Below are 72,089 nucleotides of genomic sequence, written 5' to 3' on the forward strand. Positions count from 1 at the left end.
CTACATTACCATATGTAACATAGAGAGCCAGTGGGGATTCACTGTGCGACACGGGGAGGGCAACCCAGTGCTCTGTGACAGCCTAGAGGGGGGGTTGGCGTGGGAGATGGGAGGGAGATGTATGTATGTATGCGGCCGATTCATGCTGAGGTATGGCAGAAACCAGCAATACTGTAAAGCAAATATCTTGCAATAAAAATTTTTAAAAATTTATAGGCTAGCTCATGTTGAGATATCTATGAATCTATTAATGTCTATTAATATCAAATTCCAAGGGAGATAAAATGTCACATTTATTTGCTGAAAATCTGTCTAACTTGATCCATGATCTCTTCACATTAAGAAAAATCTTATAGTAAATTAGGAAGATGATTTATGTTTCATCAATCTGATAAATAATATTGATTCAAACTTGTAATCAATGTATAGTTAACTATAAGACACAAAGGGTATGTTGATAAAGATCAGAAATAACCAAATATATTTACTTACTATTATGTATCATTGTTTCTGGAAATTTCAGCTAATGCAACAAGGCAAGAAAAACAAGGAGTTTAGATATTAGTAACAAGTAGATACAATTATTATTGCAAATTTTGTGAATCTCTGTAGAACAACTTAAAAATCAACTGAATAGATAGTAAGTTTTCTTGTTTGATTAATCAGAAAATAACTAGGCCATACATTTTTTAAAAAAGAAAAAATAACTAGGCCAAAATCATATCTTTTCTATTTAACAGCAATTACCAGTTTAAATGTAGAAATTATAAGATGCTCTACTTACACACACAAAAAAAAACTTTAAAAAAATATGAAAAATAAACTTTAAATATAAATAATAAGGCACCGAGGAGTGATTTTTGTTATTCTGATATAATACCCTACCAGGGAGGTCCTTATGTGTCTCGCCCCTTTCTTCATCTTTAAGAGAGTAAAGGTAAACACACCTTTGAAGTAAGTGGGTAGGTATTTAGGGTTGTCATCCCCAGAGAGGACGGAGAGGCATGCTTTTATCATAGCTATCCTGAGACTGTCTAACCTAACTCCATTATAGGAAGAGAGGGTTTTGTCAGCCTTTTATTTCCATAGGGCTTAAGAAATAGAGCATGGAATCCTGGGGAATTATTGGCACAGGGATTACAGACATCCCCACTGTAACATATCTTATTCCTTTCAGACTCAGCATCTCCAGACAACACCTCAGGAGAAGGTGGCTGTGAGTGAGCCCATAAGGCCTGGATGTGCCTCAGAGAGGAGTATCCCTGACTTCAACATGAGGCAATGGGATATAGATGCAATCTGAGCCTACATTCCTTTGTAGGGCGAGTTGATTTGGACAAGTGGCTGAGAAAGCCACATTAAAGCCCAGAGAAGCCAGGTAGAGTTGCAGATGATTGCTGAGAGCACATCCTATTTTATAAAAGGATAACAGGGGCCATGGACAGAGAGGCAGCTTCTCCGTGACTCTAAAGTTGGATACCTAGAACTCTCATTTGTAAGTGAGGAAGGCTTCTAGCTCCCATTACTCAAGTGAAGCAAGAATTCTCATAGATTTGTACTGGACTATCTATGTCCTGATAATAGTATCTGGAAAAAAAAGTCATACTATGATTTTATAATATAAAGGAGATAAAAATATACATGGCCCCAACTGCCTACCTTGTGTTATTGACAGATTTCTTGTGTTACACTTTCATTTGTGATAGATACTATGCAAACCCAACTAATGGGATGGGAGTATTTTTAGCTTGAAAAACAGATTTTGAAATTAACCTGGAAAATAAATGTATCAATATAGTGAAGAAAAAGAATGAAATGCTGTGATATTATTATAAAAATTAATATAAATCTTTAAAAAAGAAAGTCAAGAAATAACCATTTGTCTGTTTTCTAAGAAGGGCAAATACTGGTCTTCAGTAGTTAAATGTTTAAACCAATGACAATAATTCAGAAATATCCTGATTTTAAAGATAATTGCCTCCTTGAAGCATAACTCGTAATCTTGAGATAAGGCTAGCCTTGATTATTAGTTATAAGAAGTGACATTTGCATATAAAAGTTTGATTTATAACATAACATTTTATTATAGACAGCAATATTTGTTAAAAAGTTGTAAATAGCGTTGGTTGCTCGCTTAAGATTGTAGGCTACTATTTAAAACAAAAGTTTTGTTTAGTAGGTAATAATTAAATTGGAGGTATACCATCATTCATCTTGCTCAAATAAGCTCAAGAAACAAAAAATGACTGAGAATATCTTGTTTAAAATTATAGGTGAACAACCTCTATATAAAACAAAATGTAATTTACGAGTAGAAGTTTTCTGGAAAGATTAAAACACAATGCAGAATATCAATTTGTCATGAGAATTACAGTGCTGTGATTCAGATGAAAAACTTTCAGGAGAGGATGGTTAAGACAGACATCTTCAGTATCAAATATCAAAAGAACTGTTAAAGCAAAATATAAAATTAAAATAAGATTAACCTCCATTTTAGTCTCAGAGGGGAACAGCTGGCCTCCACTGCAAATTTCTATCTTCACTGAAGAATCTATTAGCTTCAAATAATAGGTAAGATAAAGTTATAAATGGATTCGTGGGGTTAAGGCGCTTAGACTCTGAAGGTAGTGTCAACATATAGAGTTGACCCTTGAACAACTCAGGGATTAGGAGCACCCACTTTTGTGCAAACAAAAATCTGTGTACTACTCTCTCTGCCTCAGAAACAAAGGAATTAATAAATGCGTAGCCCAAGGGCAGGAAGCAGAAAGGTTAGATAGAATCAGAACTGAAACCCCAGTTCTTTTGATTCCACATAATGTGATCTCATAAGTTTCATAAGTTTATAAAAGTTTCAAACAGAAACTTTTCCCCAAACATAGTTAATTCAAAGATCTGTAAAATGAAAATATGGGTAGTATATTTATTTTTAAAAGTCTGCATATAAATGGGCCTGTGCAGTTCAAATGTGTGTTGTTCCAAGAGTCAACTGTAATTTATATTCTATACACATTAAGAGTTATGAACATAAATATCAGGATAGATTTAAAAAAGGAAAATTGATCTATGGTTCTTAAACCTTGATTATTTCCATTTTAAAACGATGTTTGGGATGTCAGTTTTCCCTAGGATAATAGTGGTTACTTAGGTAATAATTTCTCCACATACCCTCTGAAGATGTATGGATCCATAAAAGGTATAAAAGATATATATCTTTTATATATAAAAGAGATATAAAAGAACCATCCATAACTCACATCTAAAGCAAAATTAGGAAAAAGGGACTACGCAAACTTCAGTTCACATGTAACTGAGGAAAGGATGTGAAGATTGTGCCAAAAAAAGAGGAGTGTGGTGGGTTTCTGCAATTAGTGAAATACAGATAATATCACACCAAGAAAAGAAAAGAGGGTTTTACCCAAACTGGAGTCTGAGACCTGGTGGATCAATGCCATGACTATTAGGGGACTGAGAAGGAGAAAAGACGGAAACTGAAGAACCAAAGGAGGCAGTCGTGGGAAGGCACAGTTTAAAGTGGCGGTGTTGTTGCTGTTTTAGTCGCTAGGTCGTGTCTTTTGCAACCCCGTGGATGGTAGCCCACCATGCTCCTATGTCCGTGAGATTTCCCAGGCAAGAATACTGGAGTGGGTTGTCATTTCCTTCTCCAGGGGATCTTGCCAAGCCAGGGTTTGAACTTGCACCCCCTGCTGCTGCTGCTGCTGCTGCTGCTGCTAAGTCACTTCAGTCGTGTCCAACTGTGCGACCCCATAGACGGCAGCCCACCAGGCTCCCCCGTCCCTGGGATTCTCCAGGCAAGAACACTGGAGTGGGTTGCCATTTCCTTCTCCAATGCACGAAAGTGAAAAGTGAAAGTGAAGCCGCTCAGTTGTGTCCGACTCTGCGATCGCATGGACTGCAACTGAACTGCATGGGAGCCCAGGATGACAGGGAGGCACTCTAAAAGAAGTAAATATCCTTTGGAGGCTTGAATGGAAATAAGGAAGAAATAGTGAATGGAAAAAAGGAAAAAAATGCTGGAAAGCAAGAATCTCATAGAAAGTACAAGAATCACAGAAGTAAAAGACACACCAGCAGGTAAAGTCTTTGCAATTCTGTGCACCGACAGAGAAGAGGATTCCTAAACTAAGAACTCAGGTAAGCTCCCCAAGCCCCTCAAACCCCTCAATAGTGCTCCATAAGGATGCTCATTCTTGTTAAACCAAGAACATCCAAGACATGAGCTATTCAAAAGGAAAATACTAGATATAAGTATAAAATATATACTTATATATCAGTATACTGAAGTAAGATAAGCAAAATTGCTTAAAATAGGCAAAAGCAAATCATGTTCATGTATAAATAATGTAAGTAGCCTGGCAAGAAGAAAAACAACTGTAAAATATTTAAATTTTGGTCAATTTTTATATATTTCTCAGTAAATTATTAGACTATAAAGTTAAACAAAAATCCTCTGGGGTTTCAGGCAAAAAGAGTAAGTCACAAAGGAAAACAAATATCAGCAATAGATTTCAATAGCAATATACTCTGGTCTCTGACAAACCCAAACAGTGTGTTAAAAAGCAAAGATATCACTTTGCTGATAAAGATCCATAGAGTCAAGACTACTGGTCTTTCCATAGACATATACAGATGTCAGAGCTGGATCACAAAGAGGGCAGAGTGCTGAAAAATTGATGCTTTCAAACTACGGTGCTGGAGAAGACTCTTGAGAGTCCATCGGACAGCAAGGAGATCAAACCAGTCAATCTTAAAGGAAATCAGCCCTGCATACTCATTGGAAGGACTGATGCTAAACCTGAAATGCCAATACTTTGGCCGTCTGATGTGAAGTACTGACTAATTGGAAAAGACCCTGATGGTGGGAAAGATTGAAGGCAGCAGAAGAGGGCAACAGAGGATGAGATGTTTGGATGACATCACCAATTCGATGGACATGAACTTGGGCAAACTCCAGGAGATGGTGAAGGGCAAGGAAGCCTGGAGTGCTGCAGTCCATGGGTTAGCAGAGTCAGTGACTTGGCAACTGAACAACAACAAATACTCCAATCTATTGGCCCTACCACCGTTTCACTCTCTCCCCTTGATGCTTTGCTTCCTCTCCTCATGTGGCTTAAATTTCATAGATTTCAACATTAATTATGATGTGAACTGTAGGTTTTTGTGGGCACCCTTTTTCAGGTGAAGGAGGATCTCTTCTAGTCTTACCTTGTTGGGTTTCTTTTTACAATGAATTGACATTGAATTTTATCAAATGCCTTTTGTGCATCTTTTAAAATGATCATGTGAGTTGTCATTTATTTTGCTAATGTGATCAATTACAATGATTGATTTTCTTGTTACAACTGCTGTATACCACCAGTAGGATATACATCAGCTACTCGTGATGTGTTGTGTATTACTGGATTTAACCTTGTGCTTGCTTGTTCACGTCTTATGCATCTTTCCCAAGGAAGAAGTTGACATATAATTTTTCTTCCTTGCAATACTTTACCAATGATTTTTATCTTGAAAATGGGAATTATTTCTTTTTTGTTATCTTCTAAAAGAGATTTTGGAAGTTGGGATTATTTCTTCTTAAATGTTTGGAGTAATTGACCAATGTATCCATCTGAGCCTAAAGTTTTCTTTGTGCTAAAGTGGGATTGGAGCTTCACTTTCTTTAACAGATGGGAATGTTCAGAATGTCTTCCTGTTTTTATGTTAGTTTTAGAAATAGGCCCAGCTTAATGAGCATGCAGCCCATGTGGTCACAGGCATTTGTAAGGCTTCTGCTCTTGGTTTAATCTTTTATTGTGACTATTTTAAAATTCTTAATTAGTGTCTGAACAAGGATTTTCTCATTGTCACTTTGTTCTAGACCCCCAAAATTATATAGCTGTTCACATTTTGTCACTTTTATTTTTAAAGGGATTTGCCTGTTTCATCTAACTTGCCAAATTTATTGCTATGAATTTGTTAATAATATCTATTAATGTTATATTTAACATCTTTATAATTTATAATATTGCCTGCTTTTCTATTGATGACAGTAATAATTTATGTTCTTTTTTTCTTTGAAATCTTGCTATTAACAAAATATTTGATTAATCTTTTCAAAGAAAAAAATTTGACTATTTTCTTGAAATTAGTGTCAGTTTTCTAAACATTTTCATTATTGTTGTTATTTTATTCACTTCCTTTCTTCTACACCTTTTGGGGTACTTAAATATGTGTTTAGTATGGTTAAGTTTTCTGGTTTCTTGAGATGGAATATTAGAACTTTTTAAATCTTTCTTTTAAAAGTTAACTTTACTTATTTACTAATTTTTGGCTGCGCTGGGTCTTCATCACTGTGCGGTGTTTTCTCTAGTTGTAGAGAGAAGGGGTACTGTCTAGTGGTGGTCTGCGGGTGTCTCATTGCAGTGACATCCCTGGTTGTGGAGCATGGGCTTGGCTCTAGAATGCCCAGGCCTCAGTAGTTGTGGCTCCTGGTCTCTACAGCACAGGCTCAATAGTTGTGACACACGGACTTAGTTGCTCTACGGCATGTGGGATCTTCTTGGATCAAGGATCTAACCCATGTTTCCTGTATTGGCAGGTCATTTTGTTACCACTGAGCCACCAGGGAAGCCTTCTTTCTTCCTTTTGATTACTAATTCAGAGCTATAAATTTTCCTTTAATCACTATTTTAACTCACATCCTGATTTTTTAATATGTCAGATTTTTATTTACATTTAGCTGAAATATATTCTCATGTAATAGTATGTGTTTAATTTACAAATTAAATGTGAAAAATTCTTAAAGAGATGGGAATACCAGACCACCTAACCTGCCTCCTGAGAAATCTGTATGCAGGTCAGGAAGCAACAGTTAGAACTTGACCTGGAACAACAGACTGGTTCCAAATAGGAAAAGGAGTATGTCAAGGCTGTATTATTTAGCTTATAGGCAGAGTACATCATGATAAACGCTGAGCTGGAAGGAGCACAAGATGAAATCAAGATTGCCGGGAGAAATAGCAATAACCTCAGATACACAGATGACATCCAATATGGCAGAAAGTGAAGAACTAAAGAGCCTCTTGATGAAAGTGAAAGAGGAGAGTGAAAAAGTTGGCTTAAAACTCAACATTCAGAAAACGAAGACCATGGTATCCAGTCCCATCACTCCATGGCAAATAGATGGGGAAACAGTGGAAACAGTGAGAGACTTTATTTTAGGGGGCTCCAAAATCACTACAGATGGTGTTGAAACCATGACATTAAAAGACGCTTACTCCTTGGAAGAAAAGTTATGACCAACCTAGATAGCATATTAAAAAGCAGAGATATTATTTTGCTAACGAAAGTCTCTCTAGTCAAAGCTATGGTTTTTTCCAGTAGTCATATATGGATGTGAGAGTTGGACTATAAAGAAAGCTGAGCGCCAAAGAATTGATGCTTTAGAACTGTGGTGTTGGAGAAGACTCTTGAGAGTCCCTTGGACAGCAAGGAAATCCAACCCATCCATTCTAAAGGCGATCAGTCCTGAATATTCATTGGAAGGACTGATGCTGAAGCTGAAACTCGTATTTTGGCCACCTGATGCAAAGAACTGACTTACTTAAAAAGACCCCAATGCTGGGAAAGATTGAAGGTGGGAAGAGAAGGGGGCAACAAAGAATGAGTTGGTTGGATGGCATCACTGACTCAATGGGCATAAGTTTGAGTAAACTCCGGGAGTTGGCGATGGGCAGGGAAGCCTGGCATGCTGCAGTCAATGGGGTCGCAAAAAGTTGGACACGACTGAGCAACTGAACTGAACCGAATTTCCACTCAGAGGTTTTCCAACTATCTTTTTGTTATAAATGTCTAGTTTCATTTTGTAATCAGGAAATATATTCTATGTGATTTCGATTATTTGGAGTATTTTGAGACTTACCTATGGATCAGCAAGTCTATTTGGTAAATAGTCCACATAGTCTTAAAACCGATATTTATTCTGAATGTGTTAGGTGTAGTATTTTGTTGTTTAAATTTCCTATTTCATTAATTTTTCCTACTTTTTCTTTTATGAAGGAAATGTATTTAAATATCAAATTATATGCTATAATTATAGATATGTCTATTTCTCCTTTTAATTATCTCAATTGTTCTTTCATGTATTAAATTTTATATTAAACATGTAGACATTTATAATTATTATTGATTAAATTGACCCTTTTATTGCTGTGAAAGTCCCTTTTTGTTTTGACTTCTCCTTGTCTCAAAGTCTTTGTCTGAGATTAATATAGTATTTTATTATAGTTAGTGTTTATTTGGTATACCTTTCTATTTTTATTTTCAGATATTTCAGATGTTTATGATGTGTATATAAAGCATGTCTTTTATAAACAGTATTGAGTTGGATCTTGAATTATGTTTTTTAATTCAATATGACCATTTCTTCCTTTAATTGGAGTGTTTAGCCAATTTACATTTAATAATATTACTTATATAGTTGGGTTTAAGTCAACTATCTTGCTATTGTTTTCTAATTGTCCCATCTTTGGGTTCTTCATTTCTTTTTTTCTTGATTTCCTTTGGATTAAACATTCCATTTTTCCTATTAGTCCATCTTTTCCTCTCTTTACTCTTTAGCTCTATATATTTTGTTATTCTTTCTCTTATATTACGATATGTATTCTAGCTAGTAAATTGTCATATTCCCCAAAGTATACAAAAACCTGGAAAGGATTTAATTCCATTAACCAACACTCCTACCTTTGATGCTATTAATTCCACGTATCTAAAACCTATATGTTTTAAATGCATAAGATACAATACTCAATACTTTTAAACAAAATATTCATTTATAGTTTTTCACACATATTTTCTAGTGCTCTCATTTATTTCATTTTGCACTTACATGTTTCCATCTGGGATCATTTTTCTTCAGAATTCCCATTAATGTTTCTGTAGTACAAATCTGCTGACAAGGTCTCTTGGATCTTGTTTATATGTAAGTGAGCGAAGTGAAGTCGTTCAGTCGTGTCTGACTCTTTGCGATCCCCTGGACTGTAGCCCACCAGGCTCCTCTGTCCATGGGATTCTCCAGGCAAGAATACTGGAGTGGGTTGCCATTTCCTTCTCCAGGGGATCTTCCCGACCCAGGGATCGAACTCAGGTCTCCCTCATTGCAGGCAGACGTTTTAACCTCTGAGCCACCAGGGAACATCTTCATTTATCCTTCCATTTTTATGGACATTTTTGCTGGGTATACAATTACTGGTTTGCAGGATTTGTTTGCTTAGCTCTTTAAAATGTTAGTCTGTTGTTTTCTGACTTTCATGGTTTCTGTTGAAATATCAGTCACCAGTTTTTTTGATGCTCATTTGGGGATATTATCTCTGTTTTTTCTAGGTAAATTAATTTGACTTTAATTTTCAGAAGTCTGGCTGAAATGTGGCCAGTGGTATTTATCTTTGGATTTATCCTGTTTGGAATATGTAGAGATTCTTGAATATATTGTCATATGTTCTTAGTTAGGAGAAACTCTTACCCATAATTTTTCCAATATTGCTTCTTTTTATATTCTCTATATTAATTATTATAGTATATAGAACTTTTCTTATTGCTTTGTTCAAAATGTTACTGTGTTTTGAGGAATATCTACTGGGCTTTGGCACAAATATCATGCACCCTGTTTACTTGTAAGGATGTCACATAATCAGTTTAGGAGCTGAGAAAATGCTAAATGAACCCTGCTTAATGACATCATGAAATAATATATCACAATTCAACTTGCAGAGGAAAATCAAAATAACATCTTCCTCAAATTGGAAGAAAATATCTGTAAATCATGTAACTAGCAAAGGATTCTTACCCAGAATACATAAAAAAGTACAAATTAATAATACAGAGTCAAATGGAAAAGTGGAAGAAATACAAATAGACAACTTACAGAAGAGGAAATGACAATGGCCAACAAAATAGTTAAAACTGATTTTCAACATCATCATTAATCGGGAGAATAATATCAAACAACAGTGAGGTACAATGTCTCAGTTATATGAATGGCAACAAATTAAAGACTTGGACATTGCTCAGTGTTGTCAAAAACTTGAAGAAATAGAAATTTGTATACATTGCTGCTTAATGGTATTAATATCGACATGTCTTTAACTAGCAACCCCATTTCCAGGTCCATATATGTGTACAATGAGATGTGTATATAAACATTTGTGATAATATTGTTTATAAAAGCAAAAATTTGGAAATATCCACCAATAAGGAAATGAATGACTATACTGTACCATATTCATGTACTGGGATAACATTGCAAAGTCAGAATAAATGAAGCAGTTCTGCATGAAACAATCTGGATTTATAGACTATACCTAAAACATGATGGGCTTTCCTGGTGGATCAGACAGTAAGAATCTGCCTGCAATGCAGGAGACGCAGGTTCAATGCCCAGGTCAAGAAGATCCCCTGGAGGAGGAAATGGCAACCCACGCCAGTGTTCTTGCCTGGAGAATTCCACGGACAGAGAAGCCTGGTGGGCTACAGTGCATGGGGTTGCAAAGAGTTGGACATGACTGAGTGACTGACACTTTCACTTTCACAACCTAGTGGTAGCAATGCATCATGACGATGGATACACACCATGTGACACCATAGAAATAATTGGAAGACACGTATAGCAGTACTTCATATTGCTGTGGGTGAATATATTCATAATACAAGTGTTAAAATATGCACATACTCCAGTATTAGAAGATCAGTTACTTTTCAAGAGCGTGAGGGAGAGACAGGATGACAGAGGAGCATTTGAGTCTTAAGTTCTGTTTGCAACATTTCATTTCTGAAAACAGAAAAAGCAACTGAAACAAATTTGGCAAACTCCTATCATGCTTTTTAAATTGGGTCAGTTATACTGTTTTCTGTAATTTTTTATACGTTTGAAGCAATTCATGATTAAAATTTAAATTATAAACATAGTAGCACTTTTTTTTTTTTTTTTTGAGCCGAATTTGTATTTCCTCATTCATATTGTGAACAAAACAATTGCTTTCTTTGCCTCTGGGGTGTAAGACTTGGTCGCCTATAAGTTACTCAAATATGCAGGGGATAAAAGTGACTGAATTTGCAGTGTTCTTTTTTATGTTAACATTATAAGCTAAGTTTAAAGGAAAATATAACCTTTAGTGAGAGGAAATAAATAATTTTAAGTGCAACATTTAGTAATAATCCTGGAAATACCAACTAAAATAATGATTAAGTGTTAGTCGTTCAACTGTGTCTGACTCTTTGTGATGCCATGAACTCTAGCCTGCCGGACTCCTCTGTCCATGGGCTTCTTTAGACAAGAACACTGGAGTGGGTAGCCGTTCCCTTCTTCAGGGGATCTTCCTGACCCAGGGGTCGAACCTGGGTCTCCTTCATTTCAGGTAGATTCTTTACCTTCAGAGTCAACAAGGAAGCTAGTCTAATAATCTGTTATTGTTGTTGTTCAGTTGCCCAGTCATGTCCGACTCTTTGTGACCCCATGGACTGCAGCACATGAGGCCTCCCTGTGCTTCACCATCTCCCAGAGTTTGCCCAAGTTCATGTCCATTGCATCATTGATGGCATCCAGCCATCTCATCCTCTGATACCTTCTTCTCCTGCTGCCCTCAGTCTTTCCCAGCATCAGGGACTTCTCCAGTGAGTTGACTGTTAGCATTTGAGTCTTAAGTTCTGTTTGTAACATTTCATTTCTGAAAACAGAAAAAGCAACTGAAACAAATTTGGCAAACTCCTATCATGTTTTTTAAATTGGATGACCAAAATACTGATCGTGACCAAAATAGTCTGTTATTAGATACCTAATAATCCAATAATGATTAGATACCACTTAATTATAACTGATTTTCCTGTTTATTTTAAACCCATTTGTTGGGCATTTGTATGCATTCTTAGATTCTTAGGTGGCGATAAATTGATTTAACTTTGTAATGCAATTTGTTAGTATATACTGAGAGCATAAAAATGCTCATACCTCTTGACTAAGTTATTTCCACCTCAAGGAGACAAACGTTGTTAACCACTTGATGGTGAAATACTAGATTGTTTATATTTCCTTATAATTTTCTTTTATTTTCTATATAGTATACAGTGGGTATAATAATATATTTTAAAATGAAAGAAAATCCTCTTAATTTTGCTTGAAAAACCCAAACACTCTAACAATAAAACTCCTAGGAAAATAAATACTGTATTAGTGTGTCTGGGAGTTGTATCAGGCATAGCAAAGCCCAAGGGACAAATGGTTAAACTTGCTTGAGGGGGGGTCAAGGAATTCTGTGCCAACAAGAAAATTCAACTTGCCAAGTGTTCCTCAATGCGTGATTTAAGTATTCATCCTAATCATTTGGAGTCAGTGTTTTTAATGTACATCTTTTGAGTGTCAATTCAAACCACTAAATCAAAACACTTGGACATGGGGCTTAGAAGTCTAGGTAGTACCTGGCTGCCCAGATGGTTGCAATGCACAAAATTTGATAACCATATTATACAAAAATAAGGCAGTATGACATGTTTTAGAAACTGAATATAATCTAGTGCAGCTGAATTGTAGGTTACAGATGATGGTGGAATGGGGTAGATCAATCTGGAAGAGAATACTATGGTCTACTTGTAAGAAGTCTTAAATGACACACACGGGCTTGGACAGTAACATGAAGATTCAACAGAAAATCATTAAAAGAGTTTTAAGCAGAAGAGTAAACTGATAAGATTTTTTAATAAATATTTCTTGGGCATCGGTGTGAATGATTGGATATGGAGCAGACGTAGGCAGGGAGGACACTTGGGGAAATGTTTTAATTTTCCTGGAATAAGGAGGCTTAAAATAGGCGTGTGCTTCCCTGGTGGTACTAGTAGTGAAAACTCCACCTGCCAATGCAGGAGACACAGGAGACATGGGTTCAATCACTGGGTTGGGAGGATCCCCTGGAGTAGGAAATGGCAACCCACTCCAATATTCTTGCCTGGAGAATCCCATGAACCGAGGAGCCAGGCAGGCTACAGTCCATGGGACTGCAAAGAGTCAGACTCGATTGAGAACACACAACACAGAACAGGATTGAGTAGATACGCTTGGCAACCAATTGAATATGTGAGTGAAGGGAGAAGAAATAACCTTAGATGATTTTGATTTCCACATTTGCTTGCCTTCATCTCTACATTTATAACAATATATAGGCAAAGAATAGTTAAAGTTTGCAGTTTTCTAATTTTTTGTATTTTTATCCAAAACCCAATATATATATTTTTAGGAACATGACACTTGTAAAGACAAGCTTCTACAAGCACTGTTACAATATAAGGAAGGCCATGCCAAAGGACAGTCCCTCATTGAAAAACATCATCGCCTAAATGTCTACAAGACTTTTGGCAGAAATAGCATGTACACTTGGAGATACTGGGACTTCCCTGGTAGCGCAGATTGTAGGTAAAGAATCTGCCTAAAATCCAAGAGATCCAGCTTCAATCCCTGGGTCAGAAAAATCTCCTGGAAAAGGGAATGGCTACCCATGTCCCAGTCGATGGACAGAGGAGCCTGGCAGGCTACAGTCCACGGGGTCACAAAGAGTTGGACACAACGGAGTGACTAACACTTTGGAGGTACTGTGATTCAAGAATCCTCTGGAAGGCTCCAGGTGCAGTTTCTATAAGTGAACGTGTACAATATGTATACACGGGTGGTAGTCCATAACAACTTTTTTCAGTAAGTGAATGTGATATTAAAAGCTAGCCCATTCCTTTTTCATGTCACAGACTGGGACATTTCTTTTAATCAGTCTGTCTGGTGAAACCACAGTAGTGACTTGTCTTCAAGCTGATTGTGGCAAGAAGGAATTTCCCTTCGACTGCAGAACGCCCTACAACAGCTTTATTTGTTACTTCATTGAATTAAAATTGCAGAGGTTTGGAGTATTAGAACAGTTGTATAAAAGTCCACTTTTGACCCTTGCTGAATAGAAAACTGCAGCTGTAAGCCAGGTCACGTCCATGAACCTGGGTTAAAGGTGACGAATAGCAAATCAAGTTTTCCCTGTAGTGCTTGGAACTCCCCAAGTCCGCCACAAAGACTCTGTATCACTCAGTCAACAATCCCAGAACACAGACAAGATCCTTCTGTTGTAATCATTCTCAGAAACCACCAAAAAAGTCCTAAATATAGGCCTTACTCAACTGAAAACTTTTAATGACAGACTTTTTGTTGTTGTTACCTCTCATACTCTATAAAAGCCTCCTCCTCTTTTTCCTCCTCTTAAAAATGTCTTTGGTTTGTTGGAGAAACTAGGATGTTTGTCTTGTAGGGTGTCCAGTATTATGGATTTGGCTGGTTGACTTTCCCTGGGCCCTTAGAACTTGCTCCTTTATCCCCAAGTGTGCCTTATAATCTGACAGTACAATGATAGGTCTACAATGAGCTAGAGACTGGCTTAACTTTAGGCTTATTTTTTTCTCTCCTTCTGTCTGCAAGATCACTTCTTTGGACGGGGTGTCCATTTCTTGTTACCTCATATCCAGAAGTGAATAATATGTGTTGGCACACTTTTAGTAAGGTTAAAATTATCCATTAGTCTCATTGCTCCATGGAACTGTTCTCCATCAATCTTCCATGCCCTGGTTTCAGCATGCACGGATAATCATTACCCAGATGCACACGTTCACTAGGGGTATCTTCTAACATTTTATTGCATGTATTAGGTGGGATTCCTCTGTGAGTAACTTTCTCTCATACACTATTTAGTTTTTAAGACTAAATAAAAAAGAATAAGTCCTTTATTATTTCTCTTAATTCATTAGTTTTCAAAGTAGTGAGATAGTGCTCTAGCAAGCTTCAAGAGTCACCAAGGAGGTGCATGTGTGTATGTGTGTGTGTGTGATGATTAATCATGTTATATTCATATTTATATACTTACCCATATTGTGGTCAATATTTGTTTTGATGCTCATATTGCCTCATTCCCTGATGGTACTCTCCTATTCTTGTGATAGGACTCATTAGGCTTTCATAGTTTCCTTACTTTATTTAATGAAATGGCCCAGGTTCATCTTTCAGATTTCTTGTCTCAGACCTACACTCAGCGATTATTCTCAAGACCTCTGGTTTCTTTTACTGACTATAATCTGGACAGTAGCTGTACCTACTACTGCTGGATTGTCATTGATCCAAAGACTTTGCAATGAAAGGGTGGGAGACACATTTTTATAGAATATATAATATTCTATACATAATAGGTTCAAAATAACACTACAAAATGCATTTTCAGAATTTATTTGACTCTTGGATTATATTTTCCAAAAGATACATAGTCCAATTACTAGTTTTGAAAGTCACTGAAAATAGTCATATACCCTTTTCACACTTATGCCATTATTCAATATTTATTTAGGTTCAATTGTTTTGGTTGGCTTCCAATCTTAGAAAAATGCTTTTTATTTTTTAAATTTAATTTTGGTTTTAAATGACACAAAAATTTACATGGTCCAAGATCAAAACTATATAGTAAGGTACATTCACATCTTCCTCCATCTTATAGGTAACCATTTTTAATATAATATCTTTGCAGCTTCTATTATTTGTGAATGTGTATTTAGTCACATTGTTCTAGACCCTGTTTTATTAAGTGTATTCTGAGGATCAGATGATATTCACATATAAATAATTTGCTCACTTTTCATTCATAATTTCTTCAACCAACCCCCTATTGATAAGTGTCTCATTTGTTTCCAGGTTTCGGTTTTATTCCAAATAATCCACCAACCACAGCATATAGCATTTTCATTTTTTTATTGCTGTTGTCATACCTTTGGGATACATTTTTAAAAGAAAGATTGTTCAAGAAAAGCACAAACGTACTTATACTTTTGCCAGATCAGGGGCATACTTTTAAATATTACTCTTGCCAAGAAAATGTAGGAATTTAAAAGAAGATCTTGTTGTTACAGAGAAAGAAAAAAACTGTTTAAATGAAATGCTCATATTTATCAGCAATATTTTATTAGTGGAATTTAAATTATTAAACATATGCATTGTCTCTGATATAATATAAATACAGTACAAAAATTTTAACAACATATGCTGAGTGGGGATGGATGGATAGATGAACAGAGAGAATTTTCCCCCTCCGAGGAGAACATTTCTGATATAATTAATGTACTAGCTTTTAATTCAGTCAAAAACGTTACTTTATTATCTTTTAAATGACACAACAGAAATTGAAGTAAGTTAGCAGGATCTACATAATAGCATTTGTAACATTTTTTGAAGTATTGGTAAATCTTCAAATTTGTCTCCTTGGGCCTAAAATATAATCTAATTTTTAAATACAAAATTAAATATATTTGCTGGTCCTTTTTATGATCCTATATGTTAAAAAATATGATTATATTGTCTCATGTTTTTCAGTCACAATCATCTTCTGTAATCAGGGAGAGCAACCCCAAGAACTGAGTGAGTCATATTTGCTTTTATATCTTATGCACAGCAAGAATTTAACCTCATAAACAAGTAGTTGAATAGCATATTTAAAACAATAGATTCACATTTGAATAGCAGCTACTTATGTATTAAAAAATACACAAATAAAAAATGTAACATGTAAGAACCGGTGGATAAATCACTAATGGTTGGCTTGCCTGTGTTACCATGTTGTCCTTTAGATATAACCATAAGGACATTCACAAGATGACATCCAGAAAAAAAAAAGAAGAAGCTGGTTAAAACTGCTTCTTAATTTTCAGTCTTCTATTGGCAAAGAGAAGTCTTGGCATCTTCTTGTTCTTTTCCTTCTTCAAGGCTAAGATCAACAAAATAAAAATAAACATCATATGTCCCCAGTCTGTAGACTCATTGTAAATCACCATTTCTGACATGCTTACAAACCCACCTCGTCTTACTTTTAACGAGTATAAAGTCAGGTTTACTCACTATCCACTAAGTTAATAACATTCTACCTTTAAAATATCAGGACACAGCTACTGCCTACTGTAGTTAGCCTGTGTAAGCATTTAGACAAAACTGATCAGTACTGAAGTGCTATGTATGTAGTAGTCTAGAAATGGCAATATGCTATTAGTAAAATGGGTACATAAAATAATTTTGTTTATGAATTATGTATAAAGTTAGTTTAAAAACTGAATAAGAAAAAAACCCAAAACATTACCTTTTACACAAGTACGTTTGCAGTCCTTCAAGTTGACAAAATTATTGTCATTCCCTCCACAGCCAGTATAGGTGAAGGCCTCACAGGCTTTGTGTCTTGGGTTAAAATAATAGCGAGTGACATTAGCAGAACACAGCCCCTCATCTTTTGGGCTGTAGCAAAATGCTGGAGCTTAATGGAAAAGAAAATAAAATTAGAAATGCAGTAATACTGGAAATAATAAGCTGTGCTGATTACTGAAGTAAGTGAAAAAACATCTAATCCCATAGAAGCTTCTTGCTGAATCCAAAATATTATACTAAGCCATTTAAAAAGTGTGCCTTACATTTCAAACACATAGTTTGTTCATTATAAATTCTTATGGAGTAGATAGAATTTCAAGCTATATCCTTGTATCATTTGAATGTGTAAAGAAATTAAACCCCCAAATCATGTATGGTCAGGTAAAAATGAGCTGTGTTTCAAGAGAAATATGTGACATGCTTTGGCACACTCTTTTGTGTTGGTAGTTTTAATTTCAATGTTTCTATCAGCTCTCCTTCCATTATTAATCAAGAATACATATAGCTAATTCCCAGGTAGCCACTGGAACACTTACATTTACATAAACAATTTAAGAGAACACCAGCAACAAGCAACTCCTCATTAATTCAAGATTTTGCATACTCAACACAGTATAGCTACAGAGGTTTATCAGAGACCGCCAAAGCAAATTTTCCTTGTTTGTTGAACTTATCTATGTGTACATGTCTCTGCTGTGCCTACGGAAAATGCTGGACTGCCTCTACAAACACTGCCCACTACCCAAGTAACCCATCATTTTAGGGATTGCATGGGCTATGTAGGTAAAACATGGGGAGGAGAGATCAATTTGTGCTACAATATGTAATTACTAAAGAACACAGAAATCTAATGAAAAAGTTTAGAAAACTTCAGGTTTCACCAGCTTAAGTCTCTCTCTGTCTCACACTATCTCATATATATACCTGATTTCATACATGTGATTCATCAATGAACACTGTAGTGTTTTTTTTTTTATGTGCAAGTTAAATAGATGAGAAATAGTTCTAAAGAAACAATGCAAAAGAGGAAGTAAAAGCTTGAATCAGAGCTTCGTCACTTTCCAGCCCTGAGAACTTGGCAAGTTATTAAACTTCTAGCTCGCACTCTCACAAATTCATGCAAACCAGCTTAATTTCGTATCAATTATTAATGTTTTCACCCTAAAGTCTAAATAAAGAAATGAAGTACAGACACCACAAAGAGAGTATTTACCTCTCTTTGGCGCACAGAAGTCCATACACGAAGCTTTATCTGGGAACCGGTTCTCATCGCTGTGACACCCGCCAGATATGAACTTTTCACAGGTCATAGAACTTAGATTGAAGAAATACTGTTCTCTGAGCTCCCCACACTGCTTCTTATTCACTTTTAACCGGCAAATTTTGGGAACTTCTAGGAAAACGAGGGCATAAAACAATGTTAGTCAAAAATCAGCCTTCTTACTCTTCCTTTAAAACTTAACTGTATTTTCAGAAGCCACTGGTGGTGGCCAGGGGTAGAGTGGTGATGGGGGTGGGAGGCATGATATTTAGCGCTGGGCTAGTAAACGCCCAAAAGATTGCCCATTAGTCCAGCAACAACAAGATTTTGTATCCTTGGGTCCAGCATTCCGCAGATGCAACCAACCCAGAGAGAAAATATTCAGGAAAAAATAATTCCTGAAAGTTCATTAAAAAAAACACACAAAAAAACAAAGTTTGAATTTGTCCTATGCTGGTAGGGAGTCTAGAGATAAATTAAAGTATAAGGGAGAATATGCACAGGTTATATGCAAATGCTGTGGATTTTGGCATCAGAGAGTTGGGGTCTTGGAACCAGTCACCACAGACACTGAGAGACAACTCTATTCAGCTTTTGATTTTTTTAACAGTGTCTCCAGACCCGATACAGCTGTGATAAATTTTTCATGCTTACTGGAAAGATTCTTCTCTCAGAGTGTTCTGATTGTTTCAATGTATGAAATTAATCAAACTTATTCATAGGAATACACATTTTTCCCTGGCTCAGTTCCTTTAACAGCTGAGCCCCGTGTTCTATTACAGGCCTTCACAGAGACAGTAAACATAATTAAAATTGCAAACAGCATTGTGAATCTCTCTATTTTTTATATCTCTATACCAACCCAAGATCTCTTTGGGTATCAAGGGATAAAAGTAAGGTTATAATTAGCTAAATTCAGACGTTAATAACAAAATCCACTGAAAGTATTTCAGATCGCTACACAGTGGACAAGAGGAAAATGCCCTCTCAAGAAGGCATAAAAACCATAGGTTTAGAACTAATGATAAATACAGACAGGCACTTATGTTGCACCTAATACATGACACTCTTGCATCCTTAAGCCTTAGGTGAAATCTTTCCGGAGTCTGCACACACACTGAATTATGATAAATGCCAGTTAAGGGACAGGAAATGTTTGTCGTTGGAAGTTTCATGATCACTTTTAGTCAACTGAAAAGCAATAAGCCAAACAGGATCCGAGAAAATCAAGGATGAAACTTACTATGGGATGTGAAAAATAAGCTCATTTCCCACTTAGCCCTTCTCTGCCGCAGTACTGGAGTTCTGGGAGTGGGAGCGAGCACTTACTCTCAATCTTCCAGCATGCTTCGTTGCAGGCCTCCAAAGTTTCAAAATTGTTGGCATTGCCCTCGCAGCCTCCGTACATGAATTCGCGGCAGCTCTGCGTGTACCTGTCGTAGTAGTAACTGGGGATCCGCGCCCGGCAGGGCCCGTCGTCCAGGGGCAGGAGGCAGATTTCCGCGTTATTTCCTACAGGAGGGGTAGGAGAACCAGAGGCAGAGGAGGAGGTCAGCCGCATCTCGGTGGAGGGAGGGCTTCCCCCAGGGTGGTGGGGGTGGGGAGGTTTGTCCCAGCAGCTTCCCAGCCCAGCAGAAGGGCCTTACAGAGACAGGAAGTGCAAACTTGCGGTGCACGACAGGAATTAGGGGGAAGGAGGGCGCAGAGAGCGGGTGCAGGGGTCCGCGGAACTCCTGCCGCCTGGCCAGGGCGAAAAGGGGTCCCCTGAGCGCGGGTTGGTGGGGTACCTGGCGGCGCCTGCGGGGCATCACCCAGCGCAGTTCCCACGAGGAGCAGCGACAGAAGCATCAGCCAGAGGGGGCGAACCGAGTCCATGGTGTCCGGATTCAGACGGTGCCGGCGAGAGGAGCGGAGGAGGGTGCACAGCGTCCAGCCTCCAAGCGGTCTGGATTCCAGCGCGGTGGGTGCCGCTGCTTTTGTAGGGTTAGCGGCCCTCAGAGACGGGACAGGGCGGAGCGCGCCTTCGTGGAGCCTGGAGGGGAGGCTGATTCATGCCCCGTGAGCTCTGTGACCCGGCCGCCTCCCTGCGCTGGAAAGTGTGTGCGGGGGAGAGGAATTCCCCGCCAAGCTGAACCTGGCCCCAAACTTTCTCCCGTGGCTCTTCGGGGATGACCCAGATGAAGCATTGTGTCAGAGATGGGAAGTCGACAAGCTTGAGGGAAATGACCTGGGTGTGATTGCACAAGGTTCCAGCTTGCAGCATCACGCCGAGGCCTGAATCCACACTTTGAAAGCACAAAGTCTGTGTCTTTGGCAGGTAGAAAGTGTGAAACTCCTAGGGCCCAAGGAAGCGGGGCTTATTACATTAGATCCTTTCATTAGATTAGAAATGTAAGCATATGCGTATCTATTTACCTTTAGACATAGATATGGGCTTCCCTGGCGGCTCAGATGGTAAAGAATCTCCCTGCAGTGAGGAGTCCCAGGTTCAATCCCTGGGTAGGGAAGATCCCTTGGAGGAGGGAATAGCAACCCACTCTATTCTTGCCTGGAGAATTCCATGGACAAAGGAGCCTGGCAGGCTTCAGTCTGAGCGACTAACACTTTCAACCACATATTTCAGTAGAGGTCTGATTTACATTTCATGGGCTCATAATATGTCCAAGTGTATAGCTGGGTCAATTTTGGCAATTATATATTCCTTTGTAATCACCACTCCAATCCAGAATTAGAACATTGTCATCACCCCAGAACATTCTCTTATACCCTTTCCCAGTCCATCCTTCAACCTGAGGCCAGGGACAATAGCTCTTCTGATCAGCATAAATTAGATTTCCCTGTTCTAAATCTCATGCAAACAGAATCATAAAATCTGTACTGTTTTGTACTTCACTTTACTGGTTTTAAGACACACTTATGCTGCTGTAGGGGCTTTCCCTCGTGGCTCAAATGGTAAAGAATCTGCCTGCAATGTGGGAGATGCAGGTTCAATCCCTGGATTGGGAAGATCCCCTAGAGAAGGGAATGGCAACCCACTCCAGTATTCTTGCCTGGAGAACCCCACGGACAGAGGAGCCTGGCGAGTCACAGTCCATGGGGTCCCAAAGAGTCGGACACGACTGAGCGACTAACACACACACTCACATGCTGTCTTAGAGTGTGTTCCTTGTAAATGTTGAGTAGTCTTGCAATGTATGAGTATACAGTGAATGTCCTATTACTGGACATTTGTATTATTTCTAGTTTGGGGCTACTGCTATGAATAAAGCTGCTTTGTGTATGCAAACAACTTTTATTACTCTCAAGTAAAATATTTTAAAATGTTAGAAACTGCCAATCAGTTTTCCAAAATGATTCTCCACCCCTATCAGCCGTGTTTTTGAGTCATAACTGTGTTTTTGGACCCGAAACAGGAAAATCCAAAGAGCAGTAGCCTTGGGGGATGTGGCGAGTAGGTCCTGAAGCTTTGACCAAATCAGCTGCTTCCCATACATTTCTCAGGGTCAGTTTGTCTATTACCATTCATTGGTACTTTGACATAATAGTGTGAGCCTAGTCTTTGGTTTATACAAAACAAATGATCTACACTGGGATTTTATATGAAATGTTAAGGATATTTTTGGAGAATATTTTAATGGGCTCTCTTGATGACTGTGTCTTTCCTTCCTCCACCTTTTCCTCTTGCTCTATTTAATATTCTTAAGAAAGTAACTATTCCTGGCTTCTTCTGAAGATACTGAAGGGAATTTACAAGAGTTCTTTCCAGTTTCGGAAAATCTCTCTGCTCAAGGTGAGTTAGTAATCTGGGATATTTCCACATATAATGCCTAGGGCCAGTTTTCAGTTTTCCTGGTGTCATGGCAAAGGACTATATTCCTAGGAAAACTAGCCTGGTCTGGAAATACTCTGTGTCTCTTTTGCTGTCAGATTGCTGGATATCTGTGGTTAAGAGTGACAGGGTTATAAGGATAAAGGTTGAACAACCAGTTTGCCAGGAAGGAAAAATGAAATGGGGGAGGGGTGTGTTGGGTTGAATATGTTACTGATTTCCATGGCGTAAATGCTCCCAGTTATGGCTGATTCCAAACCACCAGAGTTGGGAATGGATGAATACAGTCGCGTTCACCAGAGCCAATGTGAGCTAGCTCCAGCAAGTCAAACACTGAGGCAGCCAGTTGGTTTTGGAAAGATATACTCCTCTGAGAATCAGATTAGATCTTCCCAATACCTCCCAAATACTAATAGGGGAGGGAAATTTCACCAGACATTTAGCCAGGATCATGTTGAGATAATCACTTCATGGCAAATAGATGGGGAAGCAATGGAAACAGTGACAGACTATTTTCTTGGGCTCCAAAATCACTGCAGATGGTGACTGCAGCCATGAAATTAAAAGAGGCTTGCTCCTTGGAAGTAAAGCTATGACAAACCTAGACAGAGTATTAAGAAGCAGAGACAGTACTTTGCTGATAAAGGTCCATATGGTTTTTTCCTGTGGTCATGTATGGATGTGAGACTTGGACCATAAAGAAGACTGAGCACTGAAAAATTGATGCTTTTGAACTGTAGTGTTGGAGAAGACTCTTGAGAGTCCCTTGGCCTGCAGGGAGATCAAACCAGTAAATTCTAAAAGAAATCAGTCCTGAATATCATTGGAAAGACTGATGCTAAAGCTGAAGGTCCAATACTTTGGCCACCTGATGGGAAAAGCCGACTCATTAGAAAAGACCCTAATTGGGGAAAAATTGAAGGCAGGAGAAGAAGGGGATGACAGAGGATGAGAAGGTTGGATGGCATCACTAACTCAATGCACATGAGTTTGAGCAAGCTCTGGGAGATGGTGAAGGACAGGGAAGCCTGGCTTGCTGCAGTCCTTGGGGTCACAAAGAGTCAGACATGACTGAGTGGCTGAACAACAACAACAATGTTGAGAAGAAAAGTTAATTCAACTTCAAAGGTAAACTATTTCCATTCTTCTGAATCTGTTTAAATATGTCTCCCAAATGGACTAAAAACAGATTCAAGGATTGAGAGTGAGACATAATTACCATTCAGCATTGACTATTGTCAATTCTGTTCTTTGTTCTCAGCTGCTAGCAATTTGTGATCACTTTTTGCTTCATGTATTAATAGAAAGAGTAATATTTTAAATTAGGGCAGATTATTTTGGGGAATTTCACGGTGCAGTGGGAAAGCAGACTTAGGAGTCGGAGGGTACCTGGATTTTCTTTCTTCCTTCTTTGGAAAAATTACATAAACTCTTAGAGCCTCAGTTTTCTTACCTGTGAAATGGATACACTAACTGTCCCTTATAAGTGTGCTGTGAGGATATGACTCAGACAGTAAAGAATCTGCCTTCAAGTAGGAGACCCAAGTTCGATCCCTGCATTGGGAAGATCCCCTGCAGAAGGGAATGGCTACCCATTCCAGTATTCTTGCCTGGGAAATCACATGGACTGAGGAGCCTGGTGAGCTACAGTCCATGGGGTTGCGACTAAGCACATACACACACGTGCTGAATATAAGATGCGTTCCAACTTCAGAGATAATATAAGAGAAAAGGAGTGTCTTAGAATTGACAAAATACACAGTTCTTAAGGGATTAGTCCCAGGTCTGGAAAATCCCCTGGAGGAGGGCATGGCAACCACTCCAGTATTCTTGCCTGGAGAATCCCGTGGACAGAGGACCTAGTGGGCTATGGTCCATGAGGTTTCAGAGTCAGACGCGATTAAGCAACTAACACACACACACACACACACACACACACACACACACACACACACACACATGAGAATTAAAAGGAAAGCACCTAGCAACTCAGAGAGATGCGCTTCAGCTCCTCACACACAGGCACAGAACCCACTAGAGTCACCCCATGTCCCAGTTCCCACTGAAAGCCTTGGCACAGCATTTTAAGATGGAGCACGAACCACAATTGAGAAGCAGAGCACCGCGATTGAGCCTGCAGCATTGCAGCCCATGACTTTGCTCCCATCAGATTTGCTCTTTGGCTGAGCTCAGAGGTCACCTCTCCACTTCAGAAGGTGTCACGCGGTCAGATATTGCTTTGTGAGGAGCTCTTCTGGGGAGGTGAGCTTCAGGGCTCTCTCAGCCCCAGCAGGCACTCACTGCCCTCCGGCCTGCTGTGTAAGAGATGGAGGGGCACGAGGCAAGACCAGACCTCTCACCCCTTTGAGGTACAGAAGCTATGGACGCAGGCTGCAGTCTGTGCACAGAGGTGCTCTAGACATGTCCATTTCCTCCCTTGTTGATTTTTAGTCTCTCAGTTGTGTCCTACTCTTTTGCAACCCCATGGACAGTAGCCCTCCAGGCTCCTCTGTTGTCCATGGGATTTCCCAGCCAGGAATACTACAGTGGATTGCCATTTCCTTCTCCAGGGGGTCTTCCTGACCCAGGGATCGTACCCACACCTCTGCATCTCCAGCATTGGCAGGTGGATTCTTTACTGCTGAGCCACCTGAGAAGTGCAGTTTCCTCTGTTGCTCTGTCCCAAATACAGCGTGTCTCTAACAGCTCTGTGACCACTGCACAGGGACAGGGAAGGACAAATGAACACGTGGGGGAGTTAGGAGTGTGAAATTGTCAATCCAGGTGATCAGGAAGAGCATTACCCCTCAGTTGCAAAACCCTTGAGTATTTCTATATCCCTGAAAAAAAGATCTTTTCCAGTATAAGAGGAAGCTAAAATTCCTGGGACTACTTTAAGTTGCTGAATTTATTTTTAGGACCATGTGGAAAGGAGCTATGTGACCACTACAATCAGCCTCCATATGGATGTCATAGTACTTCTATCTCCTTAAACCTGTGTCTAGGCCAAAAGATTAGCACAGCACAGCTGAGGAACAGAATTCCTTTATCCGAGTCAACAGGAAGTGCAAGGCTGGAGGGAACTGGGAAAAACAGTCACCCAGATTGACTTGTCATTGCCAGACCAAGCAACAGCTCTAATGGTGCAGCTAAAGACAGAGGCTCAAAACAGCTTAGAGATCTGTAAAATAAGGCATGGAATTCTTACATTCTTATAGTGCGTATATGAATGCTCAGTCTTGTCCAACTCAACTGAGCTGACAAATGCAGTCCTAGGGACTGGAGCCCACCAGGCTCTTCTGTCCATAGGATTCTCCAGGCAAGAATCCTGGAGTGGGTTGCCATGCCCTCCTCCAGGGGATCTTCCTGACCCAGGGATCGAACTCAGGTCTCCTGCATTGCAGGTAGGTTCTTTACCACTGAGAAACCTTTGAAGTCCCCATTCTTACAGAATGAATGCTGAAAAGAACTGTCAATACCATCTGTCCCAGTATTGTTATTTTACCTTTACGAGTTGAGGCCTAGAAAGATAAAATGGCTGGTCATGTTCACTTGCCTTCGTTGTTGGCAGAGCTGAGCCTAGAACCCACATTCCTGATACTTAATCAGCCCTGGATTCTTGCTGACACAGCCAGACCAAGGCTGTTTCCGCTGTGTCAGGACCTTAGAGTATTTGCTGCTTTGTTTCTCAGTCATGTCCAACTCTTTGCAACCCCATGGTCTGATCCTCTGTCCAGAACACTGGAGTGGGTTGCCATGACCTCCTGCAGGGGATCTTCCAAACCCGGGGATCGACCAGGTCTCCTGCTTTGCAGGCAGATTCTTTACCATCTGAGCCCCCAGGGAAGCCCTTAGAGTATTTAGTGTTCATGTAAATACCAGAATTGGAGCACACATACACTCCTGTGAGTTCAGGAGCAGCATTTTGTATGTCAGATCCTTGCCTCTGTTCTTTTCCACACCCTTCCTGACCTTGGCGTCATAACAAGTGGATGTGAAGTTGTTTTGGAACACAGTTGCTTCTAGAATTCCCAAGTCCTGAGCATTCTATTCTATCCTCTGAGAGCCCTACAGACTTCAAAGGTGACCATGAATTTAAGGAAAGGACTGAGGCAGATGGTCTTCCTCTCTGTCAGATACCCGAGGGAGTGGTGGCCTGTCTAACTTTTGAGTGAATGAGGAGAATTAATTTAACGCAGTGATTTGGGGATGCATATCATAACATAACATCACCACTTAAGGAGTTACATTGCTGCTGCTGCTAAATCGCTTCAGTCGTGTCCGACTGTGTGCAACCCCATAAACGGCAGCCCACCAGGCTCCTCCGTCCCTGGGATTCTCCAGGCAAGGATACTGGAGTGGGTTGCCATTTCCTTCTCCAAGTTCCATTGATAACTCATCAGTAAAGAAAGTTGTTGCTACTCATTAGTTTAGCCCTGTTAAAATAAAATCTGAAATGAGTCCAGCTGGCACTAACAACGAGTTTGCACATCTGCAGAAAAGGGCAGCTAATCTCTTCTGAGTGAGTCAGTAGTCACGAGAGTTTTGTGAAAATTTAGACTGTTCCTTCACCAGCTAGACATTCTTCTAGTGGGTTGGGCCGTGGAGGAAATGTTTGCTCTGTCGCACCCTCTGTCGGACACAGAGTGCATTTATCATTGTTACATAATAAGGTGGAGTCACTTAAAAGCATGAGACATTCCCTATGCCTAATTTTATTATTCTTCTTCTCCCTAAGCAGAACAAGATAATGAAGTATATTGTGTGTCTTTTACCGTGGTCATTCTTTCATTCACCTATTTTAAAAATAAGCAGATTAAACATTTACAGTGTGTGCAATTTTGTGCCTTTGTGTACATTTGGGATACAAAGATGATAAACACACTAGGTATCTCATGACAAAATAGGGTAGACAGATAAACACTTTGTGACCCAGCTGCAATATAGTGTTCTTAGTACAATATTAAAAATCTGTACGAGGTTCTATGGGACCATGGAGGAAGAAATCAAAACTTAAGCAAGAGCTCAATTCACAATAAAAACCAATCCAGGTCAATATATCTCATATTGCGTCTTCTGTGTCTGTGGGACACAGGCTGTTTTCTTCATCAGCTAGTTGCTTTGGTTGGTTCTTTTAGGAGCTGGGGTTATAGCAAAGCATTACCCTCCTCAAGAAGGCAGGATTTCAGAACCCTCCTTTCTCTTCTTCCTAAATGGATGTTCCATCAAATGTCATGCCTACTCGGGATGCAGACCATCTTTTTTCTCATTCAGGTTGCTGGACATTTAACTGTGTAGGGCACCAAGAAGGTTGGGACAGATTTTGAATTATTTTACCTGAGTTTTTAGCATTGTGCAGCTTCACCATCTATCCGGAATTCTAGCTGAGGTTCCCAATCCACTAGAAAGAGCGGCAGGTTAAGGATGAGGGAAGGAAGGCAAAATTTCCCTGAACTCTTGTATACCACGTGGGATCCTCGATAAATGTTTGTTCAGAGTTTGCATTGTACTTTGCACCCATTAGCTCGTTAAATGCCCCCACAATAACCACTTGAGGAAGATACTTTTTTCTCCCCACTCTGCAAATGAGGAAGCTGAAGCTTTCGATAGATATGTGACTCGGCCAAAACTACATATACAAGCAGCACAAGCGGTCTGGTTTCTGGTTCCCCTGGCCTCACTGTGCCCACATCCTTTTCTCCCATGTTCATGGGGACGAAAGTCAGACTCATTTAATAGAACATGTGCTCGTGACCCTAGTTCAGTACCTGGGCAGCTCTATCTCAGCTTTCCTTTCTCCTCAAGTATGAAGTTATAATTGAGAACTAGCAGAGAAGTGCAGTTTAAATGCACTGCTCTAATGCTCCCTAGAGAAACATCTGCCGAAGTTGGTAATCAGATAAGAGGATTGGGAGAGTTAATCGCTAAAGACCTTATTTTCAGGGTTATATTTAGCAGAGAGTAATGGGTCTTGACCTTTCAAGTATAAAGATACACTTCATGAGAAAGTCTTGTTATTTTTATACTCTAGCCCAAATCCCATGTTGGTTATACATTATTTACTAATGTGTCATAATAAGCCATTCAAATGTTCATTTGCTGTAGCTTTATGTAGAAAAGTTTTGTATATTAAGTTACAAAGAAGGGACAACCTGCCATTTGGGGGCACAAGGAGACACGAGCTGAAGTTTGAAAGGGGCTTGCAATGTGGGAGGCCTGGGTTTGATCCCTGAGTTGGGAAGATCCCCTGGAGCAGGAATACCCACTCCAGTATTCTGGCCTGGAGAATTCCATGGACTGTATAGTCCACGGAGTCACAAAGAGTCAGACATGCCTGCTGCTGCTGCTGCTGCTGCTGCTAAGTCGCTTCAGTCATGTCCGACTCTGTGCGACCCCATAGACCGCCTCCCACCAGGCTCCCCGGTCCCCAGGATTCTCCAGGCAAGAACACTGGAGTGGGTTGCCATTTCCTTCTCCAGTGCATGAAAGTGAAAAGTGAAAGTGAAGTCACTCAGTGTGTCCAACTCTTAGCGACCTCATGGACTGCAGCCCACCAGGCTCCTCCGTCCATGGGATTCTCCAGGTAAGACGTGACTGAGTGACTTTCATTTCACATACATCTCCTAGCACTCACGTTTTGTTTTGTTTTTTTCCCTCTTATTGACTGTTAGTGAGAGGAATGAGCTGAACTGAAATGTTGTATTAGAAGAGAACTGAGTACTAGTCTGGACTGGATATACTGAATGAGTCAGAGAAGAGGGAGTTGTTCCTACTGGTCAACGGACTGTCCTGTATTCTCTAGCTTCCTTTCTCTTACAATAGAGGACATGCCCTGGTCCAGAGGTCAACCCCTTAGCCACTTCTCTGGGTCCTTTCTTCTCTTGCTTTCTCAAGGGCTTCACTCACCCCTCTGTGACATCAGCTCTGACCCCTTTCTCATCCTTCAGCACAACACCCAGGTTGTAAGTTTCCATTTGGAGTGCTCTATCTCTGATTTTTTTCATCCCAAACTTGCAGTTCATATTTGACTCTATGGCCCTTTCCTATTAGGACCCAACTTCGCCACTCCCTTTCCCAGCAGAACTTCTCAGAAATGTTATCTTCACTATCTGCGTCCACTTCCTCATCTCCCCCTTTTTCCCACATTCCATTCAATAAGCTTTCACACTGAGAAGAGGAAGAAAAAATGCTCTTGTCAAAGGCAGCCCATCCCGTTGCTACACCCTACTGGACCTCCCAATACTTATGACAAAGCAGCTGGCCCTAAGGTCACCAGAGACCACATTTTCCCAACTATATTTTGTCTAACCTTTCAGCAGTAGCTAACAATTTCAAATCCTTCATCATTCTCGAAATGCCTTTTTTCAGTCTTCATCATACTATATTCTTTTGGTTTTTCCCTCCTTAGTTGATTTAGTAAGACCTGGAAAGTAAGATCTCATAAATATCTGGGGAATAAACAATTTTTTATTATTACCACTCTCCTACTTCTTTTCAAGTGTCTTAAAAACCCAACTTGCTCAGTAGAAACAGAGAACCAGAGCTGCCCTGGGGAAGAAAGTGAGTTGTCATAGAATCTATTTGAATGTCTAGACTCACTCATGCTTAGCTACAGGTTGAAAGAGATTGGTATGCAATCCGTGTAATAAAAATAGCCACAAATACAAAAGCAACTGGCTTTGAAAAACCAAATATGATAAAATGTGTGATCAACTTGATTAGATGGAAGAAAAAAACCCCAAACACAAACTATGTTTTATGTGATAGGAAAAAAACTCTCAACAGGAAAAGAATGATTTATGGAAGGATGTAGTATAGACACAGTAAGAGATAAGAAAGTTGATTTTGTTTGCTGCTTCCGCACCTAGCAATCAAGAGCACCTGGTCCCTGGTAGTTAATAAATATTTGCTGAATAAATAAATGCTTGTTAGTAGCTATCATTTTACTGGCCCATGTAGAAAGAGGAAAAAGAGTAGATATAAAGGGATACCTATGGGTGTTCAACACAGTGTCTGACACATAGTAAATGCTCAGAAGTTATTAACTCATTAATCCATCACAACAAGCTCATTTTCCTTTATTAATTTCATCTCATCTCCTCGTGTTAGAGGGTTCAGGTTAATCCTTTGTTCTCTTCTCTTTTCTGTTTTTTCCTGGCTCTCTCCTAAGCTCTGGCCTTTCCCCTAAACTCCAGACTGCCTATTCAAATGAATGTGTAGCAAGCATTTTAAACATGGGATTCCCCTTCTCAAGTCTTCCCCACCTCAGGAAATATTAAGTTGGTGCAAAAGTAATTGCTGTTTTGCATTGTTGAACTTTGCCGCTTGATACAGGAATACATTCTTAAATAAATGTGGGTCATGTTAATACATCATTTTAATGAACATTTCTTTCTTTATGGTTTTTGCTAATGAATTATTGCTGTTTATTTTATATGTATTTTAGACTATGGAAAAATGATGTTAGACAAAAAGCAAATTCGAGTGATTTTCTTATTTGAGTTAAAAATGGGTCCTAAAGCAGCAGAGACAACTCAAAACATCAACAATGCCTTTGGTCTGGGAACTGCTAATGAACGCACAGTACAGTGGCGGTTCAAGACATTTTGTAAAGGAGACCAGCGCGCTGAAGATGAGGAGCGCAGTGACCGGCCACCGGAAGTTGACAGTGACCAGCTGAAAGCATCATCAAAACTTGATCCTCTTCAAACTACACGAGAAGGTGCCCAAGAACTCAGCACCAACTATTCTATGGTCATTTGGCATTTGAAGCAAATTGGAAAGGTGAAAAATCTGGATAAGTAGGTGTCTCGTGAACTGACTGCATTTCAAAAAAAAATCATCATTTTTAAGTGTCATCTTCTCTTACTATATGCAACAACAATTAACCATTTCTCAATCAGATTGTGACATGTGATGAAAATGGGATTTTATATGACAACCAGCTCAGTGGTTGGAGCAGAAGCTCCAAAGCCAGAGTTGCACCAGAAAAGGGTCATGGTCACTGGTGGTCTGCTGCTCCTCTGATGCTCTATAGCTTTCTGAATCCCTGTGAAACCATTGCATTTGAGAAGTACACCTAGCAAACCGATGGAATGCACCAAAAACTGCAGTGCCTGCAGCTTTGCAGCTGACATTGGTCAACAGAAAATGCCCAGTTCGTCTCCATAGCAATACTCGATCACATGTCACACAACCAGTGCTTTAAAAGTTGAATGAATTGGGCTACGAAGTTTTGCCTCATCTGCCATATTCACCTGACCTCTTGCCAACCAACCACTGCTTCAAGCATCTTGACAACATTTTGCAGGGAAAATGCTCCCATGACCAGACCAGCAGGAGGCAGAAAATGATTTCCAAGAGTTCGTCAAATCCTGAAGCACGGGTTTTATATATATATATATATATATATATATATTTTGCTACAGGAATATACAAACTGATTTCTCATTGGCAAAAATGTGTTGATTATCATTGTTCCTACTTTGATTAATAAAGATGTGTTTGAGCTTAGTTATAAAGATTTAAAATTCAGGGTCCAAAACCGCTATTACTTTTGCACCAACTTAATAGCAGATTCCTTTTTCAGTTGTTCAGACTCAAATCATTGGAGTTACCTTGACTTTTTCTTTCTTCTTATTCCTATATCTGATCTCTCAGCATGTCCTATTATTTTTACTTTCAAAATATGTTTAGAATCTCATCACGTGTCCCCACCTCCACAACTATTACTCTGATTTTAGTCACCATCATGTCTCACCTTAATTACCAAAACTGCTTCATCTCTGCCTCTCCCCTTGCCCTCTATGGTCTAACCTCAAAAGAGCTGCCAGAATCATGATGCTAAAACATATGACAGATAATATCACTCTATTACTCAAAACCCTCCCATGTTCCCTGTCACTCATAATGAAGCCGGAGTCTTTACAATGGCCTGAAAGACCCCTGCAATTCCTGATAGCACATGCTATTCTCATCCCACACTCATTTGATCATCACTTTCGTACTGGTTCACTGCTACCCTTGCTCTTACTGATCCCTGGAACCGCCTTCTCTTAGATACATGCAGTGCTCTCTTAGACACGCCGTCGCTCCTTTGGGTCTTCATTCAAATAGCACTGTCTCAGAGAAGCCTGCCCTGGCCACTCTCTCAATGACTGAAATAACTTCTCTTGACATTTCCTTTTCCTTCCGTGTTACATTTTTCCCCTTAACACTTTTCACAATATATTGCTACATTTAATTTCTTAAATCTTATTTATTGTTTGTCTCCCACATGAGAATGTAAGTGTTCCAAATTTTTTTTTTCTCTGCTCTATCTTCAAGAATCCAGAATACTATATGGCACATAATAGAACTCAGTAAATATTTATTGAACAAATGAATAAAAATGTAAGCTATTATTCGTTAATAGTCCCAAGTATAATGTCAAGATGAAAAAGAAAAGTACGAGAAGAGAAAGTTTATACCCATGATTACAAGTTTATTGTACATAACAGAGTGGATTTGTGTCCGAAAAATGTGTCAAGCTGAATGTTTATGAATCAACATATTTGAAGTGTCCTAACAGCATTTCTATTTCAAAGAATCTGTGATTGATTCTCTGTACAAAACAAAGGACTTTTAAAAATTAATTGTAGTAATTTTCTCCAATATAGTCCTTATAAGTTAACTGTTTTATTAGTCGAGTTTTCTTCAAAATACTCGAATCTATAACATTTAAAAGTAAACATAAGACAAGTAGCCTTCTAACTTTACACTGTCCTTGTTGTTGTTTAGTCACTAGGTCATGGCAGACTTCTTTACGACCCCATGAACTGTAGCCCACCAGGTTCCTCAGTCCATGAGATTCTCCAGGAAAGATTACTGGAATCGGTTGCCATTTCCTACAACAAGGAATCTTCCTTTAATTCTAAATAAAATTTCAAGAAACCTATGGAAACTCTGAAAGATATTAGTGAGACTCTAAGCTACTCTATTGAAAACTATGGAAAATTCTTCAAGAGATGGGAATACCAGACCACCTGACCTGCCTCTTGAGAAATCTGTATGCAGGTCAGGAAGCAACAGTTAGAACTGGACATGGAACAACAGACTGGTTCCCAATTGGGAAAGGAGTGTGTCAAGGCTGTATATTGTCACACTGCTTATTTAACATATGCAGAGGACATCATGAGAAACGCAGGACTGGAAGAAGCACAAGCTGGAATCAAGATTGCTGGGAGAAATATCAATAACCTCAGATATGCAGATGACACCACCCTTATGGCAGAAAGTGAAGAGGAGCTAAAAGCCTCTTGATGAAAGTGAAAGAGGAGAGTGAAAAAGTTGGCTTAAAGCTCAACATTCAGAAAACGAAGATCATGGCATCCAGTCCCATCACTTCATGGGAAATAGATGGGGAAACAGTGGAAACAGTGTCAGACTTGATTTGGGGGGGCTCCAAAATCACTGCAGATGGTGATTGCAGCCATGAAATTAAAAGACTCTTACTCCTTGGAAGAAAAGTTATGACCAACCTAGATAGCATATTCAAAAGCAGAGACATTACTTTGCCAAGAAAGGTCTATCTAGTCAAGGCTGTGGTTTTCCCAGTGGTCATGTATGGATGTGAGAGTTGGACTGTGAAGAAGGCTGAGGGCCGAAGAATTGATGCTTTTGAACTGTGGTATTGGAGAAGACTCTTGAGAGTCCCTTGGACTGCAAGGAGGTCCAACCAGTGCATTCTGAAGGAGATCACCCCCTGGGATTTCTTTGGAAGGAAGGATGCTAAAGCTGAAGCTCCAGTACTTTGGCCACCTCATGCAAAGAGTTGACTCATTGGAAAAGACTCTGATGCTGGGAAGGATTGGGGGCATGAGGAGAAGGGGATGACAGAGGATGAGATGGCTGGATGGCATCACTGACTCAATGGACGTGAGTTTGAGTGAACTCCGGGAGATGGTGATGGACAGGGAGGCCTGGCGTGCTACAATTCATGGGGTCGCAAGGAGTCCAACATGACTGAGCGACTGAACTGAACTGAAAAATAAAGTCTGTCACTATTTCCACTGTTTCTCCATCCATTTGCTATGAAGTGATGAAACAGGATGCCATGATCTTAGTTTTCTGAATGCTGAGTTTTAAGCCAACTTTTTCACTCTCCTCTTTCACTTGCATCAAGAGGCTCTTTAGTTCTTCGGTTTCTTGGAGAATGTTGAGCATTACTTTACTAGCATGTGAGATGAGTGCAATTGTGTGGTAGTTTGAGCATTCTTTGGCATTGCCTTTCTTGGAATGAAAACTGACTTTTCCAGTCCTGTGGCCACTGCTGAGTTTTCCAAATTTGCTGGCCTACTGAGTGCAGCACTTTCACAGCATCATCTTCCAGGATTTGAAACAGCTCAACTGGAATTCCATCACCTCCACTAGCTTTGTTCATAGTGATGCTTTCTAAGGCCCACTTGACTTCACATTCCAGGATGTCTGGCTCTAGATGAGTGATCACACCATCGTGATTATCTGGGTCATGAAGCTCTTTTTTGTACAGTTCTTCTGTGTATTCTTGCCGCCTCTTCTTAATATCTTCTGCTTCTGTTAGGTCCCTACCATTTCTGTCCTTTATCGAGCCCATCTTTGCATGAAATGTTCTCTTGGTATCTCTAATTTTCTTGAAGAGATCTCTAGTCTTTCCCATTGTGTTCTTTTCCTCTATTTCTTTGCATTGATCGCTGAAGAAGGCTTTCTTATCTCTTCTTGCTATTCTTTGGAACTCTGCATTCAGATGCTTATATCTTTCCTTTTCTCCTTTGCTTTTCACTTCTCTTCTTTTCACAGCTATTTGTAAGGCCTCCCCAGACAGCCAGTTTGGTTTTTTTGCATTTCTTGCTGCAACCAGCTCATTAAACATGGCCGAGAGGAGCTACCCCATGTCTGAGGTCAGGGGCAGAAGCTGGGAGGACCCCATGCCCGAATTGTGGCGGCCAAGAGGAGTTATCCCATGTCTGAGGTCAGGGGCAGCGGCCGAGAGTGTCAGGCTGCAGGAAAGGCTGAGAGGAGCCACCCCGCACCCAAGGCCAGGGGCAGTGGCCGGGAGGAGCCAGCCCAGTCCAAGACTTTATTTTCGGGGGCTCCCAAATCACTGCAGATGGTGACTGCAACCATGAGATTAAAAGTTGCTTGCTGCGTGGAAGGAAAGTTATGACCAAACTAGAGATAAAAAGCAGAGACATTACTTTGTCAACAAAGGTCTGTCTAGTCAAGGCTATGGTTTTTCCAGTGGTCATGTATGGATGTGAGAGTTGGACTATAAAGAAAGCTGAGTGCCGAAGAATTGATGCATTTGAACTGTGTTGTTGGAGAAGACTCTTGAGAGTCCCTTGGACAGCAAGGAGATCCAACCCGTCCGTCCTAAAGGAAATCAGTCTGAATATTCATTGGAAGGACTGATGCTGAAGCTGAAACTCTGATATTTTGGCCACCTGATGTGAAGAACTTACTCATTTGAAAAGACCCTGGTGCTGGGAAAGAAGCACCGGGGAGGTGGGAGGAGAAGGGGGCGACAGAGGATGAGATGGTTAGATAGCATCACTGACTCAATGGACCTAAGTTTGAATAAACTCCGGGAGCTGGCGATGGACAGGGAGGCCTGGCATGCTGCAGTCCATGGGGTCGCCAAGAGTCAGACAAGACTGAGTAACTGAACTGAACTGAACTGAAGCTACTCTATTCTATTAGGAAGCCCAATGGCTCAGTGGTGAAAAAAAAAAAAAAATCCATCTTCCAATGCAGGAGATGCTAGATTGATCCCTGGGTTGGGAAGAGCTCCTGGAAGAGGACATGGAAACCCACTCCAGTATTCCTCCCTGGGGAATCCCACGGACAGAGGAGGCTGGCGGGCTACAGCCTATAGGGCCACAAAAGGATCAGACATGGCTTAGCGGCTAAAACAACAACAAGCTACTCTACACAGTTCTGTCCTCAGCATCCTTCACCCATACCTACAAAACCAGCGAAAACGCAAACAATCTGGCCGTTTAAAAGGCCCCCTAGGGGGCACTCTTGCTCCCCCTGAGAACCAGTGCTCTTTCTCCCCAGCCTCTACTCCTCTAGGCTTTTTTGGACCTTAACTCCTCTGATGGTAGCGCAGGGTGGAGGAAGAGGTAAAATGCGATGTGTCTTCTACCTGATGGGAGTATCTGCCTTCCCTGAGTTAGCTGTACCTGCCACCCTGGCTTGTTGCTCTATGAGTCTTCAGCCCTCTCTTTATACTCTGGTGAAGGTTGGGGTGGGGATACTTGGTAGCAGTTCCAGCGATCTGACCTAGCACCTCTTAGGACTTTCCATGGAGGGTGGCCCAAACCTCAAAGTTTAGAGTATATGGCCTAGGCAATGGAAACTGGGCATGGAGGCGCCTAGTGTCCCTGGTTGTCAATTCTGTGCTCTCTTTCTCTAAACAGTTCCAGAGGAATGGAGTCCATGAAAGAAAAGCAAATCCAGTCTTTTAAACTGGTTTGAAGAGTGTAACTGGGAGTAGTTTGCTAGAATGGAAATCATCCCAGACCAGAAAACAAACACTTGTGCCATAACCCCAGCTCTGCTCTTACCAACAGTGTGATTTGGGGCACGTCTGTTTTCTGGATCCCCTTTGCCTCATCTGCAAATGGAATAAATAGTAATGAGATGATAAGATGGCCAAAAGCACATGAAAAGATGCTCAACATCACTAGTTATTAGAGAAATGAAAATCGCAACTACAATGAGGTATCACTTCACACTGCTCAGAATGGCCAGCATCAAAAAAATCTACAATGCTGGAGAGGCTATGGAGAAGAGGGAACTCACCTACACGGATGGTGGGAATGTAAATCGGTACAGCCTCTATGGAGAACAGGTTTCTAAAAAAGCTAAAAATAAAACTACCATAAGATCCAGCAGTCCTGTTCCCAGGCATATACCTGGAGCAAACCAGAATTCCAAAAGATATACAGCCCAGTGGGCACTGCCACACTATTTACAAGAGCCACATATGAAGCCACTGCCACACTATTTGCAAGAGCCACAACATGAAGCTCCCTGAGGCTATCAAAACGTGAATGGATAAAAAAGATGTGTGGTACATATATATAAGGAATATTACTCAGCCATAAAAAAGAATGAGATAATGCCCCTTTTCAGCAACATGGATGGACCTAGAGATTGTGATACTGAGTGAAGTAAATCAGACACAGAAAGACAAATATCATATGACATTGCTTATTTATGGAATTTTTTAAAAAAGGTACAAATGAACTTATTTGCAAAACAGAAGTAGACTTACAGATATAGAAAACGAACTTGTGGTTACCAGGGGATAAGTTGGGGGGAATAAATTGGGGGATGGTGTTGAAAATTACACTACTATGAAAAAATAGATAATAGAAACCTTGCTGTATAGCACATGGAACTCTACTCAATACTCTGTAATGACCTATATGGGAAAGGAATATCAAAAAAAAGAGTGAGTATATATATGTATACAACTGATTCACTTGGCTGTACACCTGAAACTAACATAACATTGCAAATCAACTATACTCCAATGAAACTTTTTAAAAAGTAATTCTATGATATTATATCTAAATGCTTTTAAATCTTTGACTTCAATACAACTCTGAGCATGGAGATACACACACACACACACACACACACATATATATATAGAGAGAGAGAGATATATATATATATATATATATATATATATATATATATATATATATATGTATATCTCCATGCAGATAATATAGGCTGTGCTTCACTGTGTATCTAGGTGTCCTTGAGGGTGGTCAGAGTTTTGATCTTCACTCTTTGAATTTTTCCATACAAGACCTATGGTATCAAATTTGGCAAGCATTCTGAAATTGTCGAAGATTCACTTTCTAAGACTGACATCAAATGAAGTGTGTTTTGCTTAAATTGTTATTAAATATGGTGAGTCAGAGCATTTTAGAGTTAAGAAATCCTGTGTTAATAATGTCAAGTTAGGTACTGGAAGGGAGAATAAGATGCCAGCTCACAATACGTCTCTCTGGCATAAGGGGTATTTTGAGCTGATTATTTTTAAGAAACAGCAGACATAGGAGAAGCCATGAAAACCAAGAAGAAGTTATTCTTTTCTAAGAGACATTTATATTTCTAAGAGAACTCTCTGTAATGGTGTCTCCCTCTCTGTACCAGAAAGAAGAGGATGAGTCTAAATCTCTAAAAGCTCTTATCAATGGAGAAGACAGCAACTTATGTCTCACAGCCCTTGTTGACTGTGCTTTGCCTGAATACCTCCCATAACTGACTCCTCCTCCCCCTCCATAGCATCTTCTTCTGTCTTTAGCAGGAAGCAGTGTTTAAGGTGGTGGCTTGGGCCATTTGGGAAGGTTACTCAGTTTTCCTGGGTCTCCCCCACGTATACAGGAGGTATATGTGTTGCTAAACTTCTGTTCATTTTTCTTCTATTAATCTTTTATTACAGGATGGTCTCAGCCGAGAACCTAGAAGGGTAGAGAGAAAATTATTTCTGCTCCTCTACAACATCTTGCACTTCTCTCGATGTCGAGGTAAATATTTCTGACATAGGCTGCAAGTGGCTTTATCAGTCCTTTGTGATCCTCTTCTGTATCTGAACAATATACAAAACAAAACACAGTGGTAAGGACATATGTTATAAAAGATATGAGTGCTGTTGTAGAGGTTCTTATAATCTATTGTGTTTCAGTGTGTCTCAGAAGCAGATCCTAAGACAGAGACCCTTTTCCAGGTGATTTATTGAGGGTGAATTCTCAGGAGAGATCTCTGATGAGGAAAGCAGGATGAAGGAGGAGAAGGTATGAGAAGATGTAGTTTCAGAAGTCTAGCTTCATCCTGAACCCATGGGATGCTCAGGAAGGCTCTCAGCTCAGTTATATCAAGGCTTTTCAGCCCAGAGGCAGTGGTCTGGACTATCAGAACCCCACTTCAGACAACCATTTGCTACAGAACACTCACAGGGGCCAGTTGTCATAACCTGCCAGGTATTATCAGTTGAAGGTTTTCATCAGCCAAGGGAAAACATAAGCAAAGGTGTCTGTCAATACCCACAGCTTCTAGAGGGATAAATAACCCACCCTGGAAAGAGAAAGAGGAGTCTGGAAAGGGCACCAACAGCATCTACTACACGTGGTATTACAGGACCTAAATCGTGTCCTCGTGATATCCATTAAGAGCACTTTTAAAGCCACGTATCAGCAAGTGACCAGTATAACAGCACAATGTGAAAGTCTAGAGGTACAGAGTAAGTGAGTCACATCAGCTATCATGTACTGAGTGCTTGCTCCATGCCCCAAGTGTTATACAATCTTTATTCTTCTCAAGCAAAGAAATCTGCGATGTAGATACTATCACTGCTCCTATTTCCTAGTAAAATGAGTCACAGAGAGATTATAGAACTTGATCAGGACCACACAGCTAGCAAGTGCTGGTGGATGATCATTTTATTGCCAATATATGGTAAGCCTTCTTCTCCTCAGTAGAGAAAGCCCTGCCCTAAATCGAAACCTCTTACGTTGGGCTTCTGTTTCAACAAGTTCCTAAAGTGATTCTTCAAAGCTGTTGCCAAGTGGAAAACATTCTCCAAGGTGGGGAAAAGTTGTGCAAAGGACAATGTCAACAAATAAAAACGATCCGGAGAAACAGATGTGCTTGTGAATTTTTGCAGGTAGTCTAAAGGAGGTGAGAAGGAAGGTAAGAATAAAATTGAGAATGGGCTTTCAAATACCAAACAACAATTGCACAGTGGGATTCATAGAATAGAAAAAAAATAAATGCAAAATGAAAGTTAAAAGTATAGGAAATACTGGCTTTGGGTATCCACTGGAGGGTCTTCTCTGATGGCTCAGATTGTAAAGAATCTGCTTGCAGTGCAGAAGACTGGGGTTGGATCCCTGGGTCAGGAAGATCCCCTGGAGAAGGGAATGGCTACCCACTCCATTATTCTTGCCTGGAGAATTCCATGAACAGAGGAGCCTAACAGACTACAGTACCTGAGGTTGCAAAGAGTCAGACAATGACTGAGCGATTAACACACACACGCTCATGTCCATTGGGTTTCCTCTTCTACCTCTCTGGTGGCATCAGTAGGCATTTATCCCTGAAAACAGGCTAAACTATCTCTTTTTTACTCAGAGAAGAACAGAGTATTATAAAACTAAGAAGGAAAATAATATTTCCTCAAATGTTTTGGAAATGAAAATACTATATAAATTAATTGCTAACATATGAGTAGCAGCATATTTTTATGTATGTGTATGACTTTAAGCTCTTTTCCAAAAGAGCATATGACCCGAGCATATCTAACTTTCATCAAAATATGTCATCATAGAAGTTGGATTAGAGACACGAAAGGAAAGACAAGACTGAAGAGGACAGATCACAAAGCATGATGCCACTTGGATACAATGAAATATTTTCCAGGCAGTTTCCTAAGGGAATCACTAAAATACTATGCCGTCTTTCCCACTACCCACGGATCTAATTAAGAAGAAGAAGATATTGCTACTGCCCTAATTCTTTTATAATATACATTGGGAGATCAGACTCACCACGTCCCCTTTAACCTGCTGCATTTGCTCATCATTGCTATCTAATTCATTATGACAGTAATATACAAAAAGAAAAAAAAAAAACACTCCAGGTATAATCTAAGTCATATGCTAGTTTGTTCCTAATTAGCAAGATTATTTGTTGGTGTATTTTCATTCTGTTGGTTCCTATGTCAATCCATTATTTATAAGGGACTTATAATGATACTTTTTGTATGTCTCTCTGTTAATATCAGATTAAATACTCTAGTGATTTAGAGAATTAATGGGCAGTCCTCAGTGACCTCAAACTAACATAAATGGCATAAATCATATAATGGAGGGTTTTGGAGTTGGAGATGAGGGTTGCAACCTCAAGTTTATACCCTGTGCCAAGAAATAGGGAAAAGGAGCAGCACTGGATATTTAAGATAATATACTGAGCAAACTGACCTCGCTTCACAAACCTAGTAGCAGGTGTTTAGAGTTAAATACTTAATCACATTAGTGAAGATTATAAGAAAGCTTTAAAATCTCAGGGCTAGTGCGTAGGCTAGTATTGTTTGGAGAGCATTCAAGAGAAATTGGTTATCAAAGGAAGTTAAACAGTTCGCTTAGTAAGTTCAGAGCTGAAGGAAGGTTTGGTTTACATTAACTTGAAGTGAGTCTGACAATTCAGGTGTATAAAACTTTCTACTTTTTCAGCAGGCAGAAGATGCCAGTGATCAACATTGAGGACCTGACAGAAAAGGACAAATTGAAGATGGAAGTCGACCAGCTCAAGAAAGAAGTGACGCTGGAAAGAATGATGGTAAACTGCTGTCCTCTTTTGAGTTTTATTTGTAAGGGAAATCTCCATTGGTAAGGGTGTCTCCTTCTCTATGGGGCTTCCCAGGTGGCACTAGTGGTAAAGAACCTGCCTGCAATGCAGGAGACCTAAGAGATGTGAGTTCGATCCCTGGGTTGGGAAGATCCCCTGGAGAAGGAAATGGCAACCCACTCCAGGATTCTTGCGTGGAGAATCCCATGGACGGGGAGCCTGGTGCACTTTGGTCCATAGGGTTGTGAAGAGTCAGACATGACTGAAGTGACTTAGCATGCATACAAGCACTCACTCCTCTGTATCAGGAGGAGGAGAATGACTCTTAAGTCTCTAGAAACTCTTATCAGTGGGGAACACAAGGATTTCAATCTGCTTAACCACCATCCCCTTGTTTACTGTTGTTAAAAAAAAAATGTAACTGAGTAAATTTGAAGATATAATTGGCCTTACTAAATAATTCATGGATTGAGCAGCATCCCATCTAACAAGTAGAAAGGCTCACCAAGGAGCTGTGCAAAATGGAAGGTTTTTTATAGGGACAGAGGGGCAGGACAAGGAAGTCATGAACAAAGGAAGAATTATTTCAGGCAGGAGCAACTTCCTTTGGGGGAAGAGCAGGAGATCTCTCATGCAGACTTGGAAATTCCGGTGTGTTAGGTTTACTCTTGGGAAACGTTGAAACTGCAGTTAAATTAGATATTGAGTTTTGGTTTGTTCTGATGTGGGGCTTAGCACACGTGACTCCATTTGCGCCTGTCGTTTGTTTTTATTCTTTTTTTTTTTTTGACACTGTGCTTTTCTTTTATCCTTTTTTTTAATGAAAAATGTTTATTTGGAGCTGTTAATTACAGTTCAGGAGACAGATTTGGGTAAAACTTGGAGAGTGTTCCAGGGAAGAGAAAGTCAGGGGCTTATAAGGGCGTAGCCAAGAGATTGTATTCTAACATAAGAAAGGGAAATATTTGTCCTTCAGGGATAGGTTATCACGAATTATTTTAAGGTAAAGAAAAGTGTTAGTTGCTTAGTTGTGTCCAACTCTATGAGACCCCATGGACTATATAGCCTGCCAGGTTCCTCCGTCCATGGGACTTTACAGGCAAGAATACTGGAGGGGGTGGGTAGCCATTCCCTTCTCCAGGGGATCCTCCCAACCCAGGGATTGAATGCAAGTCTCCTGCTTTGCAAGCAGATTCTTTAGCATATGAGCCTCCAGGGACTTTTTAGGGTAAGTGTCTGATCATTACCTTAAGCTCATAACTGGCTGTCCACACCCCTGTCATCCACACCATCTTCTTTTGTCTTTCATTGTAGTAGTATTTAAGGTGGTGACTTGAACTAATTCAAGAAGCTCCTCAGTTTTCCTGAGCTTCTCCCTTGTATACAGAGGGTATCCATGTTTTTAAACTTGTTTTTCTCCTGTTAATCTGCCTTTCTTATTACAGAGTAATCTCAGTTAAGAACCTAGAAATGTAGAGGGAAAATTATTTTTCCTCTTTCACATCACTAACTGGAGAAGCTCAGTACAGTTGAAAATAAGTTTTTCAGATAAAATTCATCAGAAATTAAGAAAATTAATAATCATAATTATCTTTTGATTTAGAGTTAAAATTAACAGCCTGGAAAACTATGTCCCATAAGCCAAATCTAGCCCTTGGCCTATTTTTGTTTTTGTATGGCCACTAAACTGAAAATATTTTTACATTTTTATAGATTATTTTTTTAAAGGGGGTGGAGAGAGAAAAATAAAATGAAGAATATGAAACATCATATTTTTTAGCTAAGCAATAAAGTAAAGCAATGCATATGGGCATTTTGTTTTCACTTTGCTAAATTGATGTTTCTCTTTATTTGATAGTGTTCAAATACTTAGCCAAGACGTCATCCCCTCCAGCATTGTCATGGCCAGTAATGAATGAGTACATTCTATTCCCTCTTTGAAAATAAAAATGAGGTCAGGCACAAGAACTCGCTGGTTTCTCCTACAAACATTTGTCAGACATTAAAAACCGTTACCCGAAGTCCTTTCCCATTAAAAGGAGCAGAAATGGCAAAGAAATAAAGCTTTCCACCAAACAGTGACTGGCGCTTGGAAAATGTAGATATGTATTTCAGATCTCTTTGTTTTAGGAACATCAGTAGGACAAAAACTCCTCCACAAGTCATAAGAGTATATTTCATGTTTCTTAAAAAAAAGCTTGTTTTATCAGGCCAAAGTGAAAAATGAGTTAGTATTATCTTCAAACTTTGCTCAAAACTCTCACTCCCACTAAAAGTTGGAATTTTGGCTTCTTTTATGTTTATAATTGTCTCAAACTTCCCAATTGCCCTTTCCATACCGGCCAAACATACTTTGTTGTAAAGATAAAAATTAAATCTTTAAACAGCACAAAAGCTTGGAACATACACCAAAAAAGTTAAAATCCTTATCTTTATGATGTGTGGGAAAATAAACTTTTGAGATAAAGGAGTTAATGATTTTTTCTTTTATATTTGAAACATCCAAAAGCCGTTTTGTTATTTATATAGCCAGGATTATTTTATATGTAGTTTGGTCATCTTCATTTTCACTGTTCACTCTGGCAGGTTCACCTGGGAATTATTGTTTCGGATAGACATCACATACATCCCCATTTCGTCAGGCTTTCTGGTTCCTTTTCCTATTACATAATGTGTCTTTGCTCTTGGAAGTCAATTTAATTTAGTATCAGACTGCCAAAACTACACACACACACACACACACACACACACACACACACACACACACACACTCAGAACTTTCCAGGCCTGAACCCAGAACTCTGACATAGGATGGCATAGTGTCCGTCATAGTATAGTTAAGCAGGTCTCCTCCGGAACCATATCTGACTCAGATTCCAGCTCCATGACTTTTTCTGTGTAACATTCACTTAACTTAGCTAACTTACCCATGCCAGTTTCTTCTTCTATAAAATGGGAATAGTAACAATAGGTAATTATTATTACTTTAAAAATTACTATTGATATCTATGAACCAAACTGATCCATAATATGCCTCAACCTTGCTATCAAGGTGGTAGCATTGTGAGACTCCCTGGAGGAGGAAATGGCAACCCACTCCAGTATTCCTGCCTGGGGAATCCCATGGACAGGGGAGCCTGGCAGCTTATAGTCCATGGGGTCACATGAAATCAGACAGGACCTAGTGACTAAACAGCAGCATTGTCAAACTAAGACAACTCTTGGCAACCAATTTCTAAAAAGATTTGTGATGACTTTAAGTGAATATAATAAGCAAAAACAAGAGGCAGTCTTTGTAGTTAACAGCTACCATTTGCTTCTCTATCTATGCCAGGTATTTAATGCAACCTGTGTTCCTTCTATTTCGTAGATGAAGTAGCTAAACCTTAGATAAACTGCTTTAAACAAGGACACAGCTGGTAAGTGAGCAGAGCCAAAATCAAACCTGGAATCCCCTGAATCCAGTGTCCATGTTCTTTCCACCGTGCTGTGTAAACTTGTATTAAACTGTATATACTTATAATAGAGTTTTGAGCCGCACACCCTCACGTAGGATTGTAGGTAATCACTGCTCCTCAGCATCCTCAGATCCTAACCGGACACTGTCAGAACTAACTCTCACTGATTCCTATTGCTGACATCTGGTGGGGGCCCAAAGAGCTGGTGTTTGGAAGAAGGGGAAAAAGTGAATCTAAATCTCAAGTTTGAATTTTGAGGAGGAAAAAAAAGTGATTGTAAATCACTGCATATTTCAAATTGATATTGTTCAAATGTGTGCATAAACTCCAAGTATCGTCCTAGGAAGGAGCCCCCTGACCAGTGCCCCCCAGTTAGAAATGATTTGTTCTAACATGCAGATAATGAGTTTGCAGAGTTATCAGTAGTTTTAAGTCTTCTGTCTGATGTTGCTTAGAACTTCCATGAAAAAAATGGCATGAAGATTTTATTAAAACAAAACAATAAATTCCTTAGATAACTTCCAGAATGGTTACTTCATGGACTGCCAAAACTAAACAGCCTTGTGTTAATGTCATGATGATGTATCAAGTGAAAACATAACAAGTTGACAATTAAAAGAAATGAATAACATGGTCCCGAGTGTGTATATGCATATGTATACATATACACAACGCACACACATATTTACACATGTATATAACTTTGCGTCTCTCTAAACAGTATGTTATATGGTACGTTAACAGACTTTGACTGAGTCCATTAATTAAAATACTAAAGCCTGATTTTTCACGAAGTCATTACTATAATAGTGCAGATGACCAAGGAGCAAGCTCATAAACAAAACAAATGATTTGGTTCAGCCATTATTTTTTTACTGAACACCAGTAAAATGTAAGGGTCTTCCCAGGTGGCATAGTGAACCGACTGCCAACGCAGGAGACGTCGGGGAGGGAAGATCCCCTGGAGTAGGAAGTGGCAACCCACTCCAGTACTCTTGCCTGGAAAATACTATGGTCAGAGAAGCCCAGCAGGCTACAGTCCATGGGGTTGCAAAGAGTCAGCCATGACTGAGCATACATATACACACACACAAATAAATAGGTTCTGTTCTAGATGCCTGTGATACATGTGAACAAGTCAGCCAGAGGTCCCTTTGGAGCTTACCTTCAAGTTCACAATCATGATCCATCATTAGACAAGCTTGAAATAAAACTACAAAGTGTATCCTTCTGAGAATCCAGGAGTGGTGATAAGCCTGGAATTCAACAATTATTCATTCCCTTCCACCTTCACAGGCCACATGTTTGGAATGCTTACTCTGGTAACATTCTTGACTTGCGTTGTCAGCTGTGTTCTGATCCCTGGATCCTGTCTCCTTTAAAGAGGCTGGAGGCAGTATCTGCTGAGAACCCTTAGCTGGAGTTTGGCCAGCTGATTAGCCTTTGCTCCAAGATATCTACAAGGACAGAGGAGGGAGCCGCTGTCAATGTTTCTTCTTTTATACAAAGTATGAGTGTGTTGGCAGAAAGCAGAATCACATTAAAAAGATAGAACACACACACACACACACAAATGGTTATTATAAATGCATTCTTGGATTCTGAAGTATTCTCCATTAAACCAAATGAATCATCTCTTTCTTTTTTCCTTTAAGGTGTCCAAATGTTGTGAAGAATTCAGGGATTATGTTGAAGAAAGATCTGGGGAGGATCCATTAGTAAAGGGTATCCCAGAGGACAAAAATCCCTTCAAGGAGCTCAAAGGAGGCTGTGTGATTTCATAAGAATTTTTTCTTCTTTTAAATCCCGTGGAATATCTTGAGCTTTAATGACGTACTAATGTTTGGTCATATGTAATAATATGGTTCAGCGTATACATAAATTTTAAAATTATAAATATAAGTGGTTAATAAAATTTGGAACATGATAATGTGTGAGTCTATGGTTTTCTGAAGTACTTACCACAGGGTTTAACACATAATTGGCAACAAATATTGATTGATCCCTTTCTTTAACAATAATATGCTTTATAATGAGTTTATATTATTCTGGATGCCAGCATATAGTAAATGTTTTATGTTTCTCCTTTACCCTTTCAACCGCCTTAATATTTCACCTAGAAATTTCCTGGTTACACCTATATTTTCCTCAACCGTTCTCTTCTTGGGTGAGTAGGAAGTCTATTCTTTTGAGTCGTGGAAGACCTATATTTGCAGAATGTGTGCTATGAAGATGTTTGTTGTTGATGCTATGGTTTTTGTGTCCCTTTCTGAACTCCTACTCAGAAGCAATGGTTTTAACATAACCTCTTTCTACATTATTACCAATTGTCCTTGTCAGCAATAACACGACTTTTCCCCAGAATCCCAGCTGGGTTAAGTGTTCAGCCTGTGGTCATGGAGCACGGTGGATTTAAGCAGCACATGTATAAAGGTTATGAGAAACTGGAAAGGTCTGGCTCTGGCACTTTGCTGCCTACTTGACTTTGGATAAATAATCTTTCTAAATCTCAGTTTCTTCTACTGTAGAATAGGGATAATGAATTTCCTTTATAGTCAATCCTAAAGCAAATCTACCCTGAATATTCATTAGAAGGACTGTTGCTGAAGCTAAAGTTTCAATACCTTGGTCACCCGATATAAAGAGCCAACTCATTGGAAAAGACCCTGGTGCTGGGAAAGATTGAAGGCAAGAGGAGAAGGGAGCGGCAGAGGATGAGACGGTTAGATAGCATCACCAACTCAATGGACATAAATTTGAGCAAACTCCAAGAGACAGTGGAGGACAGAGAGCCTGGTGTGCTGTACTCAATGGGGACTGAACAACCACAACAAAATATACTAGTTTAACTACAGTATTTAACATAATATCTGGCATGTAATAAGATCCAGTAAGTGTTAACCAGTATTATTACTGGAAACAGAACAAGACAAAATATTCAGAATCCTTTCAGATACATGCTATTCCCTGCCCTCCCCACGAAGACTCACCAGTATAGTCTTTTTTTTCTGGGGCAGGGTAAAGATGATAGAATAATAGCTATCAACTGCACTATCTTCCTAATCAGTTTCTTCCTGGCATCTTACTGAGTTTTCATAAACAAATTTCACCATCTTTGTGCTGATGACTAAGAGAGAACTTGCCCATGCTTCTGTAACACATGACGAATGGTAACCTGAAAACTTTTTACTGCAACTCGGAAACTATTTTTGTTGTTAGTGGGTTTTTTTGTTGTTGTTGCTAGCCCACATTTACAGTGCTGTTTTTGAATACATCAACATCAGAATACTTAGAAATGCTAATTGATTGTCATCCTTTTAAAAGCAAGATAAAAGACCTTTGGGTCTGCAAGGGAATCCAGAGATGGTTTCCAGGGCTTTCCCAGGTGGCTCAGTGGTAAAGAATTCACCAGCCAATGCAGGAGACACAAAGGGCACAGGTCAAGAAGACCCCTGAGAGGAAGAAATGGCCACCCACTCCAGTATTCTTGCCGGGCAGATCCCATAGACAGAGGAACCTGGGGGGCTATAGTTCATGGGGTCACAAACAGTCAGACACGACTGAGCACCCTCGCACACAAAGGTTGTTTCAGGTTTGGCTCCTACAGTGACCTCCTACTCTGACCAGAATAAATGCTCAGCAGAGATCTATTGCCTCTTGTCCAGCCCCTTTTCTTAACACGTATCAGACTGAGTCCAAGCTCATACTGCTCACCGCACAGCAGACCAGTGATCTAGAAATGAGTTGTTGGAGCAAGGAATAGCAACTTTATTCAGAAAGCCAGTATACCAAGAAGATGGTGGACTTGTGCCCCAAAGAACCATCTTGCCTGAGTTAGAATTTAGGCTTCTTTTATACTAAAGGGGAGAGAGTAAAGTCAAACATTTCCTGGTTCCTGTCAGCCTCTAGAGAGGATGTGTTAATGTCTTCCTTCCTGCAGTCATTCGCAGGTGGGCCTGGTCAGGATGCTTCCTGTAAGCTAAACAAAGGTATTTTCCCTAAATGCTCATTACCTGGGAGGCAGGGTTCTCAGAGATTGGCCTTTTTGTGTAATTTCAGTTCACAGGTAACATCCCTTTAGAGATTAACTCTTTTGTATTGATAGGATACAAAAGGTTCTTCCCTATTACATAACGTGTTGTTTATTTGCTAAGTCGTGTTCAGCTCTTTTGTGGCCCCATGGAACGTAGCCTGCCAGGTTCCCCTGTCCATGGGATTTCTCAGTCAAGAATACTGAAGTGAGTTGCCATTTCCTTCTCCAAGGGATCTTCCTGATTCAGGGACTGAACTCTGGTCTCCTGCATTGGCAGGCAGATTCTTTACCACTGACCTGGGAAGTCCCATCATATGATATGCTTTTTACATTAAGGGATTCCAAGATAGACTACAGGAGTCTCATCTCTTTTTTACCTCTGCAGAGGCTTTTCTCCCCTGCTGTGGAAAATAATAAAAACCCTCTCCAACACCCCTACCCACCCAGTACTGCCCGTCGTCTCCCTTTCCTATTCTAATTTTCCTCCATAGCACCCATTATCTTTTAGCATCCTACATATTTTATCTATTTGTTTAATTGTGGTCTATCTCTAGAGTCTTTTTCCACGTGCCATTTAATATTCGTTAAGTGTTCCATATATCTTTCTTTTTTTATTTTCCTGATTAAAAAAAAACCAAAGTCTTGGCTTTGGCATTTACTGACATGTATAGTTTTAACAATATGCTTACCATCCATCTCTCAACTGGAAATAGATTTGGGAGCCAGATGATTCTAAATCCAAACCCTGACTAATCCACTTTCTAGTTGAGACCTTCAGGTAAGTAATTTCAACATCTGAACTTTGTGAAATGGATTAAGATGGATCCTTATGTGACTATTTCAAATCATTTAGATGGGAGGTAAACATATAGGAAAAAGGTAATAAATCCTACTCCTCTTCTATGCTCACTAAAAGCACTCTTTGTCTCTCACTCCATCCCCAGAGTATACCTCCTAAGTCATTTAACATAACCTTGCTTTCTCTTACTATAATGTATATGGTTGTCTTAGTATTAATGCTATACTGTAAATTTCTCAAGCCAGAAGCTCTGTTCATCTTTGAAACTACCATACCAACTAATAAATTGTCTATACAGTTTAATTAATGTAATAAGTGTTTAATTCAACTAAAAGCAGGCAAGGGTGGTGCTTTTTATGTTGGATAATTTAGAATTCCTGTTGGCTTATCTAATGATGAAACCAACCAGAGACGAAAAATTCCTGTTGCTTTAAAATACAGATTGTCAGCAGAAATTTGAATAAGATAAAAATTATAGGAAGGAAATATAGAGAAAGATGGTCCAGGAAGAGGGAAATAAGATCATGACTGTTTTTCAGCCTACATAGCTACATCTGGTGGTGAGTGACTCTGGGTTTTTTTCAGAAATTATTTCAGGGCCACGCAATGAACAAAAACTAAGGAATTAAACAGGAATGAACAAAAAAATGCTCCAGAGTCTTAGTATTTGGCTCTTCAACAGAACTTCCTAATATTCGTGGAAATGGGTTAAGTACACATTCTTACTATGTCATTTGAGATACTTGAACTTTTCTGTTTTGTACACATAAGTGAGTTTAAACTTTAGCCAGAAAAAAAAAGAAAAAGAAAAAACCTCTATGTTATTTTAATTTGGATTGATTTGATTTTAGCCAGATTTCCAAACAAGGCTAATTTCAAACTTCCTAAATTCTTCAAAGAATATATTGCCACAAGGAAAACAGTAAACTGAGTAATGAAAATGAAATGCCGTAGAAATTAATAATGCAGTGGAAGTTAAAGTCTTCTACAAGATTGATAAATCATTTTGATACCATGAATCATAAGTAACTGTTAATAAAAACTGGAGTATCAGACCTGGTCATCCTGTGATTTCCTATTCTTTTCATTTAGAAGAGGAATCTTATAATAAATTGAACCAATATCAAATGAATGGACTGCATCAAATGCGGGTAAATATTTTCCTGAAAGAAACAATCATTTTAATGACCTAAAGAGTCACCATTTACTTTATAAATTTTAGAAGGGTAGAATTTGGGAGATAACCTAGTTTAATCTATACCTACAAAATAGATGCAGAGAGGATCCACATCTTATAAAAATTACAAAGCAAGACAAAACAACCCTACTTTTTTTGAGTTCAAGTTAGTATTAAATCACTTCTCTGGTGGCTCAGCTGGTAAAGCGTGTGCCTGCAATGCTGGAGATCTGGGTTCAATCCCTGGGTCGGAAAGATCCCGTGGAGAAGGAAATGGCACCCCACTCCAGTATTCTTGCCTGGAAAATTCCATGGATGAAGGAACCTGGTAGGCTACAGTCCATGGGGTCACAAAGAGATGGACAGGACTGAGTGACTTCACTTTCTTTAGTATTAAATCAACTCCAATACAACTAACTTCAATATTTTCTTTTCTTTATATGGATTTTTAACAGCATACATTAGAAAAACAGTCAAAGAACTTTTTTCTTTTCTTTGTATGTCAAGGTATATATGTCATAGCCTTTGCCCTTTTATACTTTAAAACTGAAACTAACCACATGGTTAATTTTTTTTTTTGTCAGATTCTTTAAAACATTTGTCAGGAGCCAGTGGGCTGATAACAGGTTTGTTTCTGATTATGTCTGTCATCTTCACTGAAGAATGGTTTCTACACATACTATTTTGCAAAACAACTTCTATTAGAAGTAATATATACAAGTAAAAATCAACACTACAGTTGGATACAACTAATAATGGATTTTAACATTTGTCTATTCAAAATCTTTGCTTGATAAATATGTTTTGAGAATTTATGAGAAATTGCTTACCATGGTTGCTCTCTGGGACATGAATGTCATGCTTAGGAATGGGGAGCTACCTGCTCTTATTTTTGTTTTTTAAGTACCCATCATTTTACCATTTAAAATCAAACAACAACAACAAAACAGTTTTCAGAATGCTGTGTGATCATGAGATTTCAGCATTTCCCAACTCATTTTAGTGTAATCAATTTACTTAATATGATATTAGCATGTGATTTTGATTAAAACTATGAATTTTTAAGTATACTAATATGCACTTCATCTCTAATTTAAGTCTGATAATACTGTGGAAAAAGTTAAAGAACCATTATGGTTTTATAACTATCACTGCAGGCAACTAGATGATTTCACAGGGAAGAAATTTCCAGGCCAAAATAACCCTACTTTTATGATTTGGAACAGGCATACATTAATTTACTTAACCAACCTATTTAATTTGGGTGCTGAGCTTATTTAATTCAAACCACATTAACTTCCTTTCACTAACTTATTTAAGCTATTTTTAACCAAGTTTTTAAATTTAAGCAATGAGGAAATTAGAAAAAAAAAGAATCAGTTCTGAAGACAGATTCGGCTTTTTTGTCTTAGCTCATTGCTTGCTAACAGGGAAAGCTCCCGCAGTTCATCTAATTTTCTTTGACCCTGGGAGCTCCTAGAATGTGTGGTATTTTGAATATAGAAAATGAAGCTCCTAAATATTTTTCTTTGTAAAAGTGGTTTATCAGATGTAGATACATAAAAACAGTTAGAAATGAAACCCACTTTAGCTAGTTCACCCCTCCCTTACGCCATTACATATCTCACAAATTGGAAAACTAAAATCCAGAAGAAAATAAGTGACTTTTCCTAGTGATGGCCAGTGGCAGAGCAAGGACTGGAACTCATGGGTACTCATCAAAGATTCATTTCATTCTAATAGATTCAATGAGGATAAGTGGGTGGAGCCTAGTGAGGAATTATGAACAAAAAATCCTCTGCTTACAACACAGAGAATGGTGTTGTGGCTAAAGCCAAGTACTCTGGGATACTCAGTTAAGGCCTACACTCAACTTGAATTTTTTAAAATTTATTTAATTTTTTTTGAAGGATAATTGCTTTACAGAATTTTACTGTTTTCTCTTAAACCTCAACATGAGTCAGCCATAGGTATACATATAATCCACCTTTTTGAAACTCCCTTCTGTCTCCTTCCCCATCCCACCACTCTGGATTGATACAGAGCCCCTGTTTGAGTTTCCTGAGCCATACAGCAAATTCCTATTGGCTATCTATTTTGTATATGGTAATATAAATTTCCATGTTACTCTTTCCATACATCTCATCCTCTCCTCCCCTCTCCCCAGGTCCATTCAACTTGAATTTGACTCTACAGGCAGGAGGTCATTTCTGGGGAGAAGGAAACATGCATCCGACCACTTGAGATACTTTATTTTCCTTTCTTCATGCTTCATTTTTCTTCTAGTCTTTTGAGCATCATTTGGGAAATAGATGGGGAAACAGTGGAAACAGTGTCAGACTTTATTTTTTTGGGCTCCAAAATCACTGCAGATGGTGAGTGCAGCCATGAAATTAAAAGACGCTTACTCCTTGGAAGACAAGTTATGACCAACCTAGATAGCATATTCAAAAGCAGAGACATTACTTTGCCAACTAATGGCTATGGTTTTCCCAGTGGTCACGTATGGATGTGAGAGTTGGACTGTGAAGAAAGCTGAACGCTGAAGAATTGATGCTTTTGAACTGTGGTGTTGGAGGAGACTCCTGAGAGTCCCTCCGACAGCAAGGAGATCCAGCTGGTCCATTCTGAAGGAGATCAGCCCTGGGTGTTCTGTGGAGGGAATGATGCTAAAGCTGGAACTCCAGTACTTTGGCCACCTCCTGCAAAGAGTTGACTCATTGGAAAAGACTGACACTGGAAGAGATTGGGGGCAGGAGGAAAAGGGGACGACTGAGGATGAGATGGCTAGATGGCATCACTGACTCGATGGACGTCAGTCTGAGTGAACTCCAGGAGTTGGTGATAGACAGGGAGGCCTGGTGTCCTGCCATTCATGGGGTCGGAGAGAATCGGACACCGCTGAGCGGCTGACCTGAACAAGGTTTTAGATAGTTAAAGGGAAACTGTGTATGGCAGGCAAACATTGGTCTCATCATTCTTCCTGGCTTTACAAAGTAGCAGCTCGATTCATATGGCTTTCCAGAAAGTGGAAAAACCAAAACCAAGTGGATCCACTGCAAACATACAGAAAGATGCTTGAGCCAGGAATTCAAAACCCTCGGTGTCAAGTGTCATCCAAACCTTGACAGATGGGGCATGGAGAAATACTTTCTGGTAGGACTTTAAATTTGCTACTTCTGTCTTCTCCAGGACCATCCGTTTATACTTCAAACACTACAATTACTCCCCTGAAAAAAGAATAAAATCCCTGCTGTTGAGGATGCCAAGTTATTAACGTCAGAGCCATAAACAATATTCACATCCCAATGCCCTTTTTATCCCAAATTTGTAAATGTATTTCAGGCATTTAGCAGGCTGGTTGTGTTCACATCAACAGATGTGGTGCGCGTTTCTGAGATTATAGCTCAGTTTCGTTTTCCTCTTGGGCTTTTTCTTAAGCGTCCGCATTTCCCCACGGTAAACGTGTGTAGTTGAGGGGAAAGTTACATACTGTGTATTTCTAAAACTCTTGGAGAAGTGAAGGGCCGTTATTTCCTGCCTGGTAGTGTCCTCCTTTTCTTGCTTCAGGAACAAAACCCGGATGTGACTTGGGAAAAGAGGGGGTGGGGAAGGAACAAAAAGTAAAACTTTTGTTGTTTCTCCAGGAAAGTGGACTAGCTCAACTCCTACCCTTGGGCCCCAGCCCAGGAGGGTCCTCCCGCGGGCGTGGCAGGGTCGGGAGCCGGGCCGGGTGGGGCCAGCATCCCCGCGGGAGACCGCTCAGCGCGCAGCCTCTCGGCCTCTACGGGCCGCCTTTGCAAACTCAACCCTCCGCGGGCTCCCAGGAGCAGATCTCCTGGTGGTGTGGGGACCTGACCAAAAGGGCAGGAGTTTTCGGATCCTGGGACGCTAGGGTGAACTGGCGTGGGGGGATCTCGTCGGGGCGCTGGGACCGCCGCTGGGAGAGGCGGTCACCTTCTGCGCGGGCGGGGCGCCCAGGCAGCACAGTTCGTTCGGGACGCGCCCTGGTTTGCGGCACTTGCAGGCGCTCCACTTCCAGAGCTGTCCCTGAGCCCAGTTCTGGGGCGAAAATGCCGGCTCTTCACATCGAAGATCTGCCAGAAAAGGAAAAGCTGAAGATGGAAGTTGAGCAACTCCGCAAAGAGGTTAAGTTGCAGAGACAGCAGGCAAGTTGGATGTCCCAGAATATTTCCTTCTGTGAAATGAACCAAGATTGGTGGTGTCTAGTTTGTTGCAGTAAAACAAATAGTTTCTTGGCTCGTGGGTGGGTGGGTGGGTGGGTGGGGGATAGTTGTTTGTTTCTTTTTTTGCTTTTTCTGCAGCTTCTTTTGAAGGGGGCTTTGGTGATGCTTGAGAAATGCCTGTTGATGTGGGGAGATCATAGGAGGTTAAGGAGAGAGCAACGATATCATGAGTAATTTAAAGCCAAATATTTGAGAATGAGGGGAACAAGAGAGAAAAACTGCCAGCTATTAGGCAGTTGATTTTAAAAACCCAAGCTGTAGGGAAGAGGCAGATGGCTACTTAGTTCATTGATCTTTTTCATAATGGGAAAGAATAGCTCTTAAAAGTTGAGGGGTTTTTGTTTGTCTGTTCTGGTTTTGGCTTTCTTAATCACAATATGTCTTGAATTAGCTAGTTTTGAGTCTTCCTCAGGGGTCTCCAGGAAGTGTGTGATGAGCAGTCCACTGGGGCTTGGGAGCAAAACATTACAGTATCCACCTTTGTTTATAAACTTCTTTCCTTTATAATTTCCACTTTATGCTTTGTAAGTATGCACAGTGAACTAATACCTACACAGTGTTATCTGTATTTATTTATAAATAAATAATTATACATATACTGCATACAAACATTCTTTTTTGTGATTATGATTAGAAATTCTAGAGACCGCTGAAATGATCACAGATTTTGTGAGAATGTACGTGCCAGTGTTCAGAAGTCTCCACTCAAATTTGTTGGAGACTTTGTCGTTTTTATTTCAAGGTTTTACTGGTAGTACAGGCCTTCATTCCTTCCCTTTTTCCTCAATCGGGCAACCTGTAGTCCAGGAAAAGGTTTTTGGATAGATATTTTTTTAAGATAAATGATGTAGTTCTTTCTCCCCAGCAAGAAGAATTTAAACTGACTTTGTATCTCTGTGGTTTAATACTAGAAAAAGTCAAGGAAAACAATGGAAAGGAAGTAGCTATAGTGAATATGTTCACTTACCTTCCTGCTTTAATTATGATAACTCTATTCGTGACAAGAGTCTTTTTACTCAGAAGACACATTTTGAATGATATTTGGAAGATGCAGGCTTTGGAGGCGGAAACTTTTTTATACATTTCTTTTCTCAAATGTAATCTGTAACTTCCAAATCCCTAGTCTCCCAGAATTTTGAAGTTCAAAGTCCTTTCTGTACATGTTGAAAGTTTTTGTAGCTTTAAAAATACTGCTGTGTTTAAAGGAAAAAACCAAAGTTATAGGACAAAATGAATAGGCTTGTTTCTTGAAACTTTTAAGAGACCCATTTTGTGTATGGCAAAGCCCGTCTGTTAGCCACTTAGATCTTTTTGACACAATGAATCTTAGAGGTTACATATTAAACAGAGTTGCATGAATTGAAGTAAAGTGTTGTCTGTGCCAAGTTATATTCTGTTCCAAGAATATTTTAATATTTTGTATCACAATGCAGAACTTATGGGGGGAAAAAAAAAGAGATGTGTCCTCCACTTACCTAAAGCTTCAAATTAGAAATTGGGCAAGGGTCTAGATGCAGTTAGGCCTTCGCTGGTAGGTTAGCTGATAAAGAATCTGCCTGTAATATGGGAGATCTGGGTCTGCCTACACTTGTAATAACAACTACCAGTAAAGAGGACAATGAATTTTATATTTATAAATCATTCAGATGTAGGACAGTCTCTTAAACCACTTAGGATATAAAGGCTTGCTCAGTTCTGTACCCCTTCATTGGCACCAGAAATGCCAGAAGTAATTTCCGCATTACTACTACTACCCTAGTTGTCCAGGATTTCTCATCTCTCCTATTGTGGGACTTCCCAGGAGTTCAGTGGTAAAGAACTTGTCTGCCAACACAGGAGATTCAAGAGATGCAGGTTCAGTCCCTGGGTGGGGAAGATCCCCTGGAGAAGGGAATAGCAACCCACTGTAGTATTCTTGCCTGGAGAATCCCATGGACAGAGGAGTCCATGGGGGTTGCAAAGAGTTGGACACGACTGAGCAACTAACACTTGCACACTTCATTAGATGGAGTGTGGACTGTGTGGAAGTTAGAGAGAATTATTCATCAGCAGTTCACCCCTCCCAGCTCTCCACCTCCACTCCTTAGGACACATCCTACTGGAATTACTTTCTTGGGGAGAAGGAACAGAGGGGAGAATACTTTCAGGAAATCCTTAGAGATCAGAGGGAGAAACATCTAAGTCCTAATAGTAAGAATCCACCATTTTATTATGCACTTCGAATTATAACATGTTCATGCTAGAAAAACATTATAGCTCTTAGAGATCATTCAACCCTTTCACTTTGAAGGATTGAAAAACCAACCTGAATTCCAAGAAGGCTAACTAGACCCTTATTTAAGACCCCAGAGACAATGATAGAGACATTGTTAAAACACTAAGACACATATCTTCTGATGCCCAGTCAATAAACTGTGAATATCTGAGCTGTGTGTTCTGCTCAGGCCAGATTCACAGGCTGAATTCTGGCTTGTAGCTAATTGTTGTTCAAATTTATCCTCTTGATCATGGAAGGAAATACATCAGAGAAACCATTGTTCACTTTTGGAGATTACACATCTTTTTGGACACTTAATGAAGAAGGCTCGGTAACAGATACCATTTAGGGAAACATGAGTTTAATTTTTTTTTAACTATTTTTTAGCCTTTCTTTTTTGATATGGACCATTTTTAAAAGTCTTCGTTAAATTTGTCACAGTATTGCTTCTGCTTTATGTTTTGGTTTTTTGGCCAGAAGGCATGTGATCTCTTAGCTCCCCAACCAGGGATCAAACCTGTCCCCCCTGCATTGGAAGGCAGTCTTAACCACTGGACTGCCAGGGAAGTCCCAACATGAGTCTTATCTGCAAATTTCTCCGTGGTCACAAAGCCCAGCTTATGGATACTTATGTCATCACCTCTGAAAATTCACTTAAAATGCCCGCACAATGATTTTCCCCAAATGTTACCCGAGAGAATGATAATTGGAAGGATTTTATTTGCCACATTTTAACTGTGTTGCCTCGTTTTAAATTTTATTTTCAGAGGCTTCCACACTGATGTACCAAGAAATCTTTGAGGTGTGGGAGTAAAACATTTTTTATTTTTAAAAAAGTTTAATTGCAGTACAATAGACAAGAAACATTTTTAATAATTTTAGACATATAACATAGTGAGTTGATATGTGTGTATATTGAAAATGATATTTTTTTGGTTACCTTAAAGTCTGATCTTTTAATAATTTCTAGTTTATGTTTTATGGTTATGCATGATGTATTAACACATGTAGTAACTTCACTTAGGTGTACGTGAATAGTTATGTACATTGTAGGATACATATGCAGAAATTTTTTAGTGATCAATATTGAAACAGTTTGGAGATTACTAATCTAGATAATAAAATCAGTGGACACATTGCCTAGTTTTAAGAGGACTCCATTAGAATTTTCTGGAACTTCTATAATTTTTACTTCTTATTTCTTACTAGTTAATGCAGATCCTTGTTAAGCAGTAATCTTTTTTTTTTCCTCCTTTCCTTTTTACTCTCCTCCTATTTTTTATAAATCACTCTTACAAACTGTCTCTTAAGGATAGACTTTTTGAAGAAACTGTTTAATCCTTTCTCCACTCAGAAAAAGTTTACCCTACTTACATAAACGCAAGCCTCAGATACGCCTTTTCTTATGATCAATTCTGCACAGAAACACAGGTGGAGGGTTGGGGAGAGATGAAGATGAAGGGGTATAGGGGTGTTGCAAGTGGGGTGGGGAAACTTTGGGGCAACTTTAGCTTTTCCAGATCCGACTTTCTCCAATGCTTCTATCACTCTGTGAAATTGAAGAACCTGGCACATACTCAGTAAAGTGAGAATTTTTGCAGGAAACACCCTAAAAGCTATTTGGGGAGTAGCTGGCACTGCAACAATTCATTAGCATGGAAAGTTGGAAGTGGAGTATGTTTCAGTTCCTCAAATATTGTGGACCTGTCATCATTGTATTTTAGCAGAGGAAGGAAATCATATGAGACATAGTGGATAGAAATTGCTGGGGATAATATTTTTAATACAGTGACTTTCAAACTTTCTTAATGCTACTGTAGTAAGACATCTATTTCACATAGACTATATCATTCATATATATTGTATAGGCTCTGTGCTGCACGCTAATATTTTCATCTATTCTATTTGATTTTTAACATGCTGGTTGTACCCAATTATGTTAATTTCACTAAAGGGTGGTGATAAAGTTTGAACAATCCTGATTCTTTTCTTTCTTCCTTTCTTTCTTTCCTCCTTTCTCCTTAAGGTGTCTAAATGTTCAGAAGAAATAAAGAACTATATTGAAGAACGTTCTGGAGAGGATCCTCTGGTGAAAGGAATTCCAGAAGACAAGAATCCCTTTAAGGAAAAAGGCAGCTGCATTATTTCATGAATAACTGGGGAGACACTTCGTCCTCAGTGGAAGAGGTTGTTTGCTGTCGTTTCCCGAAATAAAACCAACCCCCTTTTAAAGGAGTAACAGTGAAATTTAAAGGAGACTTTCTTAAGCGCTCACCTAGATGTGGTCTTGTCTGAAAGCTGTATCCTTCTCATCCCTGTGCACTACACACCCCTTTTAAGAGGACAGAGAGCATCTGATGTGCGATTATGGGGATAAGGACACCACTTGTGCATGACACGCCTCTTTCAGTATATTGCTTGATTCCTCAAATAAAGTTTTATCTCTGCAGAACGAGTGTTGGCAACTTCAGAAGGCTTTCTCTCTCTCTCTCTCTCTCTCTCTCTCTCGCTCTCTCGCTCTCGCTCTCGCTCTCTTTTTTTGCATTACCTTTGATACTTCTCCCCATAACCTTTCAGCTGTTTGGGACCTGTCTGTAAAGATGAAGTGGTTTGACAGACCAGGTCTCAGATCCAGCTCTCTCTGCTTCAAATCTCAGGAGGTTTACAGCACTGAGTTCTGACTCCTGGAATGTTTTCATCTAGCATTAACTAGTAGGGAACTGAGTGAGTCTGGTGGCGCTGATGGTAAAGAATCTCCTGCCGATGCAGGATACGCAGGAGACACGGGCTTGACCCCTGCGTCAGGAAGATGGCCTGGAGAAGGAAATGGCAGCCCACGCCAGTATTCTTGACTGGAAAATTCCATGAACAGAGAGGCCTGGTGGGCTACAGTCCATTGGGTCACAAAGAGACACAACTGAGCACACACACACACATGCACACACACATGCGCACACACACACATGCACACATACACACACAGGCACACTCACACACAGGCACACTCACACACATGCACACACACACACCTGAATGAGTAGAATTCCTAATGTTGACAGAGTCAGGTAATTGAATCAGGAACTAGACCTGGCCTCGTCTAGTTCAAGCACTTCCCAGTTTATCATCGTACAGCTTTTGTTCAGAGTGCTGCTACGATGATGGTGGCTGGAGAAAGGCTGGAGGTCCAGAGGAGCCCCTTTGGGGCCAGCCCTGCTCTGCCTCCCACAGGGAGTCACATCTCGCATGTGATCACCAGGTCTTTCCGTGGCGACCGTCCAGTGCTGTTGCACTGAGCGCTGGCGCAGATGCTTGGCTCTGTGCCCCTGCCAACCAGCCTTTTCCAGCAGGCCTGTGCCAAGCTTACCTCTTTTCTTTCTCCAAAGGAACAAATCAATCTTTTGCCAACTTCTAAAATTAGCTTGTCTTGCTTCTCATTTGCTCGGTTGGAATTCTTCCTTTATTGTGGCCACTCAATCCTTTGCTGGTGACAGGTGTGAACATTTTCTCCCAGTCCGCAGCTTAACTTTTCACCAAGGGATCCTAGCTGTCCTAGCGAGCCTAAGGGTGCAGCGCACCAAAGAAGACGGCCTGACCCCAAGAAGATCTCGGAAAAGGTGCGCTGTGCTTGGGTGCTCAGTTCTGTCTGACTCTTTATGACCCCATGGACTGTAGCCTGTCAGGCTCCAGTCTCCAGTCTCAATTCTCCACGAGAATTCCTCGTGGAATTCTCCTGGCAAGAATACTGGAGTGGGTTGCCATGCCTTCCTCCAGGGGATCTTCCCAACCCAGGGATCAAACCTGGGTCTCCCGCCTTGCGGGCAGGGAAGCCCATGAATACTGGAGTGGGTAGCCTAACCCTTCTCCAGGGAATCTTCCCGACCCAGGAATCAAACCAGGGTCTCCTGCATTGCAGGCAGATTACCAGCTGAGCCACCAGGGAAACCATCTCGGAAAATGGGCATACCACGATTGTAAGGGTCCTATGGGGTATAAAGGGGTGGAGTGTAGGATCAGGCCACTCAGGATGGCTGTTCTCTTGCTCTCTGTACATGCCCTGCTTGACTGTTACTTGCTTCGCCTATACCCTACTCACCCAACTGACCTTCCATGACCTTGCCCTGGGCCCCAGCTAGTGCTTGTTCTCAGCAAACGGGGCTGTGAGAGGTGTACCCCGCTACTGCTTTCCCTGGTAATGAATGAACCCACCTTATATCAACTCCCCTATAACAGGCAACCTCTTTTCTTCCCCTCCTGCTTTGGCAAAGGCTGCTGCTGTGTGCTACCTACCCTTCATTGCACACTGTGGGTTGTTGCTCCAGGACCTTGCTTCAGACTTGTAAGTCTCCCATTCTTTAAACCATTGATGTCTCTGTTGTTGGAAATGAACAAAAAACTCAACAGCAAAGTATACGATCGCCTTCCATCTTTCATAAAGGCACCAGGAACACAACCCCAAAGAAAGGAAACTTCCTTTCTTTGAGCATATTCTCCTTTCCCGCTGTTTTTGGATGCAGATTGCTCCAGGTTGAAGTAAAAAGGAAGAGAAGGAAAACCCTGACAGGTTAGCTCCAGCTCAAATGGGTTTAGTTACTAACTTGCAATTTTAAATGTGGCATAGAAGCCCAGGTTTCTCCTTGGTGAGATCTTTCCTCTTGGTTAGATGCTTGCTCTTCCTCAGTCATGTCTGACTCTTTTTCCACCCTATGGACTATAGCCTGCCAGATTCCTCTGTCCACGGAATTTTTCAGGCAAGAATACTGGAGTGGGTTGCCATTTCCTTCTCCAGGGATCTTCCTGACCCAGGAATTGAACCCACATCTCCTGTGTCTCCTGCGTTGTGGGCAGCTTTGTTACCACAGAACCACTGGGGAAACCCCTACTGAGATGCATGTTGTTGTTCAGTTGCTAAGTCGTGTCCAATTCTTTGCAACCCCATAGAATGCAACATGCCAAGCCTCCCTGTCCTTCACTATCTCCCCGAGTTTGCCCAAATTCATATCCATTGAATTGCTTAGATGCATAGGTGTACCTTACTAAACCAGAGACGTGCCAGTGAACTCTACTAGCTTCCTGAGGTATATAAGCATCCTCACTCCGAAATTACTTTCTTTCCCCTCTCAGAGAAGGAACGGGATACCCAGGCTTTTGAAAGAGCAGGTTACAGCAACCCAAGAGCAGGACCCATTTCCTTCAGTTCCCTGCCTTTTTCCAAGTGTTGATGTCAGTGGGAATTACTGGGAGCCCTGGAGTATTTTTATCCCAAAGCATGATCTACTCCACAGTGAAGTTAAAAAAGTGTAATGATATATCTAGGGCTTCCCTGGTGGCTCAGAGGTTACAGTGTCTGCCTGCAATGCGGGAGACCTGGGTTCGATCCCTGGGTTCGATCCCTGGGTCAGGAAGATCCCCTGGAGAAGGAAATGGCAACCCATTCCAGTATTCTTGCCTGTAGAATCCCATGGACAGAGGAGCCTGGTGGGCTACAGTCTACAGGGTTGCAAAGAGTTGGACATGACTGAGCGATTTAACTAACTAACTAGTGATATATCTTTTCCAACAACCATGGAACAGCCAGTATTTGGGATATATTGCTGCTGTTTGCATTTAAGGTGGCATGGAATTAGTACACTTGGTGCTTGAAAACCTTTACTTTAATGAACTATTTCATTTCTTTCAAGTTATAAGGTTTTCTTCTGTTGTTTAGGGAAGCAAACATCTGTTCTGGTTATTGAGAAGGGGTGTGTGTGTGTGTTACTCGCTCAGTCGTGACCCCATGGACTGTACCCAGACAAGCTCCTCTGTGCATGGAATTCTCCAGGCAAGAATACTGCAGTGAGCCGCCATTCCCTTCTCCAGGGGATCTTCCTGACCCAGGGATCAAACCCAGGTCTCCAGCTTTGCCGGCAGATTCTTTACCAGCTGAGCCACTAGATCAAATCATCTGCTTCTCTCATGGAGTGCCAAGACAGCATCTGTATCCTCTAGAGTTGTGGATTACATGGCTGACCCTGACTTTCTATGTCGCACTCACCTGCTCAGTCATGTATGCTTCTGAGTCCTAGTGCTTTCTCTTCACCTACTTTCAACCATACGACAAATTGGTCAGTGCACTTTTTTTTTCCTTAATAAGTATCCAATATCATAGACATTTCTCCTAAATATAATTATCTTCTTTTTTCCCTCACTGTTTCATCTCAGTAACTCAGCAAACCTATAGAATTGCAATAAAATCATCTTGATTTTAGAGTGTTCAGCTGCTAAAAATGTATTAGAAAATGAAAAAATACGAAAACCATCTATTCGGATATATTATAAAAGAAACCTTCAGTAAGTAGGAGTTTGTTAGGATTTAAATCATGTGTTCAATTTCTTCCAAGAATCTAGTTCTGTAATCATTTTGTATCTGATTAAATAGTTACTGGGTTTTGTGTTTTGAGACTTAGAGTCTATGAACTCATATTAGCAAAACTGACTTCTCTATTTCTAGGCAGGATTAACATTACCAAGCTCACCCATCCTTGCTATTTCAAGTCAGTTTATTTTTTATGTTGGATGCAAACTGGTATTTCATTATTATCTAAATTTGAACTTCCTTGATTTCCTGTGAGGTTTACAGGCAGATTTTCATATACCTGTTGACCATCTTCATCTATTTCGCCTCCCTGACCCTCCACCTCTGGCAACCGCAACTCAGTTTTCTGTATTTATCAGTTTTGTCTTCTTTTTCTTTTTAGATTCCACATATAAGTAAGATCATATAATATTTGTCTTTGTCTGATATATCACTTAACATAATACCCTCAAGGTCCATCCATGTTGTTACATGGTGAGATTTCCTTTTTTTTGTTATGGCTGAATAATAATCTCATCATGTATCTATAAAATAATTTCTTTATCCATTCAGCCATCAATGGACGCATAGATTATTTCCATATCTTTCCTGCTGTAAATGATGATGCAATGAATATGGGAATGCTTATATTTTTATAAGCTTGTATTTTCATTGTCGTTGGATAAACACCCAGAAGTGGAATTGCTGGATTGTGTGGTAATTCTATTTTTAATTATTGGTGAAGCATTATACTGTCTCTGTACCAATTTACTTTCCCACCAACACTGCAGAAGGGTCCCTTTTCTCCACATCCTCACCGACACTGTTGTTGATAGTCTTTTTGAGAACAGGCATTCTAACAGGTGTGAGATGATATCTCTTTGTGGTTTCGATTTGCAGTTTCCTAATGATTAATCACATTGAGCACATTTTATTATACCTATTTGTGTCTGCTTTGTTTAAATAAACTTTGGAAGGTTAAATGGGGAACTAATAAAAATTGCTACCTATTAGAACCAATGTTGGGTGTGCCAGGTGGGAAAGCATGATGTTGAGTCTTCTCATTGTATATTTTTCTCTAAAATTTTGATTTGGGGACTTGGCAAATATATTATCTAGTTTAAGAGGCAAAAGTAATTTTAGAATAGAGCAAGATTCATATTTCTATGTACAGGCTTTTAAAAGTAAATATTGTTGTTTAGTTACTCAGTTGTGCCTGACTCCTTGTGACACCATGGACTGTAGCCCACCAGGTTCCTCTATGCACAGGATTTCCCAGGCCAGAATATTGGAGTAGGTTGCCATTTCCTTCTCCAGGGGATTTTCCCGACAAAGGGTTTGAACCCACGACTCCCATTCTTTACCTCTGAACCACCAGGGAAGCCCAAAAGTAAGTATATGTGAGTATTAATGTCGTATGAATCAGGAATAAGTTTGTATAGTCAACATGATATGACTAACCATCATACATTTTGATCTATTAAGCTTGTCCCATTAAGTAAGACAAAGATATTGAGTCAATAACAGTTATACTTCACCGTTATCCCTTCTACTTTTAGTCTTAGAAGGATGATAATCAGTGAGAAGTGAGCCGCTATTTCTAATAGAACAGTCTAGGAGAGCAGGGACCAACGAGAAGTTATCTTTTATTTGATAGAAGTAGTGGGATGGTCACAGAAGGATGCCGGGGGCTGTCTCCTTTTAGGACAACACCTCATACCTTACTCTATGCACTCAGATGCCCCATCCAAGGAAGACCCAAGGCATCATCAGCACCTTTTCCACTCAAGCTACACTCAGTCTGGAATCCATGGACTGTTAAAAACCATTTGCTGACACTGGGAGAAACTTGAGACTCACTGATGCCATTGCTTTCTTTTCCTTTTGGTTCACACACATTAAATGATGACTTCTTTTTCTTTAAAAAATAAAAATAAAAACCTAATGGTAAAGAGTGCATAATTTCATTGAACATGAAAATGAACAGGGAGGGATGAAACTAGGTGGATTATAAACTTCAGAAATTGGTTCCAAAGTTCTTGTGCAAAAATTACTCTCAAAATGAAGGAAATAGATCCTTGTAAAATTCAACAGTCATGAAAAAGAATGCATGCATTTATTTATTCGACAACAAAAATTTGGAGGTCCCTTTATGTACCAGGCACTGGTTTAGGCTAAAGGATTCAGCAGTGAATTAGATAAAGCCCTTGGGAACATGGACTTTACAGAAATTATACTTACTCACATATAGGTGGAAATTACAGAGAATATTGTGATGTATGTTATGTAGGTGTTAGTCGCTCAGTCATCTCTGACTATTTGTGACCCAGTGGACTGTAACCCACCAGGCTCCTCTGTCCTTGGAATTCTCCAGGCAAGAATACTGTAGCAGGTTGCCATTTCCTTCTCCAGGGGATCTTCCTGATCAAGAGACTGTAAAGAATCTGCCTGCAATGTAGGAGGGTTCGATCCCCTGAAGAAGGGAGCAGTAGCTCCAATATTCTTGCCTGGAGAATTCCATGGACAGAGGTGTCTGGCAGGCTACCGTCCATGGAGTCACAAAGAGTCAGACACGACTGAGCGACTAACACATATACACGTACATTATGATGATGGTGGTGATGATAGCTTATGCATATGAAGTGCTTAATATTTGTCCGACACTGGAGTAAGCTTTTTACATAGATTATGTCTGCTAATTCTCACAAGTGCCTTATGTATTGGGTAAATAATTCACAAAATCATATAGCTTGTTTACCTAGCAAAACAGAGACTGTTCCTTAAACATTATCCAATAGTACCTCTCTTTCTTTTCATTCATTCAAAAGTTATTTAGTGAACACTAACTATATTCCAGGTACTTTTTAGTTAATGGACATAGAGCAATGTATAAAATAGTAAAATTCTTGCAATTAGTACCTCTCTTATAGAGTGAAAAGAACTATTAGCTCAACAACTATCTGATGTAACTTTTGGCATAGGTGTAGCCAGCTACTATAGCCCCCGAAATTTTAGCCCTGGTGTATGAAACAGTTTTAAGTCACTTATTTTAATTGTTTTTATTTGTTGGTTGATTGGTTGATTTTTTATAATTACAACCTAACATAACAATTTTAACTTATCCAATGGGTGCAGTTTGCTTTCTTAAAGTCATATCACAACTCTAAATTATTATAACAATGATGAACTCTAATTGTGTAATGATAAAGATTTGCTCTTTTGCTGAATAATATAATAGGTTAATACCAAAATGTGTCTGATAGAAGCTACATGAATTATGGTAGACTGCCAGGAAGAGAGAAATCAAACTCCATCTATAAAGACTTTCTAGAAAATATTAGCATTATTAGTGATAGTCAGCCCTAGGGAACTGTCTATAGGTACCAAAGAATCTTCAAAGTCATCAATTCAGTCTCTGTAAACCGAGGTCTTCAGTAAAGAGAGCCATTGGCTTTAGCTTGAGTCATCTCAGCCTTTTCTTATAGCCAGCTCAAGACAGACAATGTGAACAGACAAAGTTCACAGAGCTGGTTTGGGTATTCATGGGCCTGTCTTGGTTAGAATTCCTTTTTCTAAATATAAATTTATTTATTTTAATTGGAGGCTGATTACTTTACAATATTGTAGTAGTTTTGCCATACATTGACATGAATCAGCCATGGGTGTACATGTGTCCCCCATCCTGAACCCCCTCCAGCTTCCCTCCCCATCCCATCCCTCTGGGTCATCCCAGTGAACCAGCCCTAAGCACCCTGTCTCATGCATCGAACTTGGACTGGTGAGGTTAGAGCTCCTTAAATTCATAAAAAGTCCTCATGTATTGGCAATGATCAGTATTTATCAACAAACACCTTCAAATCCCATTTGGAAGTAATTAGATTAAATTTATATAGAACATATCTATTCTACAGACTTGGCATAGTCACTCCAACTTTCAGAGTACAGAGAAGGAAAAGAAGTTGAATCTGCTTATTGGATGTTTTGAAATAGTATTAAAGCCTGCGTGTGTCTCAGTCTAAGGGAGCAAAATGAAGAGGAAAGGAAAGAGACATTTAAACCAATATTAAATACTTCAAAAACATCATCTAAGAACTCTGATAAATACTGATATAGTTCACTGATTACTTCAGAGACTGTTCTTGCTAAATGTTACCTCTTTATAATGAAAGTCACATGTCAATGAGAAATATACAACAAGGATGCACTTGCTCTTTGCCAATGTTCAGACTTGCCTTTTCTTTTATTGTTTTAGTAATTGTTGAAAGATTATATGCTATCGGGTTTTTAACTGATTCTTAGTTCAGTTCAGTTCAGTCACTCAGTCGTGTCCGACTCTTTGTGACCCCATGAATCGCAGCACGCCAGGCCTCCCGTCCATCACCATCTCCCGGAGTTCACTCAGACTCACATCCATTGAGTCCGTGATGCAATCCAGCCATCTCATCCTCGGTCGTCCCCTTCTCCTCCTGCCCCAAATCCTTCCCAGCATCAGAGTCTTTTCCAATGAGTCAACTCTTCGCATGAGGTGGCCAAAGTCCTGGAGTTTCAGCTTTAGCATCATTCCTTCCAAAGAAATCCCAGGGGTGATCTCCTTCAGAATGGACTGGTTGGATCTCCTTGCAGTCCAAGGGACTCTCAAGAATCTTCTCCAACATCACAGTTCAAAAGCATCAATTCTTCGGCCCTCAGCCTTCTTCACAGTCCAACTCTCACATCCATACATGACCACAGGAAAAACCATAGCCTTGACTAGACAGACCGTCATCAGCAAAGTAATGTCTCTGCTTTTGAATATACTATCTAGGTTGGTCATAACTTTTCTTCCAGGAGTAAGCTTCTTTTAGTTTCATGGCTTCAATCACCATCTGCAGTGATTTTGGAGCCCCCAAAAATAAAGTCTGACACTGTTTCCACTGTTTCCCCATCTATTTCCCATGGAGTGATGGGACTGGATGCCATGATCTTCATTTTCTGAATGTTGAGCTTTAAGCTAACTTTTTCGCTCTCCTCTTTCACTTTCATCAAGAGGCTTTTAGCTCCTCTTCACTTTCTGCCATAAGGGTGGGGCCATCTGCGTATCTGAGGTTATTGATATTTCTCCCGGCAATCTTGATTCCAGTTTGTGTTTCTTCCAGTCCAGTGTTTCTCATGATGTACTCTGCATAGAAGTTAAATAAGCAGGCTGACAATATACAGCCTTGACATATTCTTTTTCCTATTTGGAACCAGTCTGTTGTACTATGTCCAGTTCTAACTGTTGCTTCCTGACCTGCATACAGATTTCTCAAGAGGCAGGTCAGGTGGTCTGTATTCCCATCTCTTTCAGAATTTTCCAGTTTATTGTGATGCACACAGTCAAAGGCTTTGGCATAGTCAATAAAGCAGAAATAGCTGTTTTTCTGGAACTCTCTTGCTTTTTCCATGATCCAGCTGATGTTGGCAATTGGATATCTGGTTCCTCTACCTTTTCTAAAACCAGCTTGAACATAAGGGAGTTCATACTTCATGTATTGCTGAAGCCTGGCTTGGAGAATTTTGAGCATTACTTTCCTAGCATGTGAGATGAGTGCAATTGTGTGGTAGTTTGAGCATTCTTTGGCATTGCCTTTCTTTGGGATTGGAATGAACACTGACCTTTTCCAGTCCTGTGGCCACTGCTGAGTTTTCCAAATTTACTGCCATATTGAATGCAGCACTTTCACAGCATCATCTTTCAGGATTTGAAACAGCTCAACTGGAATTCCATCACCTCCACTAGCTTTGTTCACAGTGATGCTTTCTAAGGCCCACTTGACTTCACATTCCAAGATGTCTGGCTCTAGATGAGTGATCACATCATCATGATTATCTGGGTCGTGAAGATCTTTTTTGTACAGTTCTTCTGTGTAATCTTTCCATCTCTTCTTAATATCTTCTGCTTCTGTTAGGTCCATACCATTTCTAGTCCTTTATCGAGCCCATCTTTGCATGAAATGTTCCCTTAGTATCTCTAATTTTCTTGAAAAGATCTCTAGTCTTTCCCATTCTGTTACTTTCCTCTATTTCTTTGCATTGATCGCTGAGGAAGGCTTTCTTATCTCTTCTTGCTATTCTTTGGAACTCTGCATTCAGATGCTTATATCTTTCCTTTTCTCCTTTGCTTTTCACTTCTCTTCTTTTCACAGCTATTTGTAAGGCCTCCCCAGACAGCCATTTTGCTTTTTTGCATTTCTTTTCCATGGGGATGGTCTTGATCCCTGTCTCCTGTACAATGTCATCCATATATTATTTTAATATAAAAGCAGATGTAAGATAGAATAATTAATATTTATTAATGTTTGGACTTTTCAATTTGGAGCAGGGAGTAATTCAAATATTGTAAAACCATTCATTTTATTTTGATTTGATGGATTAAGGGCCTATAGACATGGCACTATATGGAAAAAATTGGCCAATATTTTCCTGCATTCTAGGAACTGGAAGTCAAGACAAAAGGTAGTGATACTTAACAATTTCAATTAATTAAATCAACTTTATGTGCAAAGTGTAAGTGGATTAACTGTCGGAGAAAAGGAGGGGGTAAGAAGTGAATAATGAAAGTAAACCTAGGACATTTTCTACCTGTTCTTCTTGGAACACTTCATGGAAAGAGACATGGTAGCATAAGTGAAGGAAAAGAATTTGCAGATTAAACTAAGAGAAATTCCACTTATCGAGTTCAATTTGGCAGACCAAGAAAGCATTTGTCAATATGATATATTGTTAATATATCACAAGAGCAGAAGGAACTTAATTAATTGGCTACAGTGTCTTTAATAAAAAAAAGTCTTTAAAATGTTTTTTCAGTTATTGTGGACCCAAGCAAATACAGTGACTTAAAACAATGCATTTATTATTGCTTCTGGGTTCACCAGTCAGTCCCTGTGGGCCTGGCTCTGCTGATCTTGGTGGATATCACTGATTCATCTGTAGGCAGCTGATGGATCACCTCTGGGCTGACTAGTTACTGGGTGTTGTCTAGGAGCTGGCTGGGGCAAAGTCGGTGACTAGGTTATAAGTCTTGCATCCTTTAACAGACTTGCCTGCGCTTGTTGACATAGTATGGGAGGGTCTAAGAGTGTGGAAGTGAAGATGGTATCTTAAGGTCTAGGGAAAGAACAAGCACACCAACACTTTCACTGTATTCAGTTGTGCAAAGCAAGACACCAGACCAATCCCCAGATTCAAAGGTAAGGACAATAAATGCCCCCTTTTGCATGCTGAAGCTGCAAAGTCACATGGCAAAAAGCACAGAGACAAAAAAGGGTGGAAAGTTGGGGATATTTTACAATCTGCCTGTGTCACTGGGTGAAGATCTTGGGTCTCAACCTTGGGCAGTGGAAGCCAATAGGAACAACCTAGGGATACGAGGTAGAGAAGGAAATGGCAACCCACTCCAGTGTTCTTGCCTGGGGAATCCCAGGAACAGGGGAGCCTGGTGGGCTGGCATCTATGGGGTCGCACAGAGTCGGACACGACTGAAGCGACTTAGCGGCAGCAGCAGCAGCAGGGATATGAGGAAAAGAAGCTCCAGTAGAATAAACCTGAAGGTTCTGGTGCTAAAAGCAAAACATGGAAATGGTTAGTCCTCAACTCAGGCAGTAATTGACTGGGAGGGGTGTATATGTCAATGCTACTCAGGCTATTGGACAGCCGCTGTTTAGCATAGGGAGCTCAGCTTGGTGTTCTGTGATGACCTATGGAGTGAGGTGGTGGGGGTGGGAGGGAGGTTCAAGAGGGAGAGGATTTAGGTATACACACAGGTGATTCACTTTGTGGTATGGCAGAAAATAACAACATTGTAAAGCAATTAGATTCCAGTTTTTTAAAAATGCATAAACTGAAAAAGATAAAAAGACAGGAGAGAGGATTAGAAATCTGTATCAAAATGAATTTGAGACTTTCAGTAACTTGACAAACCCTCACAGCTAGTGTGGCAAAGCTGGATTGCACCAAGGAGAAAATGAGCAGCCTCTTGAAAATTAGCTTTACTAAATCCGTTTATAGACATATCAATTTTTCAAAAGCGGAAGATTACAAGTTCTGAT

At 39.9% G+C, this 72,089-nt stretch overlaps 3 protein-coding genes across 5 annotated transcripts; 2 read left to right on the top strand and 1 right to left on the bottom strand.

Annotated features, from left to right (window-relative positions):
* Positions 1–15,791: 15,791 nt before the first annotated feature.
* TFPI2 (tissue factor pathway inhibitor 2) lies at positions 15,792–20,459 on the bottom strand. Its single transcript, XM_004007722.5, has 5 exons — positions 20,294–20,459; positions 19,836–20,018; positions 18,459–18,638; positions 17,184–17,354; positions 15,792–16,817 (listed from the first exon to the last, which is right to left on the bottom strand). Exons 1-5 carry the CDS (start codon positions 20,379–20,381, stop codon positions 16,738–16,740), a joined length of 702 nt encoding a protein of 233 aa, XP_004007771.1. The 5' UTR covers positions 20,382–20,459; the 3' UTR covers positions 15,792–16,737.
* GNGT1 (G protein subunit gamma transducin 1) lies at positions 19,942–47,106 on the top strand. Of its 3 annotated transcripts, none has more exons than XM_012176340.5 (4): positions 19,942–20,056; positions 38,819–38,903; positions 41,607–41,712; positions 46,835–47,106. In XM_012176340.5, exons 2-4 carry the CDS (start codon positions 38,896–38,898, stop codon positions 46,961–46,963), a joined length of 243 nt encoding a protein of 80 aa, XP_012031730.1. In that variant the 5' UTR covers positions 19,942–20,056; positions 38,819–38,895; the 3' UTR covers positions 46,964–47,106. The 3 variants fall into 3 exon arrangements, with proteins under 3 accessions (XP_012031730.1, XP_060270444.1, XP_060270445.1); XM_060414461.1 differs by having other exon boundaries at positions 41,610–41,712; XM_060414462.1 differs by lacking the exons at positions 19,942–20,056; positions 38,819–38,903 and adding an exon at positions 41,457–41,518.
* An 8,098-nt stretch (positions 47,107–55,204) lies between these two features.
* Positions 55,205–60,162, top strand: GNG11 (G protein subunit gamma 11). Its single transcript, NM_001139445.2, is given in 2 exon segments — positions 55,205–55,357; positions 59,719–60,162. Coding segments are annotated over 2 exon segments (222 nt in total). The 5' UTR covers positions 55,205–55,261; the 3' UTR covers positions 59,845–60,162.
* The last annotated feature ends 11,927 nt before the right edge of the window (positions 60,163–72,089 follow it).

Source organism: Ovis aries, chromosome 4 (genome assembly GCF_016772045.2).
Source record: "Ovis aries strain OAR_USU_Benz2616 breed Rambouillet chromosome 4, ARS-UI_Ramb_v3.0, whole genome shotgun sequence".
Lineage (NCBI taxonomy): Eukaryota > Metazoa > Chordata > Mammalia > Artiodactyla > Bovidae > Ovis > Ovis aries.

What these genes read in the sequence shown, in the direction of transcription:
- TFPI2 (XM_004007722.5), bottom strand. Translation starts at nt 20,381, where the DNA reads ATGGACTCGGTTCGCCCCCTCTGGCTGATGCTTCTGTCGCTGCTCCTC. An exon ending in CTTCTGTGCGCCAAAGAGAG is followed by an intron (nt 17,355 to 18,458) that starts GTAAATACTCTC and finishes TTTTCCATTAAG; the next exon opens with CTCCAGCATTTTGCTACAGC. An exon ending in CAAACGTACTTGTGTAAAAG is followed by an intron (nt 16,818 to 17,183) that starts GTAATGTTTTGG and finishes TGTTGATCTTAG; the next exon opens with CCTTGAAGAAGGAAAAGAAC.
- GNGT1 (XM_012176340.5), top strand. An exon ending in TGACGCTGGAAAGAATGATG is followed by an intron (nt 41,713 to 46,834) that starts GTAAACTGCTGT and finishes TTTTCCTTTAAG; the next exon opens with GTGTCCAAATGTTGTGAAGA.